This window comes from Eurypyga helias, unplaced genomic scaffold, assembly GCF_000690775.1.
Source record: "Eurypyga helias isolate BGI_N326 unplaced genomic scaffold, ASM69077v1 scaffold17787, whole genome shotgun sequence".
Classification (NCBI taxonomy): Eukaryota; Metazoa; Chordata; class Aves; order Eurypygiformes; family Eurypygidae; genus Eurypyga; species Eurypyga helias.
In genome coordinates, this window is record NW_010261287.1 from 1 (window position 1) to 53,997 (window position 53,997).

A 53,997-nucleotide genomic window follows, 5' to 3' on the forward strand; every position below is an offset into this window, starting at 1 on the left:
ACACCATCTCTTCTGCCTTTAAGAACTGGTATGACAGATGGAGCCCAAAGTCTTGGAATAAATGAACTCAGTGGCCATTTTGTAGGGTTGGCACATAGACGAAGGGAATGATATCACTCTTTGTGTCTATATATATGTATCAAATGACAAGAAAATTTGTGGTGACTAGCTGGTATGTATTGGAAAATGTGGAATCTGGGCATGATGTAGGTGGTATAGAATAAGGGGTAGCTACTGTCCTGTTTTCAGTTGGTACAGAGTTATTTTTCCTCCTAGTAGCTGGTACAGTGCTGTGGTTTGGATTTACCATAAGAAAATGTGATAACACACTGATACTTCAGTTGTTGCTAAGAGGTGCTTATACTTAGTCAAGGACTTTGCAGCTTCCCATACTCTGCCAGCCAGGAGGTCTTGTATATTCTTTTAACTCTTCCCCCGCCCTCCCTCCCCCCCTTGCTGTCCTAATAAACTATCTTTATCTCAATCCTCAAGTTTAACATTTTTTTCGATTCTCCTCCCTATCCCACCAGAGGGGAGGGGGTAGGAGGAGTGAGCGAGTGGCTGATTGTTGCTTAGTTGCCAGGAGGGCTTAAACCACAACAGCATAGCAAACATAGCTACACTTTATGTTAATTGTTATGTAGAAAGGGAGAGTACCAACATAAACTAGTATTGTTCTACTGGAATGTAAAATGTTTTATTTGTACAAGACTGGATTCACTTAACCTTCTCTGCAGTTGCTGTCTGAAGGGCAACCTCCTTACCCCTTTGAAAGACTGGAAGGCAGTGTTTATCAGGTGAGTGCTGATTGGCTTGCACTGGTATGACCAAATCTGTCCAGACTCATTACCGATTTATTTGCTGCTGCTTTTACTCCGTTCTGACATGAGATCTGTTACTTGGCTGCAGTGTGCTCCCTTGTGGATATGGCTGGAAATGCTTTAAGGATGCTTTAAGGCTGCTCTGCAGTGATACTTAGTTGTTCAGCATTTAGTGTTCATCTTGCAATTTCATCTGTCCTTATAATTATTTAACTTTCATTAGCTGTTACTGAGTATTCTTTGCTTGCAAAAGATTGTGGGATCGAGGCGAAAATATGCATGAGTTACTCAAATAACCATCTACCAATGCAATTTCATGAGAAGTTTGTGTGGGGGGTGTTTTTTTTTTTTTTTGGTAAAGATTCACTTTAGAACTGTAGTAGAGCTTTGTTTTTAAACTAGATTTTGGATAATACCCTGGTGTATAAAGTAACAGTTTTGAAACATTAGAAGTTTAAGCTTATGCATTAAGGATTTTTTAAAGAAAAACAGGAAGGATGCAGCAATATAAACATATTCTGATTTTTTTTTTAGACTCTTGGCAAATTGAAAAAGGAAGTACTTTTCATTTTATTCTATATTAACTATTTCATATTAAAATATGATTGAAACATTGCTTAGATGATTAAGGAAGCTAGAGCAGAAAATAGGAATTTGCTTTTAGTTACATTTTATGATTACTCAAGTGATGTACTTATGAATTTCATTTTAGTTGTGAACATTTTATTAATCTGTTAGTATTCCTTTGGTCATACAAAAAGTAATACTGCGAATTTTGTAATAGGAGAATTCTAAATTCTGGGTAATGTTTATCAAAGCAAGGATTGTAGTTCAGGAGATCAGACTACTTGTCTGTCTTAATTTTGATACAAAGGTCTTGTATCCTTGTATTACATTAACAGAAGACTCCCTCTAGTTGGTCACCTATTAGGGGCTCTTGGGATTTTTCAAGATTAGCCAAACCTGGAATTTTATGGTTTTTCTTCAGATTGGCTCTACAGGATATACTTGTTTAACAGCAGGCATGTTGGCTGTAGGGGATTATATGCATGAAACGTGAGTATGATGAGCAGTACTCTATTTTATGACAATCTGATAAATGCTTTTATAGTGGCATGGAAAAAAGTGCTTCACATCCTGAGTTTTTGGTAAGAAGGAAGGGACATGCTTTCAAAACCAGCATGCACACTTCTCAAATACCAGACGGTTCTATATGCCTCTCCTAACTTCAGGACCAGAGTGACTGTGTGTCCAGAACATTGTGTTAATTGTATTCTCTTTTGGAGAAATATGAAGATACTGTATTTAGCATGTAGATAGCTGTGCTGGGTTGACCTTGGCTGGAGGCCAGGCGGCCGCCAAGCCGCTCTATCACTCCCTTCCTCAGCTTGACAAGGGAGAGACAGTATGATAAGAGGCTCTTGGCTTTAGATGACAGGGAGAGATCATTTCAGCAATTATCATGGGCAAAACAGAGCCTGTTTGGTGAAAAAAAAAATGTAATTGACCACCACTCAAAATCAGAGTAAAAGGAGAGATACAACCAAATTTAAAACACCTTCCCCCCCACCCCTCCCTTCTTCCCGGGCTCAAATTCACTCCCACTTTTCTCTACCTCCCCCCTCCCCCAAGCGGTGCAGGGGCATGGGAAATGGGGTTGTGGTCAGTTCAGCACATGTTTGTCTGCTCCTCACGGGGAGGACTCTTCACACTCTTCCCCTACTTCAGTGTGGGGTGTCCGTCCCATTGCAGACAATCCTCCACAGACTTCTCCAATTTGAGTCCTTCCCACGGGCTGCAGTTCATGACCCATGCTGGAGCAGTTTGTGCTTTCCACAGGGTGCCGTCCTTCAGGAGCAGCCTGCTCCAGTGTGGTTCCCCTATGGGAGCACAAGTCCTGCCAGCAAACCTGCTCCAGCCTGGGCTCCTCTCTATGGGGCCACAGCTCCTGCCAGGAGCCTGCTTCATCATGGGCTTCCCATGGGATCACAGCTTCCTTCAGGCATCCACCTTCTCTGGTGTGGGGTCCTGAGGCTGCAGGCGGGTCTCTGCTCCACTGTGGATCTCCACAGGTTGCAGGGGCACAGCCGGCCTCACCATGGGCTGCACCACAGGCTGCTGGGAATCTCTGCTCTGGCGCCTGGAGCACGTTCTCCCCCTCCTTCTCCACTGACCTGTGTGTCTACAGAGTTCTGTCTCTCACACATCTTACTTTCTGTCTGCAAAAACCTACTGTATTCTGGTTTGGTTTGTTTTTCCCTGTTGACTGCAGTTGTCTTGGCCTTGGCCAGACAGCTGGCACTGGCTCTTATCAGACACAGGGGAAGCTTTGGGCAGCTTCTCACAGAAGCCACCCCTGTAGCTCTCCCGCTACCAAAATTCTGTCACACAAACCCAGAACAGCAGCTCTGGAAGGATATTAACAGCTCAGCTGGAGCTTACTTGAAATGGTTACGTGATAAGAAGGTTTTCAGAAAAAGAAGTAAACTGGTGCTTCAAATCGGTGTTTCTGTAAGTGTTAAGTTTTGCTCCCACTAGTGGCCATGCAGTAATAGACAATCCTGTTCTGAAACTAGCTCAGACTGGCAAAAATCCATGTCTTTATTGTGTTACTGAGAGTCTGTAAGCAGAGTTGGCATAACCTTTTGTGGAGGTGTGTTCATCTGTTCCTGAGGTGTGAATTGAAGTGTTAAGCACCATCAGTTACTCAAATATGAGGATTCTAAATTGTCATGCAGAAAAGAAATTAAATAAAGCAGAAGGGAATCTCAGTATGTTAATAGGAAATGCAAAACAGGAGAAATTCTTTTTATCATATTGCTTTCTTTTTGCCCATATTTTTGTCAGGTCGTGTTAACAAAGTGTAACAGAAGCCTTATAACTGGGAAGTGCATTATATCATGATTGTAAAGTTTAAGAGTTGGTCTTGATGGGTGAACTCATACTTGTCCTGGTTTCAGCTGGGATAGAGTTATTTGTCCTCCTAGTAGCTGGTACAGTGCTGTGTTTTGGATTGAGCATGAGAATAATGTGGGAACGCACTGATGGGTTGGTTGTTGCTAAGCGCTGCTTGCACTGAGGATGGTTTGGTTGTTGCTAAGTGCTGCTTGCACTGAGTCAGGGACTTGTCAGCTTCCCATGCTCTGCCAGCCAGGAGGTGCACAAGAGGATGGGAGGGAGCACAGACCGGCCAAAGGGACTTTCCACACCATATGATGTCATGCTCAGTGTATGAACTAGGGGTAGTTGGCTGGGGGGCAGCAGTCGCTGCTACTCAGGGACTCCATCACTGGGTGTGCTGAGCAGTTGCGTCACTTGTTTTGCCTGGATTTTCTTTGTGTTGTTTATGTTTTCATTACAATTAATTATTATTACAATTTATTATTAGTGGTGGTGGTTTTAATTAATTGTTACTATTATTTTCTCTTCCCTTGCAGCCCTGTTAAACTGTCTTTATCTCAACCCATGAGTTTTAACTTTTTTTCAATTCTCTTCCCCATCCCACTGTCAGGAGGAGGATGAGCTGTGTAGTGCCTGGTCACCATTTGGGGTTAAACCATGACAATATTGTACCTTAGAATACATATTCATATCTTACCTTAGAATATTCTAATTGGGCAATACATACATGTGGAATTTCTTGCATAAACAAATTGTTCTAGGTAAGCTGGGAAGGATCCAGCAGAGAGGACTGCCAAAATGATAGGAGCCTAAAGCACGTGGCCTACGATGGGATGCTGAGGGAGCTTGACAACTTTAGTCTGCTGAAGAGAAAGCTAAATAATGCTTGTAGGCAAGGTTGGTTACAAAGAGCGTGGAGCCAAATTTCTAGTTAGAGGATGTGGAATCTGTTTTGTGGGGTTTACTTGTCTGTACAAAACCATCGCTGATCTGAGCTAGTGTTCACAACAGACGTGCTTTGAGTGGGAAGTTGGATTAGGTAACCTCCACAGGTGTCTTCAGACCAATGTTTCTATGATTCTTTGATTTTTTTGGATTTTTTTCTGGTAACTAGCTGTAGCTAGACTGGGCAATAACACTCTGGTATATCCTGCAGTTTTCTTCTCATTCTGGGAAATTCCTTAGAATTCCAGAATTCTAAGGATTTTTTAATTATTATTATTGTTTTTTTCTTCAAGGATATACTTACCTGTAAAACCTGCTCTGAAATAAAAGAACTTGTTAACTTAAATCTTTTAGGACAGCATTAATAAAATACGTAACTGCTGTCAACTTTAGGACTGCCAAATCAAGCTAGTCTCCATGACAGTGAGGGCTGGAGCTTCTAACGCTGCATTTGATACCAGTTACTGCAAAGATTTGCCATCCTTGCTGTGCAGAGCGTACCACAGACTTCAAGGACTTCCTTATATGCTGCAGGTTTCCACTGTGGGCAAAGTACTTTAAATGGTGGTGGACTTGTGGTATTAGAGTGAAACAGTTGTCTATAGATCAGCTGCCGTGTTGAATCACATGCTAGTCTGCCCTGCCACCCTCTGAAGTTATTGCCCCAAATTAGGAGCAGTTAAATAGTAGATCACTCAACTGATGAACAGCTAGATCTCTATATAATCAGGTATATTGGCCTGAACTGGAATAGATGTTGATACCTACTTCAGCTGTTGCAGTTTAATCTGCCCCAAATCCATAAACCTTTAATTCCCACGACTGAACTGGTGTGCTAAATTGGTGAAGTTATGTACCTTTAAAACAAGTAAGATATTGGAGCATTAACCTAATAATCTGAGCATCTCTTGCTTTCCTCTTAACACAGGGAATCATTGGTACGTTTCTGTTTCGGACTGATAATTTTGGTGTGAGTCCTTGAAACTTTTTTGTAACAATACTGCATGCCGCACATTACTTCTGGTGATAAAACATGATTGATTCTCTCCAGAGTAATCAGTGGTTTTGGACTTGAAGGAGGGATTGACATATTTGAAAGCTCTGTGTGTGTTTGTGTGGTTTGATATTTGAATTTCTATTTAAAAAAAAAAAAATCACTTGAAAAGGCAAACTGCAGTTGAATAATGAATTTCTCAGCTCTGTAAATGAAAGTGGATTGGGGGAAGGTGCAAAATTAACTGTACTAAATATTTGAAATGCATTCCTTGTAATAATTCTGCCTCATCATTGGTATAAAAATTTGCTTACCTGGTGCTTGTGGGGAAAAAAGTAAACTGTAGAGGTAACTACCTAATCTATTTTTTCTTTTTTTTTCTATTTACTGTAGTGTCTTTTAACTGCTGTTACCCAAGTGAATTTTGCATGTTTTGAGAAACTTAAGAAAAGCCATATCCTAGATGAAAGTAACTTATGATGGTGCAGTAACTTAAGTAGAGTGAAGTTGGTTAGCATCAGCTGATTCAGTATCTTAGTTGCTGACTCCTATTTAGGGTATAACAAGTTCCTTAACTGGTTTTTGCTTCTGAACAATATTATCATATCTAACCGTTTTAAAACTGGGTCCTAAAATAAGACCGGGGCGGGGGAGGTGGGGAGGGGAGCGAAATAGGTACTTTAAAACTATGGGGTTTTTTGGTTTGTTTAATGGAAACAAATTAAATAATTATTTTTTTGTTAAAAATATTTTTGTAATACTTTTAGGTAGTGCTGGATTTAACTCCACTTTTTGATAATTTTTTTTAACATTATTTTTCTTATTTTTTATATATCAATGTGCTTATTTTTTTCTAATATTGGCATGAGTGGATGGAATTAATAAAATAATGGAGGGAAATAACATCTATTTTCCTTGAAAAAGGAAGTTTTCTAAATGGAACTACAAATACTGTAGTATTTATGAGCATAACAGGTTTTAGTAAAATATTGCAAACTGAATGAAGGTGCTTTATAAACCCATGTTCGGTTAACAGTTGTGTAAGTATGGAGGATTAAGATCTGTTATATTTATACAGAAGAGATAAAGCATCTTAATGACACATTCAAAAATTTCAATATATAGACATTTTTCTTAAGTTAATGTACAAATCTTGGCATCTACCCCAGCTGTTAATTTTATTTGAAACTCATACAATTGCATCATTTTAGAAAGGTAAAGTAAATGTAAACTGATGGACCAAGAATATTTCTTACTTTTTTACTTTCTATGTGGCTGGGCTATAATAATACAATGAGTATGTGTGATCAGAATATTACTACATAATATTCATGTGATAATGTGATTTTTGGTGCTCTTTACGTGTGTTTGTGCGGCATACGTAGAAACTTGTGTTCACTTTTTCTGAGGTTACATTTAAGTTTGTTGTTCGGTGTTTCTTTGGTCTTGTAGATGCAGTTAAACTGGTGTGCTTTAAAACGTGCTAAATACTACAGTCTTTCTTAGAAACACCGCAATATGTTAATAAATGGTTACCCTCACAATTCCTTCTGAACTTCCTGTTTTTTAAGGGTCAAGATGGATAGCACAGATGAGCCTCAGAAAAAAGTTTTTAAAGCACGGAAAACCATGAGAGTAAGTGATCGACAACAACTTGAAGCTGTCTATAAGGTTAAAGAGGAGCTGTTGAAGACAACCGAAGTTAAACTGTTAAATGGAAAGCATGAGAATGGAGATTCTGATTTAAATTCCCCTTTAAACAATACAGACTGTATGGAGGACAAGAGGGAAGTTAATGGCCTGGTGGACTTGTGTGTTAACTCTGAAGAAAGAACCGCTTCTGATGACATTGGTGAAGCCAACAGCCCTGAAAGTAGGGCAGGGAACATGGTGAATGACGTAGAACCCAAATCTCTTACGTCGTCTCCACAAAATGTTCCTCCTGAGCATGATAAAGATACTGATGCTGCTTTAGCTTGTGAGGCTGAAAATGGAGTGGTTGGTAGCAATAAAGATAACTTCCATGAAGAAAATAATACAACAGATCATTTGGACCAAAGAGAGAGCGACATCCCATCAGGTGGTGACAGTAAGTCAGTCTGTGTTGTTAATGACTCTTCTGAAGAGAGTCTGAAGGAACAAACACATGACATAAGTATTAGTTCTGATTCATCTGGTGAGGAAAAGAGGGCTAAAGAAGTAACTGTTGAAGATGCTGTTGGAGAAGCAGCCATCTCTAGCAGTATGGAAGCTGACCAGGAACCAAAGGACGAACGAGATGGGACTGCAGGTCTTTGTGAAACCACGGTTCAGAAGGCAATAGATGAGCCAAGTGAAAGTATCTTGAACAATTCTGACTGTATGGAAACAGATGAAATTATTCCAATTTTGGAAAAACTAGCCCCTGCTGAAGACGAACTGAGTTGTTTTTCTAAAAGTTCTCTGCTTCCAGTGGATGACACAGTCCCGGATTTAGAAGAGAAAATAGACACCTCTTTGGGTTCACCATCCAAGCAGGAAAGCAATGAAAGTCTGCCAAAAGAGGCTTTCTTAGTATTGTCTGACGAAGAGGATCCCTGTGACGAGAAGGAGGAATGTGCTGAAGTGATACTACCAGACAAGTCAAGTCTTACAGGTAAGAATTTTCTAATTTGGTGGGTTTGAGTCAAGTCTGGGATTTTGTTCAGTTCTTAGAATGACATACTTGTGACGTGTTTCTAAATCAAAAGGTCAGTCTTACCCACCAGTTCTGTGCTACGTAGTCTTACAATTTTCAAGGATGGAATTTGAGGCCCAGAAAAAAAAGTAACACCAAAAACCTGTCATCTTTGAGATTCGGTTTGGTTGATTGAGGTTTTTTTTCCCCCCATACTCTTTGCAAACTGGGGTGATGTGTGGAAGAAGAGGAAAGGTGAGTAATTACCAGGCATGGAACAGAAAGATTTGTGGGAAGAGAAAGGTGTTTAATTATTGTTCTTGAGGGGACGAAAGGATATCAACTTTGTAACGTGCAAAGAAGTAGTAAGAATGAAAACGTGCATAATCCAGGTACGCCACATCTGTTTCAAATGTATTTTTTCCACCAAAAGGCAGTAGTGGAAAGGTTTCATGAAAAAAAAACAAGTTTTGTTTTCATGCAGTACAGCTTTGATTCATTTAACTAAAGTTAAAAGTGTTTTAACTTTTATCTGATGACTGTGCCAGCCAATTAACATTTGAAAGCATTAAGTGTAGGAACCTGGCACTGTAGTCTTTTCATGTAGTTAGCAGAAGATTTTTGATGTTAAACTTAATGGATGTTCTCTAGTAGTTTCTCAACTCATTTCCCTAATGATGAAACTGTGTTTTCACTAACATTCAGAGTCTTTGGTCTCTAAACAACTAGAGAAGAGGAGGTAAGAATACGTCATGTCAGCCATCTTTCAGACCCTTCCTTCTTTTCTGGTATTTACCTTTAAATTTATGCCAGTTAAACAGAAATGGTAGGTTCCATAGTTTCTTCTAAGGATCTTATTTAGGTGTTAGGTGAGGCACTGAGATTGCAAGATGACTTTTGTGTAATTAAAGTGTTTCAGAAACTATTAGGAGGTGGGGGGTGGGAGGGGGAAGGAACATTGTGTGTACTTGTGTAGAAATTGTAGTGTGTTACGAGTCCTTTTTATAAAATGTACTTTAAAAATAAATGGGTGATGCTTGTTCTTACTGCAGTTTACAGCTGCTTTCATTGGATATGAATGAAATCAAGGTATCAGAGTTGCTTTTCTCATCTTACCCAGTGTGAAAACACACAGTGGTCATAGAGGAGTTTTTGCTCTGGAGCAAAAGGACTGAAGCGAATATTAAATACTGGACTATGATTTAGAGAAGATGTTAAAATGATTCCATCCAGCAATATTTTTTTCAGATTTTCAGTTTTGGTGGTGGGACAACTTCTTTTAACTAGTTGTTTTATTTATTGGCTATAACAGTTTGTGACTTTTATAGTTACATGGCTGTAACAGACTGTTCATAAAATGAAAACTGGGCACTGTGAAGTGAGTTCTGCCCTTAATCAGCAGTCATTTGTTAATTTCTGCATGCTAAGCTCCATAAAGCTTGCCATCAAGTTTCAAAGAAGGGAATTTTGATTTTTCTGAATAGTACGTTCCACGTGAAATATTTCAGTATTTCAAACAAATACTTTGAGGACCCATTTTGTACTAAATTTAACGTGGTATTAATACAGAAATTTTGCAGTCCTTTCACCAATTTCAGTCTTTCAGTAACAATATAGCAGAGAAGTTGCAAGGAGCAGGAAACAATTCTGTGAGAAAACAGATTGAGTGTGTAAATGACACGTTATCTTAGAAGATAAAGATTAACTTTTGGAAAGAGTCTGAGAATTAAATCTGTGGAGAAGGCACTATGAGGATCATTTGAGGATGCTGTATTGGAGGGACAGGTGCAAGCTGCTCAAGAAAAAGTATGGTTTAGAAAAAGCACAGTTTTGAAAAAGCCCAGACAAAAGCCAGCATGGCTAAAGAACAGTGTAGAGTGCTAGAAAGCACTAGAAGACTTTCTGCAAATGGGCAGATCAGTAGAATCTTTTTCTCAAGTAGAGTTGATAAATGTAATAGCTGTATTGGCACTTAAGATTTTTGTAATGGAACAACATACCTTAGAAAACCTTGGAGCTCTTTGGATGAGTAAACAAGCACATGACAAGGAGGAGCTGATTGATGTATCTGAATTCATTTGGATATCCAAACAAAAATGATTTCTTACCAAGAACTTTTGGAAACTGAACTGTTTTCGGATAAGACAGAAGGTTCTTGTGGAGGAAATAATCATTTGAAGAATGGAAAATAAATCTGCAGTGATCTGTTCCAGAGACTGCTGTGCAACAGAATAATTTATCTAAAATGGTGACTAGTGAGTTGACGATTTGCTGATACTGTGAAGAGATGTGGAAGAATCTTACAAAGCTGAATGACTGGGGTATAAAAACTGCAGATGAAACTCATTATGGTTCACTACAACATGGTACAGGTAAGTATGAAAATGTTCTGAACCTGATACGAGGGTGGAACCGTATCAACACTCAAAAACCATTTCCCTGGGATTATAGCAGGTCATTTTGTGAAAACATTGATACAGTAGCAGTTGAAGAAAGCAAACGAAGAATGCTGGGAATAATTTAAGAAATTGATGAAACCTTCGTTACGGAACACCAAGAGCTCAAACGTTTTGTATAATTCTGTGTCCTTCCCTCTCCACATATCAAAGAAGATGTCACAGAACTGGAAAAGGTACATGGAAGAGCAACAGGGAAGATGGTGGAATTGCAGAATAATTTTAATTCAACCCTACAATGGTCTTTATTCCAGCCCCCTACTCAAAGCTTGTCCAGTTATATCAGGTGGTTCAGGGACCTTAGCAGTTTACTTTTGTGCATCTCCAAGGATGGATATAGCACAGCTTTTTCTGGGGTAGCCTAATATTGAACCAACTTCAACAGTGAAAATCTTTCTGCCTGTGGCTCCCTGAGGACTGCCTCTAGTGCTAAGCCACCAGCTGGATTACATACCACTGATGTGAATTATTAGAGTCCATTGTAAAAAGCTACCAGGTCTGTCAGGTATGATTTGCCCTTACTAAATCCAAGCTGGCTACTTCTAGTCACCGCTGTCTCCTCTGTGTGCCTAGTAATGGCTTCCTGTGAGGATTCTTCTTCCATAATCTCCCTAGGATGTCGGGTGAGGCCCACCAGCTTGTATTCTCTGAATCGCCCTCCTTGTCTATCTCGAAGATGACTGTGACATTTCCCTGTTTCCAGTCATCAGGACCTTTGTTGGTTGCTATTAAGATGGTAGAGAGGGGCCTCAATACCAGCAGCCCACCTCCCTCAGTACTCCTGGGCATGTCTCATCTGTTCCTGTGGAATTCTCTGTAGCCACTTGGCTTAAGTGTGCCCTAGCTCCGTCTTCTTGATACAGGGATAGCACATCACTTCTGCTAGGTTCTCTCCCTCTGCTCTCAGAAACTTAGGAGAGAAACTTGCCAGTGAAAAACAGAGACAGAAATGTTGAGTACCTTAGCACTTTACATGTCCTCAGTCATTCTGTTGCCTGCCCTAATGAGCAGTGGCCCCACAATTTTCCTTAGCCTTATTTTTGCTGCCATTGTAGTTACAGAAACCTTTCTGGCCCTTCACATCCCTCACTGGCTTCAATTCCAGTTGAGCTTTGGCTTTTCTTATTCCATTCCTGCACAACTGGACAATATCCCTGTATTCCTTCTTCTTTCTTCCTACTCCTATGTAATTATTTTTTACATTGGAGCTCTGTCAGGAAATCCCTGTCCATCCACACTGACTTTCTTCCATGCTGGGTGTACATTCATCGCATTCAAATGAACTGTTCTCTTGCTTTGAGGAAACTCTCCTTGAAGAACGATGAGCTCTCCTGGGTTATTTTGCTTTCCAGGGCAGCTCCCTTTGCAATACTACCACGTAGGTCCTTAGCAGGTGAAACCTGCTGTCCTGAGGGCAAGGACTGTAATTATATTTGTCCTGCTGACATCTTGCAGGATTGTTAATTCCACAGTCTCATTGCTGCTGCAGGTGAATCTACTCTTGATCTTCATGTGCCAGACCAATTCTTCCTTGTTTGTGAATAAAAAAACCAACAGAGCATCTCTGCTAGTTGACTCATCAGTTGCCTGTCAGGAAATTGTCAGCATACTCCAGAAACCGCCTGGATTGTGCTCAGTCATATAGCCCATCCTGTACACCCATGGTTGGCTTCTGAGACCTGCAGTTTTGTGTGATGGCTCTACTGACTTTCTGTCTTTGATGAAGGAGTCTGTAGAGTGTGCCTACCACAACATTGTATCATTTTGCCGCATTCTTCTTGCCTACAAGCACTTGGTTGGCTCATCACCTGCCCAAAGCTCTGGTCACTCCTGCATAAAGCACGACCACTCCTCACCCTTTCCAGCCTGTCTTTCCTGAAGAGCCTGTGTCCATCTGTTGTAAGCTGTAGTCATTTCAGCTATCCTGCCATGTCTCTAATCCAAATGAAATCATAATTTTGCAGTTGTGTAAGGACTAGTAATTCCTTTTGTTTCTTGTGGTACATTCATTTGCTTACAGATAATTGAGATGGTTAACCCAGAGTCATGGTGCTTTCACAAAGGACAAGCAAGCACCTTCCCTCTCATGCTGTTCCCCGGATGTTTCCTCACTGCCTTTCATACCTCAGCTTCAGGCTATGACAACCATTCCTACCATGCCTAGTATCAGGACTTCCTTGTTTGTTAGCAAATCTGCTTGCAGGACTCCTGTTCAGCTTTGTCAGATGGATTCCCCATTCATTAGGAGGGTTGGTGATACCACCACCTGGGCCCTTGTGCCCTTCACCTTTTTCTGCAGAGATCCATTGTCATGCTTGGTACGCTGAGAATTGTTTCTGATAGTACTGCTGGTGCCCGTGTGGGTAAGCAGCAAGAGGTAACAGGCTGAGGACCAGATGAGCCTTGGTAGCCTCTTTGCAACACTGGGGCTCCAGGCTCTCAGCGAGCAGTTACTGTCTTGAGGTGTCAGCCCAGGTTGCCAGGTGGGTACCCCCTGTGGGAGGGAGGCCTTGATGACTATCGCCAGTCTCCTTTATGCGGGCGGTTGGTGCAGACTCAGCTGGCTCAGATGCTTGCTTACTAGAAGATTTTCCTTTTAATGTGTTCCATCAGTGCTCTACCTGTTCAGCAACCGCAGATTTGTGGATAGAGAAGGAGTCTTCATTCTGTTGCTGGAAGTCACAGTCGTCTTACCTTTTGCATTTTGAAAATCTTTTTGTTACTATTTTGAATATAGGCTCTAGCTGCCCTGATTTCCATGCGCTGTGAGGCTTGGGTTTTTGTCTGTGCAGGGTCATAGTTTGTCCATTCCGCACAGCTCATCTCCTGCAGCTTCTTCACTTTCTGACTCATCAGATCAGAGAGAGAACTTTTAGACAAAGATGGACTGAAAAAAGAGATGGAGGAGGGATGTAACAAAGATCTCTAAGTGGTATAGAGAATGAATATTTGCTGTTTTTACCTCTGCGAGAACCTCATGTATTGAATAGAGGAAAGGAAAAAAGCCAGAGGCAGGATCAAGGTATGGAAGAACCTGGAGCTCTTTGCTCGCAACACTCTGACTGCTAAAAGTTTACTTACATTTGTCTCCTGTGGAAGAGGTAATTTTTAAAGCCTGTCAAGCGCAGAAACCCTAATGTTCTGGAGGTCCTCCACCAGCAGTTTTTCAGAAAGCTGAAGAAGTTTTCTGGGACTGTGTAACCATCTTCTTTTCTCCTCATATTCTTCCCAACTTGATCATCTACTGTTTACATGAAAGCCTTGGGGATAGCATCCTGGATTAAGTGAACTGCTTGCTTTACCTAGTGGAGCTCTTCTGTGTTCTTTCTCTTACCTAATCTGTACACTCTGGAGTTTGAGCAGGTGAGGCTGCCTGCCTGCCAGAGCAAATCTGAAGTCTTGTCTTTGTCATAATTGCCAGCACCTTGAGTACATTCTAGACAGCTTGCTTCTAGGCTTCTCTACAGCAATGACATTTCATGCTCTCTAGGGATAGTTTGAAAGAGAGTTTACTTGTAACTGATCTTTGTTAAGAGAGTTTTAAGTCAAGCGGCATGCCCAAGTACAACCTCTTAAGAATAAGAGTGCAGTTAACATTTTAAAGAATACAGTTGTCTTTCAGAAAATAGTATTTGAAGAGAACTTCAGAGCATGTGAATGGCAGATAAACAACTAAAAATGAACTTCTGTTCCTGTGTTGTGATAGAGCTAGCTGTCACAATTCTTGATTCCACAAACAGGAGAATAAGTTACGCTTAAATGGCACCGATGAAGATTCAGGGGGTCTGTAATATCTACAGTCAGGAGCTGAATATATGGTGGAAGGAGGTTTTTTTAATGTAGCAGACACAGACACAACTGGTGCTTTTTTGTGTGGACTTCCTTTGCTGCCAGGGCACGCGGTTGGCTCATGGTTTGCTTGCTGTCTGGGCGAGTCCTCAAAGCAGAGCTACTCCCCAGGCATGCAGGCCCTAGCCTGTGTCTTTACAAGGGTTCTCCCTTCCCAGTTGCACAACTCTTGTGTTTGTCCGTGTTGAATATGATAAAGCACCATTGCTTCAGCATCTCTAGGTCATGATGACTCCTTTGAAAATACATGAATCTGATTTCTTCGTAAACATAAACAGTCAATTCCTGTCATATTTCATGGGGAAGAAGTCTGCATTTCTGTTTCATAATAACTTTTAGGTAGAGTTTGAGCAAGGATTTGCTACTTAGAAAGGCTGTGCTTTTGCACTTTCTTGTGATTGCTGTCTGCACACATCAGTTTCGGCCAATCTGGGAGGAGAGTGTTGTGGTTACAAATGTATGGAATAGTGAGAATATGTGTGTGCACTCCAGAGTAACTTGGCTTACTCATTATTTTTGTTTCAATTTATATGTATATTTTGGCAGAACTGACATCCAGATATGCACACAAGTCAGTTACTAAGGAGATTTAAATGCTTGCAGCTGTAGAAGTTATTAAAAAGTATCTTCAACAGTTTAGTGAGAAACAAACACCTAGTTTAAAAAAAAAAACAAAGCATACCTTTGTGTTCAGATCCACAGCAAATAGTGTGGCTTATTAAAATGACTCTGTGATAAATACAGTGATAACTTAATGATAACATCATTATTATTTTAAAGGATTACATTCATTGCTTCTGCCTGTTTATCATCAGGATAATGAGACAGCTTATCAGTGAAAAGTAAGATACTAGCCAATTGTACAAGTATCTCTGTATTATGGTTTAAACCTTCATAACTAGAGAGGTTTAGCTGGGCGTCATGTTTAAACCACTTCTAGTTAAATGAGCTGAATTTGCTCGAAGAGTGATGGAAGTTTGTAAGGAAGGGACATACTCATTCCTGAAATGACCTCGTTCTTTACATAGATCTCAAAAAGTTCAGCTTTGAAACTTGTAACGAGGTATTTTAAAGACATGTGTACCTTTCCATGGGATATTTGTTGCTTTCCGTTGAGTATTAATATCTGTAAAATTTGGAAAAAGTACTGTGCAACTTAATGACTGTCCTTTAGGCTCTTTGGTGAGTGCATCCTATTTTGTTGGTAACAATTAAATACGTAAACCTTACCTATGTATCTTAAAAAGCAGGTGGTATTAGCACTATGTGATTTTATTACCTTAAATCAGATTGGTTTTCAAAAATTTATGTGGTATAATATTACTTCTTGCATAAATTAACAAAACTTAAAATCTCACAATTTCAGTTGTTGGTTTTCTGAGTCGTCCTTCTTCTGTTTTATTAGGTAGCTTATTTTAAATCAGTAAAGCGTTCTTCATAATAAAAGTAAAATCTGGTGTTAAGAGAACCTCAAGTGTATCTTTGCAGGCAGAACTTTCTATAAAAAAGCTAATAAACTCTGCTGTAATAACAAAATGAAAATAGGAAATTGGAGAAGTGTTACAGATCCAGATGTGTATAACAGTGCTGGCTTGTTCTGTTATATTCTGGATACATTTTAATGAAATCTAAAAAGTAATAGTTTTATGTTGTGTCTAGCAAGCACAGGAGGTGGCAAATACAGCCTGCATGAAACACATAATGGAATTTTGTGGGACGTATAATAGGTTTTCAGGAAACGTTAGCATTTCTCATTTTAACCTGTGCACTTGGGGCTGTTTTTTCAGATTTTTCTTTATTTAAGAATTTTCGAAACGGTATATTTTTAAATTACGTGTCTGAAATTGTATTATTAAGTAACTTAAATGAAAATTCATATTTGTTAAGAAGAATCTAGGCCTTTTCTGCTATAAAGATTACAGGTAAATTTTCCAGTTGTAAATAAAGAGAGAAACATACTGATATTTTGTTACTGAAATTTTTAATACTTTTTTACCTGGGTGAAAAATAAACTAAAATAACTTACTGAGAACTTGAACTACATTTGAAAGATTTTTTTTTCATTTCTGAGGTAACTTTGAGCCATTCTGTTGATTTTAAAGCTAAGCAATTTCTGAAGTGAATCTTACTGTGTTGCAGGGTAGTTAAAACTTTTTTGCTCTGAAAGTATTCTTTTTCTTTTTTTTTCATCTCTGCATTCCCTCTGTGTCACAGTTGCTTCTCTTACTTCCCCCAACATGGTTTTTCATAAGTATTCTAAGTTTTGCTAGTCAAAAATAGGGCTTATGAGACTTTTGTGTGTCAGCAAAAGTAACCTGTGGGGTTTTTTTCTTCTGTTTGTAGAAGAGAGAGAAGAGGAGAGAAGAGAGGAGAGTGAGGAGGATAAAGAAGAGGCCCACAAAGAAGAAAAACAGCACACAGAGAGAAGTACGTGACGTTAATACTGTAATGCTTCACCGGTGGTATGTGTTAGAAACACAGAATCACTGAGGTTGGAAGGGACCCAGTTGAAACCCCCTGCTCAAAATCCAGGTCATCCAGAGCTCAGAACCATGTCCACTCAGGTTTTGAGCTGCGCCAGAGATGGGGAATCAGCAGATTAGAAGAAAGCAAATACTACTTCTGGCCTCAGCAACCTTCTGCTATTGCCACAACCTTTCAGAGGTTGAGAATGGCCTTGCAGTCACCTTAGCCAGCACCTTTGGCGCTCATGAGTGCATTCTTCTGGCTTTCCTGGACTTCCATATGTCCAGTTTAAATGTTAACTCAGTGCTCCTCCACTGAGAGCAAGTCTGCCTTTGCTGCAGATTGTCCTGCTGGCCTCAGGGAGCTGGCATTGCTGAAGGCAGATCTTTTCATTGTTGATCTGAGGTAAAGTAGGCATTGAGTACTGGGGCTTTTTCTGTGTCCTTTGTCACTTATTCGCTTACCTCGTTCAGTGGGGGGGATGTATCTTCCCTAGTTTTCCTTTTGCTGCTGGTACACTGGTAGAAGCCAATCTTGTTGTTCTTCATGTGCCTCACTAGATTCAGCTTAAGGTGAGTTTTGGCTTTCCTAACCCCATTCCCACCCACATAGTGCCTTTTTCTATCCTGCGGGTCAGCTAACAGATGGGGGCCTCCATTGCTTGCAGGCAGGGAGTCACTTCCTACTAATATGTAATGTTACAGCATGGCTCAGGCTTAACCAGTCTGGACATTTCAGTGGGCACAGCTCCCAGCCCCATATCTGCTATGAGGGCACCGAACCAGTTCTGCACACTTGCAGGCAGAGCAGGAGCCGCTGTCCTGGTGCTTCCAGCCTTTGTCATTGTGGAAGTCTCCATTTCACATCTGGATGAGATCAGACTCTGACTGTACCTCCTTTGGTACAGCTGGGGGTTGCAGTTCATGGGGTTGAAGGATCTTGGAGTATATCCGATTTGTTTCTCATAGTTTCTGATGCTGTGCCATCCCCTGACCTTCTCCCATAGCTCCTTTATCTTGACAAAACAGCTCTCCCACTAGTTTGCACCTTTTATAGCCAAGAAGCTCATCTCTCTCTGTCACAGCTTCAACCAGACTGGGCATCCTAGATAATCATGGAATCCTAAAATGGTTTGGGTTGGAAGGGACCTTAAAGATCATCTAGTGCCATGGGAAGGGACAACTTTCGCTAGGTCAGATTGCTAGCATCCCTGCAACCCGAGACTTGCATGTTTTGAAATATTACCTTTTAATATTTTTTAGTACATTAGTGTATTATTACTGTAACTCTCAAAAAAAAAAATCAGAAGATCACATCAGACTGAAACCATCAGAAATCCAACCATCAAAAAATCAGGCTGTAAGAAATCTGTGAAGTTCAGTAGAACTCACAGAGTGTATGTAATGGAAGTAAAGAAAAATGGCAACACAAAGTAACTTCATTACGCTCTTTCAGTCTTCGGTGATTCTTCATTGGTGTACAACTAATTCTGTCTTTTGAATCATCCTCCGGTTTGGGGTGAAGGGGGTGGGAACTATGGTCTTTGGTGTTATGATGGTGGTCAGGTACCCACAGTATGCTCCGTAGCTTCCCTTCTGATAACTTACCTAGACTTACTGTTTTGTGTGTGGATTTCTAGAGGATAGAGTGCCAGAAGGTGGAGGAGTGAATGAGGTCTCTTTTTGGTTCTTTTGTGCCTTATCTGTGATGGAAGACTTTTACAGTATGGTTCTGATTTGAGCCTGTTCTTTTGTTAGGTTTTAACTTTCCTTCTTACCCTAGAAGTAAGAAAAAGTTTGAAATGTTTTTCAGTCAGGGATTGGAGGTACAGGCTAAAACTTCATGGCAAGTACAAAAAGTAGTTCATTGCTGACGTGGGCAGAGTGAGTTGTAGTTTTATTTGGCTGTAATCCTGAGAAGTGGATTCCTTTTTCAGAAGAAGGTGGTTTATTGCTTCTCAGAAGCCAAATTTCATTATAGGGTGATGCAGATTGGAGCAGAAAGGACTGGAGGCAAGTTCTGGAGAAGGGAATGGTCGTGCTAGAGCCATCTCATGTTTGGGGCAGTGGTTTGGTGAATCTCAAAGCAGAACTCGCAAGCAGGGCAGGAATCTACACAGACACAAGGGACTGTTGTTCTGCTTTGATGTCATCAAACAGCTTGTTTTTCCAAAGGTGTTCTTACTGGGGGCTAAAGCTTAACCTGGGTGCACATGAAATTTCATCATAATCATGGCATTCTGCAGTTCCTTGTTTTTTCAGAAGTTCCTCACAAGTGGTTATATCTAATTGTTCTAGGTGAGACATCAAGGAGAAAGCGCTCCAAATCTGAGGACACAGACAGTTCTCCTTGTAAACGTCGTCGGTACATGGGAGAAGATTATGAAGCTGAACTCCAAGTAAAGATTACAGCCAGAAGTGATGTTGACCAAAAATTGCAGAAGGTATAGTGGAGGCGCAGAGTGAACACGTACCTGTCACTTGTCTTACCATCTTCAGCAATCCTTTCCTGCACGATCTGTGGCTCCACGCTTCTTCCTCACACCCCCCAAACACTTTTTTTTGTGGTTGAAGTTTGGACATAATTCAGATAACCAAGGCAGCTTACTTCATAGGAAGTCCTGTGTGGCCCTGCTTTTAAGAGAACAAATATGTTTTGGAATCTATGCTGTGATGGTTACATTTGAAACATGTGAATTACTTAAACTCCAGGTCTCACCACGCTATAGATGGACAGTGTTAGCAAAGGAGGTGTTGTGTGTGATAGAGGTTTATACGCTGTATTGTGTGCCTAAAGAAGGTCAGTTTCCAAACGCGAGTGCAGTCAACGCAAAGTTCTGCAGATTTTTGTAGAGCTGTTAGTGCCCGATTGCCCCATTGGCAGGTGAAGAAACCTGTGTTCTTGGAGAAGAATGGTGCACTGCTTCCATGAGTTAGCGAGTGCATCTTGTAACTTTCTTAACGTAGAATGCAGAAAATTGAACCATGTTTGCTGGTTTATTTTTGTTTCCTAAAGAAATTTTTCGCACTGCGATAGGTGTAGAAAACAATTTAAGCGTAGCAAGTACACTGTGCAGAAATCAGTGTCTTTCCATTTTTACCTTCCACAAGAAAAGCAACACAGGACATTTCTCCTAGAGAAAAATGATCTCAGAAATAAAGTTTTGTTGAATGTCTTCAGTTTCTGTTCTTTAATGTCAGTGTCCTCCTCAAGAACAGAGAAGTAAGAGGAAAAATTAATTTGTGTAAACACAGCACTTTCTGAAAGTATTTTCTCTTGTTAGGGTTCTTTTTCTATGTAAAGCTTTATACATTTATCATACTGCAGTGATATTAATTTCTTGAGTTAATGGCAAAAAGGGACAATTTGTATTTGCCAAAAGTTGTTGTAGAAACTTTTCTTAGCTCTCCAACTGGTGCCAGTAGACTTGTTTCGTTGACAAGGCACAACTGTTGCCATTGTTCTCTTTGTGACATGACTCTTACCAAAAGATGAGATTATTTTTATAGATGGCCTCAATAATTCTGAGATTACATTATTTTTCCTTTTTTTTTTTAAATAATAATTTTGCAGGTTATCCAGAGACTGTTAGAAGAAAAACTTACTGCTTTACAGTGTGCTGTATTTGACAAGACTCTAGCAGACTTGAAAACCCGAATAGAGAAAGTAGAGTGTAACAAGAGGCATAAAACTGTGCTTACTGAACTGCAGGTGAGTGCTTGTCTGTTGAACTGCATACTGCAACCAAATCTGAAAATAAGTTCCTCAGCAACGCTTAGTCGTAAGTCTGCTGTAGCTGTCAGCAGGGAAGCTGTTAGGACTCCACAAAGGGAAGAGGGGGGGAAAGTGGCTTTTGAGTTGTGGAATTCCCTACTCAGACAGAAGAAAGCAACCAATTAATCATTTAAAAAAAAAAAAAATCTTCTTTCTAGCAAAGTGATTCATTTGCTGTTACTAAACCACTTTTCCACTCTTCTGTTCCACTTAAGCATTCTTCAAATAAATGTTAAGTGTGGAAATTCTAATGCCACCATGAAGCCAGAAATTTACTTAAAAACAGTAAAGTGCAGGAAGGGAGGAGACAATAGCACTGGACTTGGTTGATGTTCAAAGAAATGTCACATGATACTTAGCCATGTTATTCCACCCGAAACTAAGTAATTATGTTCTAGCAAGGAAGCAAATAGGTTGTCGGGTGCAGTATGTTTTCTTGCATTCTTTATGGAGATGATGTTCACAGATTGGGGTGAGATGAGGAACATCACAAAAAATCAAAGAATTTTGAAGTTTATACTACCTAACTCTTCCAATTGTATTCCTGTCATGTTGCTTTTTAAAAATGTGAAAGAGGTGAGTGTTCTAAATGGGCTAGCTCCGGCTTTTCAGAAGTTCTGAAAGCACAGTGTATGACTCGCTGATTTTTTAAAGAACTTCTATTCTTCTACTGTTACCTGATCTTTTCAGGCATTCATAAAAAGAATTTAACACTTCTTTCTTTGCCAAAAAAAAGTACCTGCTTAGAACAAGTGGCACAGCTGCTGCGTCCAGGACATCAACCAGAACTGCAAGCTAGAGAGGGTAAATTTAGGATTTTGCAGTGCTGGGGTAATTTCAGAAGGAACGGTCACCAAACAGTATAGCGAGGGAAGAAGTAAAAGACAATATGTAAGAATGATGCTTAAGAATGAACCTCACACCTGAATATGAAATAGAGTAGAACAAAGCTGACAGTAAGGGGGGGTGTATGTGAGATACGTAGTGTATCAGTGAGAGGGAGAAAGAGGGTAAATGGGGGAAGAGTGGATAATATGAAAGGCAAGAAAACGTTCATTTTTCAATATGGTTGGTACATAAGGCATTAAAACAGTCAAATGCTTTCAGTTGCTTTCATTCATGCAGAGTACTGTGTGAACCTCTGCAGGATGGGTTCTGTTTGTGCACTTGTGAATAGAAAGGAATGTAATTCAAGTTGTCTCTGAGAGACCTTGATTGTGGTACACGTGTGTCTTTCTGCTGCTGTGAAGTAATACAGTTGTACTGTAATTCAGGGAAGAACAATTTCCCCTGATATGAAAATAGCCTTTGACTTGATGTCTTAATTATGTATCTTTTAGTTTGTTGGTGGTTCTTGGAGAGGATATTTATGGTTTTATTTGTGTGTCTGTGTTCATCTTCTTCCCATTTAGGCTAAAATTGCTAGATTGACAAAGCGATTTGGAGCAGCCAGGGAGGACTTGAAGAAAAGACAGGAAGTAAGAACTAGATTTGTTATAATATGTGTTTATGAGATAGCCTAAACCTTGTGTTTGAAAAATGGAGAAATGTTACATACAGGAAGATGTGACCTGGTTGTTCAGTGGCGTTCACAAAGTAGGTTTGTCATGTTTTGTTAAAGGCAGTTACATGAAAGAGTAGTCTTTTAACATCTGTTATGTACTTCTGATACGTACAGAAGGTTCTTTAGGCATTATTAGTATGAAAGCACCTTAAACTAGGTGTAAGTAAATGTAGTTTTCCTCAGTGTGAAGAGTACAGAGTAAATAAGAGTGAATCCCAGTACTTTGATTTTGGGGGTGGAGAGGAACGGATACAAGCAATAGTATTTGTCTGTGAGTAGAATGAATACTTTGGATTAATTACTGCGAAGAAGCGGAAAGTAAAAGTCCACTAACTTTCAAGAAGGAGTTTTGATTCTCATGCTATAGAAACCTGAAGGCAGAGGCTTACGAAAAGGGAGGATGTAGGAGAGGGAGGCAGGTAGGACCAAGGAAGTCATGGGGGTTATAAAACATGTCAAGTTCTACTGCAGCGTTGGTTCCAGAGAACGTATATCTCGCACAGAAACAGATGAATATAAAATACAATGAAAGTAGAAATTTGCAAGCTGACTGATGGTTGGTTTGTTATGGATTTTTTCCCCCCCCCCCTTGGTAGAATTCACCAAATACACCTCCATCTCCAGGGAAAACAGCAAGTGACACTGCAAACGCAAGCAATGGGGCATATCGGTAAGCAAACCATATCACTGTGACCATGTTAAAATCTACAGCAGAACACTTGAGGTACCTAATGTAATGGATAACCCATGTATTGTGCCTTTTTTTTTTTTTTCAATTAAAGTGTTCTTCCTTCTCTGTCATTGCTCTTCAATTGTGAAATTGTATTTCCTTTTACAGAAGTGGTAAGTGGACAGTATTAAATCCATTCTTAGGCAAACTGAGATGAGTGTTTCAGCAGTTAAAAAATAGTGTGTAAAAGTGGAGGTTTACTTACAAGGAAGCGAAAATTCTCATGTGAAGGGCAAACTTGGTGCAGGCACTTGAAAACTTATTAGAAGTTCTCTTTTTTTTTTTTTAAGTACGGAAATACCTAAAGTGGAGTTGCATGGGGGACAGAAGATAAATGGGCTTAGAAAATCTCAATGAAAAGAACAGCAGTAAAGTAGAGGGGTTTTTTTAATCATAGTACTATTCATAATTATATTTCATGTGGCTGATTGAGAAACATTAACTGAAACTTTGTTCCATAGAAATTCTGGCACAGTGAGGCAGATGCTGGAATCTAAGAGGAATGTAGGGGAGAGCATACCAGCAACCTTTCCAGCCCCTCTGAATGCAGGTAATAAACTGCCTATGGACTATGAACGCATCTCCTAAAAGCTTTATTGTTTCCATTAAATAAGTAACTGAACAGAACAAAACTGGATTTTATTACTGTCTGTTTCTGACATCAAAAAACATTATTTTCAGCTCCCTACCACATTCCCAGTTTGCATTTCTTTAGTGTACTTGCCAGGTAAAGGGAAAAGATTTGGCCAGCTAGAAGATCTGGGCTAACGAGCAGACTGCTGGATATGCCAGCAGAACTTGCAGTCTCTCAGCTACTGAGAAGCAAGAACACGTGGCTCACAGGCCACTTTTTGTACTTGATCATAGTGGATGCTGACACCTTCCCCTTTAACTAATGGCTGCAGAAGTTGAGTGGGCAACAGAAGGAAGTTAAAAGCTCCATTTCTTGAGGGAATCAGGTTAAAAAATTGAATTCCTAGATCAGAATGTTATGGGGAGTGTAGAATCATAACCACTATTAATTGCATTCATTGTAGTCACACTATCCTTGGTTTTAGAAACAGTTTACCTAGTACTGAATGCTGAATCTTTTCCACAGAATTACCTCATAGTAGGCGTATACTGGCTTTCTGCTGTATATTATGCTCCCGATCTCTAGATTTACTCCTGAAATTTTGTTGCATAAAAGCGACACATTAATCCTTGGTTTCAGTATAACCTGGATACAAGGTCCTACCAATACAAATTAAGTTAGTCTTCACTTACTTAGTTTTTCTTATGTTTTCTGAAGGACTGGTTGTTCTACCATTTCTGTAATGGGTGTTTGAAATGCTATATTTTTATGTGTTTTGGTTATCTTAATTTTTTGCCATTTATATGTAGTTCTTTCAAACAGAAATACAGTATTGGCTGTATCTTTAGGCCATTGAATATCGGTGTGTACAACAGAAAATGCATATCTATAGCCTTTCTTTGCAAAAACTTCAACCATACACATTTTTTATAGAATCATAGAATGGTTTGGGTTAGAAGGGACCCGTAAAGATCACGTAGTCCAACCCTGCTGTTGTTGACCAGGAAATCTTTCACTAGATCAGATTGCTCAAAGCCCTGTCCAGCCTCACTTTGAGCACTTACAATGACAAGGGCATGCACAGCTTCTCCATACAGCCTGTTCCAATGTCTCACCACTCTAATGGTACATAACTTCCATTTGTTTTGTTGGAATGAAACTTCCCACTTGCTTCCAATAATTATTTTTTTCTTTCACTTTTTTTTTTGGTGTAGTGACAGCTTCCAGTCTGGTAGCTCCTCCAGCAGTTGTCAGTGGGATTCCAGTGCCTCAGACTCCAGTGACCTCCACCAGCTCTTTGACAACAGTTCTTCCCACAGCTAACACAGCTACCGTTGTAGGCACTAACCAAGTGCCTGGTGGCAGCACCCAGTCAGTGTCTGTCTCCTTGCAGTCTTTGCCCGTGATCTTGCACGTACCTGTTGCAGTGACATCCCAGCCTCAGCTCCTGCAAGGCACCACAGGGACTTTGGTCACTAACCAGCAGTCAGGCAACGTTGAATTTATATCCGTACAAAGCTCATCTACAGTTGGTAGCCTTACCAAAACTGCAGTGTCTTTGGCATCAACTAAACCAAATAACAGCCCATCTGTGCCCAGCCCTAGTGTTCAGAGGAACTCTCCGGCCAGTGCTGGGTCAATAGGCACGATGTTGGCAGTACAGGCTGTTTCCACTGCACATCCTGTTGCCCAGGCCACAAGGACTTCTTTGCCCACAGTGGGTACTTCAGGACTTTATAGTACTACCAGCAGTCGACCCCCCTTGCAGATGAAGATTCCCCTCTCTTCATTTAGTAGTACAGTTCCTGTTGAACAACCCCCCGCTACAGCACCCAGAGTTGGTAAGTTATGCTTGAATGTTGATACTGGGAGAGGAAAATAGTTGTCAGAGAGAAATGCAAAACTCCACTCTTGTGGAAATTTGTTTCTTAGTATATCTTACTGAGATGTGTCTTCTGGGTTGCCTTTCTCTTGGAATTGTCAAGATCAAAATCATCTCTGTCATAGATGCGTTTCAACCACTGTTGAAAATCATCTCTGCTTGGAAGGAGTCAGCAGTGTGACTCTCTAAGCGTTGTTTGATTTAGAACTTGATCTGTATCATTCCTAGCATGAAATCACAAGCTCCTATTCTCCCATGAATAACTTGCTATTTATTTTTAATGCAGCCTCTCAAAATAATCTGGCTGCCTTTCTAAGCAAAGGCATGCTGCAAGGATAATCATTACCTTCATTTTCACAAAACTTAAAAGCCAACAAAATGGGAAAAAATGCAACTGAATATTAACCTAGTTCCAAAAATTACATTTACTGTATTCTAAATGAAGTCTCTGAACACAATGAATGTTCAAATATGGTATCTAGATTAACTATCTTAAAATACTTTCTCTCCATCTTTGGCCATGCCATGATGATTCTCTGCACTTCTGATTTTACATACCTTGATAATTTTTTTTTTTTTCCCCCCCTAAGAGGTCCTTAAGATTTCCAATTGAGTTGGAATTACAGCAAGTTTCCCATTGGCACAACATAATGTTAAAATAACTCAAGCAGGGCTTGATCTCAGAACTAGTTGTATTTCATTTTCTCATCTCTAGGTTACGTATGTTAAAATATGTCTTCCATAGAGTTGGGCAGTTAGATATTTTACATTGATTTTTAGCTCTGAAGCTAATAAAATGATTTAATACAACATAAAAAGGGGTTTTGATGGATCAGACGCAGTGACCACAAAAGGGGTCTATGTGTCGTATTTTCTGCAAGTTCACATCACCTTAGTGTGTACCATTGTAGTTCTTACCAGAAGTAAAACCCCAGGACAGCACTGTTGCTGATAAGCTCTGGGTAAAATGAAAAGGAACGAGAAGGGAGAATTTGTATTTAAATGTTTACATCAGATATTCAAGCTCCTTCTGCATAAGTTGCTAGTGTGTATATATATGTTTGACGGAGCTAATAAAGATACTCAGTCTCCCTGCTCAAATGGACTGTCACGTATTTTTCAGTGTGTTTAACCATCCGTTGTTCAGATAATTTTTTGTACAAAATGTTGAACAACTGTAATTTTTTTCAGTTTAATATCTTGTCAGTTTACCTACAGTCCTCAGCTAGGCAAGGGAAATGTTCATAAAGTATTTGGGATACGTTGAGACTTTCAGGGCTGGAAAGTGACGTTGTGCTTTTCTGTATCTTCTGTTCCCTCTGAAAAAATGGGACTTATCAAGCTTGAATACTTAGAATTGAAAAGTAGGGGTGAAAAACGTTAAATGTGCCAAATACTGCATGTTTAGTATCAAAAGATGTTGAATATTGCCTCCAAATCTGTATAGTAGATAGCAGTGTTTTAGTACTGATTAGATACTGCAAATGAACAATTTCTTGACCCCTCAGAAAACCAGACCAGCAAGCCACCAACAGATACTTCGGCAAACAGGCGAACAGCTGAGGGGACATCACAGGTAGGTTGTTGATTATGTTCCTACATAAAATTCTGAAGTTACAATCCACAGGAGAAAAGTTCTTTACTGCTCATAATGAAACTATTCTAGTTTCTTTTCTTTGCCATCCTTTCTAGTTTCTGTCTATTTGTATTTTTCTTCTTCTGATACAGAGTATTACTTGGAGCATGAGCTTCTGATAATCTTCTCAGAAGTGTTCTGATGGGGTTTGTGTAAGCAGATGAGTTAGTAATTCAAGAGCACACTAAAAACATGTCTGATCTAAAAGAAAACCCTACCCACTTGGAAGGGCTTGAACATAAACCTACAAATACTCAAATACTTTGTAAATTAGTCACTCATTTCCACACTAATCCAGAAGTTAATATGAATTTGAGTTCTAATATCTCATTGCCATGTGTCAGAAAAAAAAAAAAAAGGAAAAACTTTCTTCAGGACTAACCACTTCATGGTAAAGGAGAACTGGCAGTACTTCTGGAATCCTTGTTTAAGATTTGTTGAACTTGCTTTGAAATTTAAAGGTTGACATTAAGCTATTTAAAATTAATTGCAATTCATTTTATTTCTGCGTACAGATATTTCACAAAGCACCTCATACTTAACATTGCTGTGAACTGGAACTCATTTCGTTAAGGGGCATAAAGTTAATTTCTTTTAGCCAAGATTTCCACATTTAATAGTGTTTCAAGGTACAGTTCAGACTGAATTGTATTTCAAAGCAAGAATAAGATATACTGGGCAAGATTCTGGTTTTTACCTGTTGCAGAAATAGTCTGGCAAAAATTACCAGTATTGTATAAACTGTGCCTCACTCTACCTTTTTATTAAGGCATTTCATAAAGAATGGTTGTTTGGAACTTTATTTTTCAAAGATACCTGTGGATTATAGCTATTCAAATACTTGTCAGTACTTGATATGTAGGAAATGCAGTACCAGAATGGATGAGAGATGTATGGTTTTAAGATCTAATTTTTGATACAAGATGCAGATTTTGGAATTTTTCTTCTTCGGTAGAGCAACAAAAAAGACTTTGGAAAAACAGATTGTGTGTGTGATAGTGATATTTAGCAATGGAAGTTGAGCAAGAAGGAGGGAAATAAGGCGCACGATGCTTTCCGGCTTTCAGTCTCTCGTTACAGTGTATGTTTCTAGGTTTGCTTTCAGTCGAATCAGTTAAAGCATGTGTAATGCCATGGTTAATAAAGAGGGATGTGATGCATTTTAATTGGCTAGTGATGTATGGAATTGACGTGCCGTATCATTTGAAAAATCCAGTTAATGCCACCTGCTTTTTGTTAAGTAAAATCCGAAATACTATGTATTACTCCGCACTTCACAGCTCACAGAACAAAAAGTAGTTCGCTGTGTGTCGTATACCTGTGGCATATTTGATGGTGCAACTTTGATCAATTGTTTCGAAAAGCAGTTGAAACAGGAAGACACTGCATCAGAAAAGAAAGGAGCAGTAGAAGCAGCACGGATGAATTTAAACTTCCCCGAGGATGTCCTCTTTGGCTTGGAGGAAGAGGATGCTAAAAGCATCAAAAACACCCACAAGCAGACTGGCTGGGCAGCTAACCTATTAAAACAATGGCTGGCCAAAAATGGCAAGGATCCTAGCTTTGAATTGGTCCCAGTAAGTGAACTCAATGATATCTTAAGAGAGTTTTATTACACAATAAGGAATCATGATGGAAATACCTACAGTGCGGCAAGCTACAAGTCAATGCGTGCGGGCTTAAACCGGCATCTCAAAATGCCACCTTATAATCGTCAGATTTGCCTAATGAAGGATAAAGAGTTTGCTAGTGCAAACATGGTATTTGTGAGCTTGCTGAAGATGCTGCGCATGCAGGGGAAGGATGAGAATCACCACCGTCCTCCTATAGCTGCTGAGGACTTGCGTAGGATTAAACAATCTGGTGTGCTGGGATTGCACAGTCCACTGGCTCTCGTCAACAAAGTGTGGTTCGATTTGCAGTTGCATTTTGCCAAGCGAGGGAGGGAAATTTTAAGAGATCTGGCTCCAGATGCTTTTGTGGTTGAGAAGGACAAGAACGGACGTCGATATGCTATGTTTAGGTATCCTGGCAAAGGAAAAAACGGAGAAGATCCTCATAAAATGGGTAAAATGTATGATATGCCAGGGGACCCAAACTGTCCTGTTTTTTCCTTGGAGCTTTATTTGTCTAAGTTGCCTCCGGAGCCCCCTGCCTTTTACCTGCATCCTTTAAAGCTAACGTCCGAGCAAATGCAAGAGCAGCCTGTCTGGTACAAAAGAGAACCGATGGGCGTGAACTACTTGGGTACCATGATGCCCAGGATAAGTGTGGCAGCCAGGCTCTCTCAACGGTACACCAATCATTCTCTCCGAACTACCACCGTCCAGCTACTGTGTGAAGCAGGACTGGGGCCTAGAGAAATAATGGCAGTGACAGGCCATCGCTCCGAGTCTGCTATTAGACACTACTGAGGAGCTGTGGAAGCGCTACAGGGCTTGGTCAGATACAATGGAGACTAACACCCCCAGTTACATATATAGCAAGATCCCAAATGAAGTGATAAAAGAATCACTGTCTGGTGCCTCCACCTCTTGTATAAACCATGTTGTTCTAGAACAAAGCAAAATCTTGTTCCCTAAGCAATCTGTGGTGCTACCTGACACTGATTCTGTGACTTGAGTCCTTGAGGGACACCCAGCTCTGAATTCTAAAAGCCCCGTCATGTTGAACCACAGTTCTTCCAAGGTGTTTCTTCCCAAGAACATGGCCTGTGGGAACCTAACTGTCGGTCCCCTTCGAGCTGTTGTAACAAACCTGTCTTTATAAAGCATGTGATAAAACAAGAACCAGTGACTTGATGCTTCTGTAATGGAACTGATTTCAAATTAATTGCTAAAATGGAAAAATTAACAGATCTGGGTTTTTATTTGGTCTACTAAGGAAATTTCTTATGGTCTGGTTCAGCAAGAAGTATCCTGTTCGTACTCCTGAAGTGAGCTATGGAACAGAAACTTAAACAGAGCAGGGTTTGGAGTTTGTATGACTTTCTGTGGCAGCTGGGATTCTTGAAGTGGCCAAGGAGGGCTATTTTAAAAAATTGAAAGGGAGATGCTGATTTCCACTTAGCTGAAGAGCTATGCTTTCTTCACTAAGTGCATGGCTTTTCTATTTTGTGAAGAGTATATTTATTACACCATTTTGTGCCTACTGGCACTAATGTAGCATCATTCAAATCAAATACTTCATTGCTGAAGAGCACAGAGAACGTAAAAGCTGAATGAAACACAGATACACTACCAATACATACATACGTATGAAAACACCTGGAATTGCTTGACCACTGTCACCCTCTCAGTTCAGATTGTTAGTGAACCTACCAGAGGATTGTGCTTGCTTGTTTGTTTTTAAAAAACAGTCTTCTGAATTGATTTTCTCTGTGGGCCGCAGATTTGTATTGCAGGTCTTCCCTTTTCCTGTTTAAGGAAAGATATTTCCTATCTTTCTGGCTAAGATTTCAGTCATTCTGTTCTCCAAAGGCACTATTTGATATAAATGATACTAAAATTGGGATCTCTTCAGTTATGCATGAAATTGGGAAACTGCTCAAAAGAGCCAAGACCAGGTTTGTAGCTTAAATGGTGAGTAATTAGAGTTGAAGTGTTGTTTCTCTATGTGGTTATCTTGTGAGGGGGTTTTATTGTATTTCTTCTCACCTACCCATTCCATTCCATTTCACGTTGTCTTTGCAGTATAGGCAGTGTAGTCTCGGTCTCATACAACTCACAAGAAGCACATCCTGTTCTTCCATGCCAAACCCTATCTAAATACTATTTTTGGCCTCTTTAGATCAGCTCACTATAGTAAATGCATCCCACCATTACATATTCTATAGGAGATTTTTACAGGTTAGACATTGAGAATAGTGGTTGTTAATTTTGTCAGAGAAATGACATAATCGTTTAAAAGGTCTTTTAGTGAAGAAAAGTTACAAATTGCCAGTTCTAGTCATAGTTCTTTTTTAATGAATGACACTTGAGAATCCAACTAGTGGTTTGTCTCCGCTATTCTGTGCTATGAGTTTTGTCAGAGATTCTGACAAACTGAGAGATCTTCCTGTAAACAAAAATAGAAAACTGGTCATCAGACCACAATTATGGTAGGTCCACTTTGGCAAAAGAAGGAGTACAGCATTTAAAACTGTGTTCTATCATGTTACTGAATGAAGTAAGAATGACTCTGTCCTTCTGAAATGCGTGTGTACATGTCTGTACGCACACGCACCTATACTCACAGATTGTCACACTAAGGACTTCACAGGAAGTGTTTGTGTTGCTCAGCAGTGGGCAAAATAGAGGAAAAATCCCAGCTGAAATAACAAATTGACCATGATAAACTCTTAATTCTGTGGAGAAGTTTCTTGCTGGGAAGGGCTTTCAGATATTGAATGAGACTTAGCACTGTTGTAGTCTGAACAGAGGACTTGAGGCCTGAATTTGGAGTTTTTGTCTTGGCCGATAATGTTTGCGTTTGTGGCCTTGGGTAGGTTATTCATACATACTGCATGGTTTTTCCCTAGTGCGTGATCAGCACAGTGCATTCCATTTTCTGATGGATCATGTTAAAGATTAAAAGGTTTTTGAAAGTGCTGCATTCATCTTACATCTTTACAGTCATTTTTATTTGCTGCTATTGTAATGATCGAGGTAATTGATCAGATATAATTGTTAATATAAAAATTACTTCTGCACAATCCTACACTTACTTAGTTGCAGCATTAACTTAGGACATCAGTGACTAGAGGAAGGAAATAATGGATCCAGGATTATAATTTCATTAAGCAAAGAGTAAATCAAGTGCAAATGGTAAAGCAAATAATTGTTTATAATATCTAGAAATGAGAAAACCAGAAAGAACAAAGGGCAAACCATTTTCAGAATACAGGAGAACTGTGCAGTAACTTACTGTAGGGTATTTTAGAGTATTACATGTTTCCAAATTCTAGGCATTCATTGAATTCATAATTCAGACAGACTGGCAAATTTAATTTCTTGTTTGAAGAGATTTACTCTAAACTTTCACCAAGATGTCTCTGTATTATTTCCCCAAAACACCCCATATTTCTGTCTTTGTCTTGGGTAGGTGCTTGTTCCAGCATACTGGCATTGGAACATTTATCCTGCAGAAACAAGAAAAGTATGTTGCCAGGAGGTGATTCTTTTTTGTTCCCTCTTGCTGCATACTGTGGTCATGCTGACCACATGCCCTGCTCGGGTCCCAACTGCATCCAAGTGCTTCCTGCGAACAGCATACTACGGACTGTTTCAGTCCTTCACACAAATCTGGTTGGTGATTTAGACTGAAAAGGGGATACTTTTGGCCAATCTGGGCATATCTCCGATTCTTTTTAGTTATCATTTGGCTTCTAACTTGACTTCATTCTTTTGGCTTGTAATTGGATATTTTTGGCTTCTCATTTGTTAAATTCTAATCCTGTTGGCACCCAACTACACAGTGTCCTCCTCCTACCTTCAGTTTGAACCTGATACTTCAAAGCTACTGACTGCAGTATTACTAACTAGCTTTTTACTTTTGTATGGGAGAAATATTTTTTGAAAAGGAGAAAAAACATTCTTGGTTTGGGCTGGAAGTATTAACTGCTCCACAAGAGCTGGAGTCAGTGTTCACCAAGGGGTTTTTTTCCTAATATTTGAATTAATTCTAATTAATAGAACGTATTTCTAACCTTCTAACTTAAAAATCTTTCTCCTGTTCCCCCTCCCACCCAAAGTGTTAAATGAATCTTGGTTACATGTGTTTCCTGTCTAGAAGAGTTGAAGTAGGCAAACGGAATGGGTGTTTTGCTGCTTTTGTAGAGTCAGCTTTGGCTATGTGTACAGTAATACGGGGAGCAGGGAGTCTTTACCTTTTTTTTAACTGTGAGGTAAAATGCCAGTCGATCCTGTTTGTTGCAGTAGAGGTTGTGCTGTGTGAACATAATGCATTGTATCCAAATGGACATGAATTTGACTCCTCGGTGGTGGTATCAGCAGAGAGCCTCAAACAGTAGGATAACTGTGGTTGGTTGGTCGGTTGGGGGTTTTATCCTCCTTTCCATTATAGGTGAAGCATGTTGGTGAACCAGCAGGCCAAGTACGGTTTGTTTGTCTAAACTTTTTAGACTTGGCTGTGAACTTAATACAAAATTGTTAATCATCATTTAAAATTCACTTTAAAAATCTGAATATAACAGTTGTGCTTTGAAAGACATTTATCATTTGCCACTATTAAATTTTATAATTAGATCTTTTCATAAAGTGAGAATACTTCATTTCAGTTGCAAAAAAACAGCAGGTAGCCTTAACCAAGTTGACTAAACTAATTTTTTTAATAATAGCTGCCATGTCATTGATGAAATTTCATTCCCCTCAAAGGAGACAACTCTGAAAACAGTCAGGAATGACTGGAACCTTATGATACATCCATTTATTTAGTTTGGCATCTCATTTTTATACGGAAGCTTTGGTACTGGTGCTGTGAATCTAGATCCTCTGTGCTGTTGCCTGCTAAGTTTGGAAATCTCTGCTGTTACTTCAAGGAGTACGCTGATTACTTTTTATTAAGTTGACACATATCTTACGCTATGTTAAATTCTTCATTCTTTTATTGCAATTTAAGTAATTAATCCTCACTGTAAGGTACTGTTGTCTACATTGTGGGAGATCTAGAAGGTTCTGCACTATATGCACCTCCTCTGTGCCCCTGAAGAACTACATTGTGCGCATCGTCAAATACGTGAAGGCATTGGAAGGATGCTTTGAAATTGAGCATGCTGTTGATTTGTTGTGGTTTTAGTCTGGTACATCTCTTTTTGCTTATCCTGAACTATACAGCTTCTCAGCAGTCGTGGCATGTTTATGTCAGTATAGTTGAAACTCACTATGCAGCTTGGATATATGATTTTGCCGTATGACTGCTGCTCCTTTTTCAGCCTTCCTCTGCTGCTTCTCCAAAAGGAACAGCCACAGAGATGTGGTAGGGGGCATCATACTGTGTGTTACTCTCTCAACTTCCTGCTTTTTCCTGCATACACAGAAATTTAAGGGTTGTTATTCAGTCCCAGTCATTTTGCCCATGGCTGTTCCAGTGCCTCGGGTCTTAGAGTTGCGTTTCTGAAGACATGACAAGTATTTTTGATGTAGTGGAGTACGTATTATTGTTACAGAGATAAAGGAACTTTTAATTATATAACAAATCTTTAGAATGGTTTTTAAGTATTTTATTATGGATCTCAGTTATAGATAAAGGATTTATATCTTAAATCTAATGTGTAACTATGGTACGCTGAGGGAATCTATGAATGTGGCTTATATTATGTTGTGACATAAAATAAAAGTGAACAAATTTGAATGGGGTTGGATGTGTTAAAAATGACTGGCATAAAATCAGTCTGTTCAAGAACGACATATTCATTAAAACACCAGGTCACGTGAATAGTCTTTTATTCTCTATTCCCTACTCCAGGTGCACCTTATCCTCCTATGGAGTAAATCTATTTTTCAGTCTAAATTTCAACCATGTATTTAACCTGTTCAGCAAATATTAGGGGTTTTTCTTAGATCTGCCAGTGTCCTATCCATTTCCCATTGTTTCTAACATGCCTTGATTTGTTTGGTTGAACTGCAGTTTAAATCAAGCTATGTTGATGACTGTTGGAAATTCATCTGGTAAAATGTTAATGAAATTATATAGTTATATATATTTATGAAGTTATAAAATTTATAACTCTTATCTATCCCTTTGCATTGTGTAACAAACCTTTGTGAGTGTCCGTTAGGAAACAGTGTGAACAAAGTAGATGTGTCATCTTACAGTTGATAAGCAGCTATTAATTATATATTGTTGGAAGCATTATTGATGAATGTTTCCTTGCATTTCATGGTTTTGTCACTGAAAATAAACATCCATAATTACATGTGTAAAATGGGATACTTGAATTTTGTCTCTGACCCTGGGGTTATGCTGTTTAAAACACAACTAGCGCTCATGTGTGAGGTGGAACCGTTACCTGAGGCTAATTACAAATCTCAGTTATAAAAGTGTTAGCAGGAGGACAGTTTAAAAGTCATACAAGAATGGATTCACTTGACTTTTGTTCCTTGCAACAGCCACCCAATTCAGCTACTTGACATCCTGTTGGGAATTTTTCAGGGGACTTTTTAAATTCAGTTCTTGAAGTGATTTTCTTTCCCTGAAGACCATATCTGTGTGACCTAAACCACCCCTAGTTACTGAGAGCAGCTTTCAGTTAGTAAATAGACTTGTGTTTTGTAGGCAACAGTTTGTAATTTGGGGGAAAAAAAATAGAGATAAATATTATGACATCATCAGATTGTTTATTTTTACAACAGATGTGGATAATAACTTTTAAAAGCTGCATTAAACTTATCTGTAAAGTACTATTCAAAAAAAAACCAACCTTTTAGTGATTACTGAGATAATCTTTCATTATCCAAAATGGCCATCCCACATATTAAGTACTGTTGGGAAACTGTCCGTGGGCTTTAGGAGAACAAGGCAGATGTTTCACCTTAAAAGAGTAAGAATCAGTAAAGAGACGTGTGTGCGTGCGTGCATGTATGTGCTTATTATATACCCTTGTAATTGTTTAAGGAAAAACAAAATCACAGCAGTAGAGAAACCCTTCAAGCATTGTGTCAAGTGTTCCTTTATGGGTCTTGGTTGGAATTATGATTGCTAGTGCCTTAGAACAGCTTTCCTGGGAACCAATCTCTCAGCCTTTTTGATTTATGGTTCTTATGAATATGGGTAGCGAAGCCAATGTCTGCTCTTTGCACCAGGGGAATCAGAGGGTGTACAATACATAGGGGTTACTAAGACTGGTTATTCAATTTTTCTGTACTTGTGGTGTTCTGTAGGAAGTGGAGCTGTCTGGTTTTGGCTGTGATAGAGTTAATTTTCCTCCTAGTAGCTGGTACAGTGCTGTGTTTTGGATTGAGCATGAGAATAACGTGGTAACGCACTGATGGTTTGGTTGTTGCTAAGCGGTGCTTACACTGAGTCAGGGACTTCTCAGCTTCCCATGCTCTGCCAGCCAGGAGGTGCACAAGAGGGTGGGAGGGAGCACAGACCGGCCAAAGGGACATTCCACACCGTATGACGTCATGCTCAGTGTATGAACTAGGGGTAGTTGGCTGGGGGGCAGCGGTCGCTGCTTGGGGACTGGCTGGGTGTTGGTTGGTGGGAGGTGAGGGGTTCCTTCACCTGTTTCCTGGGGTTTGTTTCGCGCTCTTTTTGTAATTTTCCTTTTCAATACAATTTTTCTTTTCTTTTTTTTTACTTCATTTTCTTTCAGTCATTACACTGTTCTTGTCTCAACCTACAAGCTTTCTTACTTTTGCCCTTCCAATTCTCTTCCCCCGTCCCTACCGGTGAGGGGATTGGTGAGTGAGCAGCTCTGGTTCTTGGTTACTGACTGGGGTTAAACCACGACAATTGCACACCACCAGTTAAGGCAAGGAGAACACAGCAATCTTGTAAATGCAACACGTAAAATGCCTGTTAATAATGTTGGAGTGTTATCCAAGTATGCAACACACTACCAAAACATGTACTGCAGCCCGGCGAGATTTGTGCAAACTGTGAACCTGATATTATTGCATTATTGTTTTCACTTTTATCTTGGTAAGAGATGATAAATACATTTGGTACCTGGTCAAATAAAATTTCATGACAGCTTTGCCGTGCTGGAATAATTACTTCAATTTTGTGGGAGTTATGCGTCGGAAAAAATAACTGTTAAGGAGTGATGAGTTTGACACTGAAGCAGTTAGTGACTAAAGTATGCTCAAAAATGCATTAAGTAATTTCTACATCCGCTCAGACTGCACTTGAGATCTGTGGTTTTGTATGTGGATGACTAAAATAGTAATATGTGCCTTATTATGCATACAAACACAGTATCAGCACCCTCCCCACGCACCACATTCCCAGAAGGCTGCTTTTAACACTGTTCCTCATACTTGAAGATTGATTTTTTTGCTATTATATAACGCCCTGGTGCATCGGGTGTGATTGTGGTGGTGTCACACTTCATGGAGTGTCTCTTGTACAGCCCCCAGAATTTTTTCTGGTTTGTTACTCTAGAAACTGTTAATAATAAAATTGTCTGCGCTGTGTCAATGTGCCACACATAGTCTTCAGAATTTTGATCTTTACTACCCTGGAATAAATTTTTACTTCGTGGTGTGTGTTTTGTGGTTGCCTTTTTTTTTTCCTTTTGGCTTTTACAGACTGAACTGTTCTTTTATGAAAAGCAGGTGGCATTACAGTGAAGAGCTTTCTGATCACTATGGGATAAACTGAACCATGGCGTTATATAATACCAAAACCTTTTTTTAATCACGTATATCCTACATGAATAGCAAAGTGCCTGTTCAGGACTTTCTTCAAGCTCCGATATTTAACTGCCGGTGTTTCCCTGTGGTACAGTGCACATGCGTGCGCCGTTACATAAAATGACGTGACGAGTAACGTTTTCGGTTCAATTTGAGTTTTAGAGGTTGCTTTCTCAGTTTTCTTCAGTAGTTTGCCTCTAATGTAGATCTGCTGTGATGGTCTGACTGCTGCTTGATATATTGCATTTCACAGGTGTAGTTATGGTGGAAGATACCTCCTTTTCTCAGCATCATGCCTATCGTACGTGCTTTGCCCTATAACTTCAGTCCCCTTCCTTGTATTTGTTTTCCTCGTGGAATCAGAATAGCTTCTTCCTGCATGTCGTGTGTGTCCCTCCCCCCTTTTTTTTAATCTTTTCAAAACTACCAATGATGAATCAACCTAATCTGCAGCGGTGCAATCTGAAAAAGCTGTTGGATATCAAAGCTAAGGCAATATTCTTTCTCCCACCCCAGTGTGTTTTACAGCAGTGTGAAGGTGTCTCAGCATGTGGAAAACTGGGGTGTAGAACATAAAGATAGTATCCCAAGTGTTGTCCCTACTTTTCTAGAGGCTGATGAGGAAACCGCTCCAGAATCACTTCAGCGCCAGACAGCCCTTCATTTTATTGCTGGGCTGACACCTTTTTGATTCCCCTTTATTAATTTACTGTTGTCTAGCGTGTAGGTAAATTTTCAGATACTGCAGTCAGTGACTGCAGTAAAAAACTTATAAAACCCTTAGAAAACCCTGGTTTGAAGTGTAATTACTTTAAGATTAATAGAGATTTTATGTAAGAAATTACAATAAAGTCTGTTTCTAGTTTTCGTGGTAAAAAAAAAACCTGAAAATGTTACTCAGAAGAATCAGTGCTATAGATCACTTTTCAGCAGTTTTGCAGCTAGTAGAACACTTGGAAATACCCATTTCTAATACTAACTTGTGAGAAAAATGCACGAATTTGAACAGTTGTGTTCCTTTTATATATACTCCTCATTATTCTGTCTTCCATGCGCACCATGAAGCAGTTTACGCAGAACTGATTGTATGGTGTTTAGAGGAGGTTGTGACGTAGCCTCTGTTTCAGGACTTACCAGGTTTACTAGGATAACTTGAAAGGGATAAGGATTTACTCATTTGGTTTTGCCCTTCTAGGGTCTTTCAGCTGCTGCTTTCACAGGCTATGTGCCTGGCATTAAAACCCTTTTCCTTCAAACGCGCCAAATAAGATTCTTGCCTGGGGAATCTGCCATGCAGACAGAGCCCAGGGATAGTTATATATCAGTAGATGTGGTCGGTGTGGATGTGACCTTGCAGAGTGAAGAAGCTGGGGCAGGGGGCCTGCAATTTGACAGAATTTTGTTGAAAGAACACTTTCAAAATAGGTCAAGACTGTGAATATGAAACGCCTTCTTGGCCCAACACTCAGAATAGTGGAGTAGCGTTACAGTATGCTCACACCATCCTTCCATTTTTGGGGTGTTGCGTGTTTGGCTGCTGCTTGGCTTGTAATTTTCTCTTCCCCTGCTGCCTTTTTTCTTCCTTCTACTTATTTTTTTCACCTTTGTTTCTGCTCTTAATCATACCTTGCAGTCCTTGTCCCCCACTTCACTTAGTATTTTGCCTTACAACTCAACAAGTGGCATGCATCTTCCTGGGCTGGATCTACATTAGACTTAGGTATGAAATACGCAGTTACAGGACGCATTGTTTTGAGGCAAAATATCTTAATTGCAAATGGAAGTTCACCGACCAGATGAAGAATAAAAGTGTTACTTTATTAAAATTAGGAAGTCAGGAAAAGACTAAGTTTTGTATTTTGCTTGCTCTCTTCCTAAAAATTTTCTTCATATTTATCTGTAAAACTGTGACATTTCAGAGAAGTTACTTTATTTTTTTCATTGCACTGTTTTGTGTTAAAATTGTTACTATTAGCTGCCCTATGAAAGCAGAGAAAGATTTAACCTTAGGCAGCTTCTTAGATACAGTTGTGGTTAACTGGATCCTTCAGTTCACGATGTTACTATGATTACTAGAAGCTACCCAGATGCTGTTGTAAACAATCAGGTTTAAGTGCCTCTTCTGGTCTCTTTGGAGACTGGTGCTGTGATTCTGAAAACTGTTGAAATGGTGGATTTGGAGGTTGTGGGTTTCAGTCAAGAACTTTGACTGGCACAGTTAAGTAGGGCTTCAAAACAGTTAGCTCTCTCACAGAGTATTTTGGTAAGGATTTAGATTTCCTTATGGAGGAAGAATTGAAATACTTCAAAGTAATGTATTTAAAGTGGGGAGAAATTAATAGCTTAGTGTTGGTTTTTCCTTTCTCCAGTTCCTTACAAATCTCCCCCTCCATTTTTCAATCTGCTTTCTCCTGGCAGAGAGCACCAAAGTTCAAAATACACATAGTTTACTGGGAAGATTATCAAGTTGGAATGAATTTCCTCTTGACTTTATGCTAATCAAGTAATCATTGATTATTTGATTGTGCCTTTTATCTTATGCTTCAAGTGGGTAAATCAAACTGAAGCTGGGAAGTCTTTGAAATAGAAATCACTCAAGAGAAGAATTCCATGGTTAATAAATGTGAAAGATGTTTCTCTATGTATAGCAAAGGTAGAGTCCCTGTAGAGATCTTTTCTATCGCCTGCGAACAAAAGTACTTAGAAATTTCTTACTCAAATTTTACTTCTAACGTATCACGTACGTTATTAGCAGAATTTTGTTAATGGCAGCAGCAGAATTTAAAGCAAGAGTCAATCAAGTTGTAATAATGAATAATGAAGAGATAGTCATGTCAGGCACTCCAAATTCAGTGACCAGTGATTTGGACACAGCTTTTGTTTGCATTTAGTAATTGTAAGATACCTCTTTTCCCTCTTCTCAGAAGCCTTGCCTGTGTGAGAGTTGTCTTTAGGACCTCCTTAAAGTCTTAGTTTTACCCAAGTGAAGGATCATAGAGCAGATAATCTCAATCCCTAGGCTTTTCTGTCCCTGTCAGACTCCACAGAAGAATGTCTCATCTTCCTGACATTTATGATGTTGGAGTTTGTACAGCCATGTAGGGCTGATTATGCTTTTTTCTACGTTAATTGTTCAGAGATTTTGATCATGTTGCTTTCCTAACCCTTTGTCTTTCCTAAGGAATCTGGATTACTCTAATCCACAAAACTGTAGCAGTTCAGTCCAAGAATAAATGATCATCTCTTATACCAAAAAAAAAAAACCAAAACACCCAACTAATTTTTGCAGCAAGTTAAAGGAACTAGAAACTGACATCATCCAAGATTTTTCTAGGAAGTATATTTAAAACCACAGGGATATGTAGGACCTCCCCCAGTATCTTTCCCATTGGCTAAAGGAAAATGTTGGTGGCCCCAGTCTGAAGGGGGCAGCAATTGATCCAGAAGATAAATCTTGTTTGATGGTCCTCTAGGAGTTTTGTTATTACATTTAGCCTTCACAGAAGCTTAAAAGATCCTGCTGGCTCTAAAGAGATAGTTACAAATGGCTTCATATGTAGAGTAATAGAATGCTGACATTTGTGATAATTTCATCACTGTATTGTGATCCATTATCTTAAAAAGCTGGATGCAGTTGGAGTCTTCTGATGGCTTTCAATGACATGTTGTATAAGGATTACAAGTTCCAGTGTAGCTTTTCCTTTTTCTTACTGTGAAGTCAGTTCTTGATAGGCACATAGACCAGGGCTGTCTCAAGATAAGTAACATGTTGTCTTGGTGACTGTGCTGTCAAATGGTTATGCTACTGCAGAGGAAAGCACAGATTGCAACTGGATTAAAATATTAAGAGCCATAATTGAAAGATACTCTATAACACCAATTTGTTCTTTATTATAATCTGTAAAATATCAATATGCTACTGGTCATCAGGTTTATTTTCTCGTTACAGACTTAAATACTTTTAATATTTGATACCACAGTACAGTCATTTGGTTATTGCCTGTTTTTCAAGTCCTGGGAAATCTGTCTAAAATTTCCTTCTCTTGCTCATTTCATCAGTTCCTTTCTAGTTAAGTACATCAATTCTGAGGCCTTTCCTCAGTGTTCAGTTTGTATCCGTTTTCCACATGTGTTCCCTGGATTTGCTTTTGCAAAATGAAGGAGTTTTGTCTTTCAGAGCGGGAAGGTCACAGGAAGCGATCTGGGAGGTGTCATTGATCTTACACTGGATGAAGAGGAAGATGGCTCTTCTCAAGGTAGGTGAAAAAGACTTCGCTAGCTACTGGGGTTATTGAGCTACAAGTCTGTTTCATTCCTTGAATGATAGAAAGGAATAAACTTCTGTAACTGCTCAGTGTATTTTATTCCGTGATGTTTCAGTTAAACAGGACTATTTTTAAAGAATTCTGATAGGCATTAAATAAAAGTAATTCTACTTACTGTAGAACAGTCTTTAAGATTTTTATCTTTCCATTAATTTAAGCATTGTTGTTGTCTGTGCTTAAATCTGTTAGGCTTGTGGAATAATTTGAGATGTGAATTCTTTATTATTATATTTTGGAAAGTTCTTGTAGATGTATTTAACTTTTCTGTTTAGTGATTAATTAAAGACCGTTTATTTCTGCAGTTGGTGTTCAGGCATCACAGCTTCTGATCTTTTGTTAAACTAAAAAACTTTGCAAGAGTTTAGATACCAAAAGCAGATCTGTTCAGTTCTTTGGGACTGCATGCCAAGATTAGAGCACATGCAGTTGTGCTCTTCTGTCCTTTGGAAGTGTGGGTGCATTTCATCTTATAAAAACGTGTTCTTTTAAAAGTCTGGCATAACTGTGGGCAGGTCTAATGGTAATTAGCATCGGATTAGTGACAAATTTCAGACAAGTAATAACAGTCTGTACTTAAGACTATTGTGCTGTCATCTTAACTGAAAAATTGGTATTTCTACTATAAGAGATAGAATTTTAGTTCTAAGTGCATGTCCTTGTGCCGCATTCTCACGTCCAGCCACCAAGAAGCTTGATTCCTGTAGACAACCTCTTCAGCGCTCTCTCTAGCAAATGCATTCAAGTTCTAGTGTACGTTCTTCATGCTTTGACTTGCTCTGTATTTGTATTACAGAAATGTAGGAAATTATACTGGGATGTGGCGGCATTCTTTCAGTGTGTGAGAAATAACGATGTTGCCACCAGGAGGAGTTCATGTGGTACATGAGTGTTGAGAGGCATTATGCAGTTCAGGTAGCTGACAGTCTGGCTCCTCTGTCAGCAGAGGAGATATGGTGGACACTGAATTGAGCATGAGCCAACAGTATGTGCTCATTTATATTTTAAATTAGTATTCCCCCTACATTGACACTAGTGGGACCACACCTGAAATACGGTGTCATTTTTGGGTCCCACTTTCTTGAGTTCAGAAGAGTCGTGGTAGCACTGGAGAGGGCCCAGTAGATGGTGTGAGGATGGTGGGTGCCTGGAGTACGTGACCTGTGAGAAGAGATTGACAGACCAGGGTGTGTCTGGCAGAGAGCAAACTGAGAGACAGTGTAGTAGCAGCCTATAACTACTTGGAGGATAGTTAAAAAGGTGGTGGAGTGTGCAATGCTTCTACATCATCTTGCTCTGCTGACTTGTTGGCCACTGCCCCTTGATCCAAGTTTAGGAGGTTCAGGTTGAGCTTGAGGGGAAGCCCAGGGGGGTGGCAGAAACTCCGCTCTTGAATATTGTCAAGATTCAGCTGGGCAGAACTGCAACTCCTTTGATTTTGTGTTGGTGACAGTCCAGTTTCAGCAAGCATTTGGAATGGACCTCCACATTGCTACTGGAGGTCCTTTCCAACCAGGATTTTGATGATTCTGTGACACTGCTTAGCTGAGTGTCAGAACAGCATAGGGAATCTAGTTTTTACCACTGTCACCTCTTCTGAGAAAGAAGAAGAGAGTTCTCAGAAAGATAGAAAAGATGATTACACTTGGACTGTGGAATTCTGCCAGGTAAGGCTGAGCTACCCAGTCCTGTTTAACATCCTGTAAGAGACACTGACAGGTATAAATGGATTTATGGTACATTTTAAAGAAGCATGCCATTGTACTGTAATGTATTTCAGCTAATCTTTTACTATCAAAAGTAACATTTTTCAGAGAGCTTTTCCTTCCCTGATTGCATAAAGTATGTCTCCTCACAGTTACCTGAAAGATCACCAGCACGGTTGCACGTGCAGCTGTAAGAATGCTTCACTATGCAGAAGTGCTAGCAGCCGCAGCAGAGTCACAGCTGCGTGACAGTATAGTAACCTAATTCTTTCTTGGTTTCTTCTTGGAGGGCAGGCTTGAGCCAGTGTCTTAAAATTTTCTCCTGTGGGGTATTCTGAGATTCTTTCCCCTAGCGTCAGGTTTCAGAAAATCCTCCTTTTGTTATTGAATTATTTTTACGTTGTCACAAGTCAACTAAAGCAGGAAAAAATATTGCTGTAGTAAACTACAAATACAAACACGATTTGTCGCTTCTCACAAGTCAGTAAGTCATGTTGAGGAGGGTGTCAGCGTGAGAAAACAAATTCTCTTTTTAAAGTTTTCTATAAATAATAGTGATACCTTTGTTTTTAAAACAATAGAAAAAAGTCAGAACAGCAGCAAACAGGGCTGACTAACAGATGGAACAAAGGAAAGAGTCAGCAAATAAAAGGATATAAAAGTCAAAGGTAGACAAGATTTATTTGGAGAGCTCTATCACTTTTGTTGAAACAAATTGAGTACAGTAGTGTTCAGGCCCTCTTAAGGTGTTAGGCTATTCTTTTATTGAATAGAAACTTTTCGAGACTTGGCATAGTGTTCCTTTAAACCCAGGTTTCCAAATTATGCTGAGGTACACAGTCTTCATGACAGCAGAATGAAACATTGTGGTGTATGGGGGGTGTGAAGTTTGAGAGGATGAAAGCGTGAAGGGAATCGAATGAACGTGATGTTCTAATCTCTCTTTGCTATTGTCTGTAACTTTATTTTGTTTTAAAGCAGATGGCAAGAAGCAGAACCAGACACCTGCTACAGGATTGAGCACACCCACCCAGTCCCCAGCTCGACCCATGCAGCCTTCTCAGCCAAACCCTGTGCAACAGACAGGTGTGCCAACAAGTGGACCTTCCCAGACCGCCATACATGTATTACCTGCAGGTAACTTCACCTTACATCATGGTGTGACTGCTGTCTTAAACTAGACTCTTGTGTGTTCTACGTTGTGTTGAATATTCGCCTGAAAGTATCAGAATATTTGGGTTACTTTTTATTCTTCCATTCTAGTCACTTTCTCATCCCTTTTTTTTTTTTAACTGATGAAGCGAAAGGAAAAATAGTTCCGTTGGTTTGGAGAGAATTCAGGATAAAATTAATTCCATGGAGAACTTATATATACAAACTCCAAACAGAAAATATATATTGGTATTATTATTTCAGGTGAAAATTACTGTTTGTTTAGGCTATCGTGTCCTTTCTTGTATTATCAAAAGCAGATAGAATTTTACAGAGACGGGTTTTATTTTGCATGGTTCAGATGAGTCAGTTGTCCAAAGAAGGTGTGTACTCTAGAATAGGCATATTGGCTTAATGTCATGGAATTTCATTCTGAGTTGTGGGGTACCTATCTGTTTTTCAGCTCCGACAACAGTGAATGTAACGCATCGGCCGGTGACTCAAACTGCTCCAAAACTTCCTATTCCAAGAGCCCCTGCGAAGCATCAGGTGGTCTATACCAATCTTCCTACACCAACAACTCAGAATCCTGTAAGAGGAGCTATCCTGCCAAGACCCATCAACCCGCAGACTGGAGGTAGGGAATACTTTCTTCCATGCACATTTTTTAACATATCAAGCTGTGTTGTGCTATCTGATGGACTTTGGGTTTGTTTTTTGCTTTGGGATTGTTGCTTGGTTATTTTTCACAATACTGGTCCTAATTATAGAGGTTAGGTTTTTATTTTTCCAGCTTACAGACTTGAGAAGACCTCAGGCTGTGAAGAAATCCTTCCCCCTGCCACTATGTGAATGAGGCAAAACTGGATTTAAGTCATCTTGGGCACTAACTGCCAATTAAGCATCTCTGGGTGGCATGCCCAAATTTTGCAAGGTAGCGGAAGGTAATGTGACGAGCACCACAGTTTTGTAGAAAGATAGACACCGTTTTGTTGTTACAGATTAGAACATACAAGTATGAAGTAAATTGGGTTTGCTTTCCTGTCTAAAAGTTACTTTTGTGTCAGGCATCCTAATGTAATTCCCCTAACAATCTCTGTCTTGTGCCCAATAGATTTTCTTTTCTCTAGGCCTGGACAAATTAAATTTCTCACCAGATGTATCAGAAATTGATGCATGCTCGTGTGTCCCTGACTAGAGAAGTCAGCAAGTTCATCTTCACTTTGCAAACATCGCTGGTACCTTCCCATAGCATTAAACTCATTTTCAGATGTGAGCGGTAGATGTCAAAAGTAAAGTGAAATGCTGTGGGAGTGAATGACACGGTAACACCTGTGGGTGACACATATTGTGGTGTCTGTCCTGTGAGGAAGGACAAGCTGCTTGGACAATGACTTATCTATTTGGTTTCAGTGCCAGCCACAGCACAGCCTTCCAGCACTTGAATACTGAGGGGATGTCGTTCTGCTGCAGCAGCATTTATCTTTTCCTTTCTGAATCCCAAAGTGACGTCTTTTTTTTTTTTTTTTTGTCATACTTAAGCTCCCTCTGTCTCCCACACTTCCCCTCCCTTCTGCAGAGAAAAGCACTTGCTCTCTTTCACTTTTACAGCATCAGGACATAGGAGGTGGTTTTGCTGTTGTGCCTCATCAGTTTGAGGTGAGCGTATCAGTTTGACATTTGGTGTCATCCAGCTGATCCAAGGAGTTGGGCCTCCAGTGTTCTGTTTAGCTGATTTTAAGTATTGAATACTCAGAAGTATTCACTGTGCTTCTTACAGGTATGACAGTACGAATGCCTCAAACTACTGCATATGTTGTGAACAACGGACTAACTCTTGGATCTGGAACACCTCAGCTTACAGTGCATCATCGACCACCGCAAGCACATGCTGTGAGTAGCCAGCTGGAGGTTACTTAATGCGATTTGCAGGCTTGCCTCTGCATTAGCAGCTTTCAGGAGGCTTCGTACTGTGAGCTGCAGAGTAGTGAAATGCCTTGTAGACACTTTGCAGCCAGCTCACCTGCGTGGCACCACCCTATCTCCTGCAGCAGCTTCTGCCAAGAATGGTAGAAGCTGCATGTACTGTTAGCTTACCCCAGAGTTCTCCAGGTTAGCACATTCTGAACAGTGGTGCATGGACGGTCTGCAGTGACTTGTGGAGTCAAGGGTACAGGAGAACTGCCACTATAAAAAGTCTAGTCATGGTTTGGCCACGAATTGGATGGCCAGTTTGTCAGTACAGCTGCTTGCAAAACTGAGGTAGGAGAACAAGGTACAGACAAGATTGCCAACTCCCAAATTTCAGAGAGCTTTTTTGAATCACCTCTGTTGGGGGTGATTAAATTCTCAAATACTTCCAGAAAGGGGGTTGAGGTGATGTAGAAGTAGTCTGACTCGTTTCATAGGGTTTTGTTGTTGAGACTGAACCAAATACTTTGTCTGCATACTCACCGTTGGGCAGTCACATTGCTTGTGCTGTCCTGAAGCAGTAAATACATGACCAACGAGGTGGCTCAGCACTTGTTCAGTTTTGTTCATGCACTCTTCAACTTTGTGCGTTCTCTGGTGATAAGCAATGAGAATAAATCCAGTCAGTATCACACAGCACTTCAGATGACAACAGCCACCCCAGACTCCAACCTGAAACGTCCCTGCCTTGAAAATAACAGAATTCTGTATTCAACCACATTCCTAAATTCATCCTAACTAGCGTAAATGAGAGGCCTAGGACTGCTTTTGTGCCATTTAAAAAAAAAAAAAAAAAAGAGGTGGAAAGCTACATTTGTGCCCTTATTTCCAAATTATCTGGAAACTAAGGCTGAGCATTTGTGATCGATTTAAGGTGATAAAACGCATGTGGCACCGTTACCCGTTCTTCCTTTTGTGACTGAAAACCTGCCTGCGGAAAAGCCGATTTGTTGCCAGCTTGATCCACTGCCTGGGCCGCTCTGGGTAATGTGGGAACAGCAGCTCAAACGTGGATTAGCTCAGAGTCATTGTGAACCTGCCTGCTCAGCCTTGGCCACAGGCAGAAGTCCATCACTTCTTGGGTGGGGAGCAGAGAGGATATAGGATATAATAACTGTGACTGCGATCATCTAGGATCAGCTAGGGAATTATATGTGAATAATAGGAATTTACATCATCCTTGGTCCCACCCCTTCTCAACCTTCGCAGCTACTGTCTTGCCTCCACACACAGCACTCAGAGTCGTGAAGGTTGGGTGATTGCATGCTTATTTGCTTCCTTTAGCCTGGGAAATGAAGAACTAAAGCTGCCTGCCGCTGCTGTAGGCTCTGATCTTTCCCTTCGTGCTCTTACGTTGCTTAGGACCCACCACGCCCTGTCCATCCTGCCCCGCTCCCGGAGGCACCGCAGCCACCGCGTCTTCCCCCCGAAGCTGCCAACACCTCTCTGCCTCAGAAGCCACAGCTGAAGCTGGCGCGGGTACAGAGCCAGAATGGTATCGTGCTGTCCTGGAGCGTCACGGAGGTGGACCGGAGCTGCGCCACTGTGGACAGTTACCATCTCTATGCCTACCACGAGGACCCGAGTGCCACTATACCATCCCAGTGGAAGAAGATTGGGGAAGTGAAGGCCCTCCCGCTACCTATGGCATGCACTCTTACACAGTTTGTGTCTGGCAGCAAATACTACTTTGCGGTCCGGGCTAAGGATATCTATGGACGTTTCGGACCCTTCTGTGACCCACAATCCACCGATGTGATCTCTTCCCAGAGCAGTTAAACTAGGGATCTTTGGAGCCTTTCAAACCTATCCTGTTACCAAGAATTACCCCAGTTTTGGGGGGTTGATCCCATGCATGAAATTCACTTTTAAATCCACTCTCTGCAGGATTATTTTAGACAGTTGTGTGATACACTACCAAAAGAAAAATAAAGTCTCACCTGCAGCAAGAGAGCCTGTTTTTTCTGGATGGCCCAAGTCATGGGCCATTTGAGAATTTCATTTTCCCTTCCATGACAGCTGTTCCACCTAGGTACCTACCTACCTGTTGTCCCAGGATGCTTGGGATTCTGCTTCAGAGTGGGAACAAAATAATAAATTACAGTTTGTCTGAAGCAAAACCGACACGTCTGTAATATCCATCAGGGCACTGGCATGAGGGCAAGAACAGCTTGGCCTCTTGCCCCCCACTGCCCTCAGCAGGCTGTGACACAGAGGGGGATTCAAGGTCTCATTTTTGTACCAGGGGATCAAGTGGTCTGGTCTTACTTTACAAACTGCATTGAGCACTCGAGGGGGGGAAGGAAACTTGAGTCTGGCCAGGGAACCTGTCTGTGTGTAAATCTGGAGGTGGTGGAAAAAATAAAAATACATCACCCCACTACCTCCTACCTCTCCTGAGTACTTTCACCATCCTCCCCCACTCACACTGGGAGAGATCCCAGGTGGGTTCTGAAACTGGTTTGTAGAAACTGCGTTCACACCTCCCTAGCTCAGATAATTTCTCTGCCCCTCCCCTCATACATCCAGCCCTATTTTTTAGATTTATTTTGTGCCTTAAAGAATAATTTCAGAAATAAATGTAGCCAGATACCTTGTGGTGTTCATTTATTTGCTTGGAGTTATTTTTCCCTTTACACTTGTAGCTGTTCATCACTGCTGCTTGTTTTCCTGGCTGTAGTAATTCATTTTTTTGTAAAGACCGGGAAGTGTGTAACATCTGCCAATGCTGGATTTGTTTTTATCTGTGGGATCATCCAACCTTTTCTTTGCTTTAACTGTCGAGTAGTTGTTCTTGTCCTCTCAAGAATATTAGAGTATATGCAGACAGTGTTTTCCACCAGAGCCTTTCTGTGTTCTTCTGGGAAAGCTGTATGCTGCAGTTCAGCCAAAGAAGAAACCTCTGTGGTGTGGCACCCTGAAAGCTGCTGGAGGTTTGCAGGCAGTTTGGGTGTCAGTTATGTCGTGGTTTAACCCCCGTTGGCAACTAAGAGCGACACAGCTGCTCACTCGCTATCCCCTCTGGTGGGATGGGGGAGAGACTCGGAAGAGTGAAAGTGAGAAAACTCGTGGGTTGAGATGAAGACAGTTTAATGAGTAAACCAAAGGCTGGGCACACAAGCAAAGCCAAACAAGGAATTCATTCACCACTTCCCATGGGCAGGCAGGTGCTCAGCCATCCCCAGGGAAGCAGGGCTCCATCACGTATAACGGTTACTTGGGAAGACAAATGCCATTGCCCCAAACGTTCCCCCCCCTTCCTCCTTCTTCCCCAGCTTTATATGCTGAGCATGATGCCATGGGGTATGGAGTATCCCTTTGGTCAGTTGGAGTCAGCTGTCCTGGCTGTGTCCCCTCCCAACTTCTTGTGCACCCCCAGCCCACTCGCGGGTGGGGTGAGGAGCAGAAAAGGCCTTGACTCTGCGTAAGCACTGCTCAGCAGTAATGAAAGCATCCCAGTGTTACCAGCACTGTTTCCAGCACAAGTCCAGAACACAGCCCTGTACCAGCTTGCTGTGAAGAAAATTAACTACAGGGAAGAAGTGAGCTTCCCCGTGTTCTTCTCTCAGGCCCCTGCCTGCCTCTGCAGAAAGCTAACACCGTTCAGAAACCATTTCAGGCGCTGTCCCAAAGCTTCGGCGCAAGTGGAGGTGTTAATAGGTGCTTTCATGATGCTCCTGAGCGGAGCAAAGAAATGGGTGCATCTGCCCCGCTGTCACTGGCGTCAAACTGCGTTCTGCAGAACCAAATAGTAGTGTGCCTGCACTAGAAACTCTGTGTGAGGGGCTTGGTTTGGCGCTTTCCGGAACAAGGACGGGAGTCTCCTTCCTGCCCAGCAGAACCAAACGGTGGATTTAGAAGATTAAGCCACTTTGCCACGTAGCAAAGCAGGAGAAGATAATTTTTAATTTCGATGATCTGTTTCTTAAAACCAACATTTTTCAGTGTAAAGCAAGGTTGAAAAAGGGCAGGAAAAATTAAATTCCAGAACATGGCAGGTGGAATATGCTACGAGCTTACAGGTTCTGTAGTTGTGTTCCCTTTGAGAACTTCCATGGTGGAAGAAAGTGGGCTGTAGGGTGTTGTCTGTTCTGTGTTATTGCTCTCCTTCATGCAGCCAGGACTGCCACTTCCGTCAGGTGAGTCACGAGTGTTCCCTGCGTGGAGACTGGCGCTTGAAGTACAGCGCTTCCATCGATTTGGTCTGAATCCAAGGATTAGGGAAGGTTTATGCTGAATCTGCCTCCTGGATGAACGACGTGTAACCTTCCCTTCGGATACCAGTCGTCCCTGTGTCACTGGTGCCAATAATCAATGCTGCCTTGATTTTTTTCTGCGTTTATTCAGATATTTTGTCTGCCTGTTTCAAGGAACAATTACTTACTAAGGCGTTTAGTCTGCGTATGGAAAGTCGGGTCCTTCTAGAGCCAGTTCTGTGTCGGAGGTTGGAGCAGTCTGTTCCAGCTGACGGCTGTCAAGTCCTCCTTGGGCAACGTTTTTTGATGTCTCTCTGAGGTGGTACCAAAGGGCTGTTGGCCATATCAGTACAGTGAGGTTTGAAGGTTGACATAAATTTTAGAATACAACCTAGACCGCGCGCTGCTTCTTTAAGGGCGATTCCAGCCCAAACTGTACCTCAACTTCCCTATAGTTTGCGCTTGCGTTAGGTTCTTTGCGCTGACTTGCTCGGGATCGGCGGGGGGAGAGTCCTGTGTTGGAGTTTCCTTCTTTCCTGCAGCGGAGGTGTGATTAGGGATGGTCTGGCACTGTGTTAGGAAGTTTTGTGGGCTGTATCTTTGGAAGACTTTGTTTGCTAAAGGAGGATGTGGTTCTCAACTGATTGTGAAACCTGGCTTCTGGCTTCACAGATCCGTTTCTGCTGCGGGCGCAGGGTGCCGATTGCTTGCGAATAAGCTGGGTGCTGTTGGTTGGCTGGAGCGTCGCAGCTGTGGGGTGGGAGCTGACCGCTCTCTTGCTTCATCCCAGCAGAGCTGCTACAGGTCCCATTTCAGGATCCTAAGCAAGTCGTGGTGGTAAAGTATGTGATAAGGCGTGGCCTGACTTCAGGCGCCCAGTGGTTTGGAGGCCTTAAAGGCAGCTGGTGCTTCAACCACCGACGCACACACAGAGCTGTGCCGTGTCTGCGAGATCTCTGCTGCGCGATGCCGAACAGGAGCATCGCTTACCCCTTTAACTCGTGGCACTGTCCCCGGTGTTGCGGGGTGGCTGGTTAATTTTGTTATCCTTTACCTCCAGGAAATTATAAAACTATCAAGAAACTCAGTTTCTGCTAGCAGCAAACTTTCAGAAATAAGTGATACAACTTAATAAACTTCACTGAAAGCTTTGCCAACGTATCCAGGAGGGCTCAGTGCCACTCTGTTAGCGCTGTGCTTCCAGACCGGGCTCTTCATAGAAGTGTCAGTTGCTGGAGGCTTCCAGTGCCGCACTGTTAACAGGCTGAGTGTCTCCGTACGGCCCCTGGGCGGAAGGGTTGGGTTGAGTTTCTTCTTTGCACTTCGTGCACCTTACTCCATCTTAGTTTCGGGTCCCTGGTGTAAAGCAGTTCCCGACGTCGTGTTTTGCTGTTGGCACAGGGTACATGACGTTCCAGCAGTACCGCCTTGGATCTGGTTCCCCCTGTTTTAGCAGACAGCTGTTTTCCATCCTCACCTGCCGGTTGCTTTGAGGTTTGAATCATAGGATCATAGAATCACAGAATGGTTTGGGCTGGAAGGGACCTTAAAGACCATCTAGTTCCACCCCCCCTGCCATGGGCAGGGACACCTTCCACTAGGGCAGGTTGCTCCAAGCCTCATCCAGCCTGGCCTTGGACACTTCCAGGGATGGGGCATCCACAGCTTCTCTGGGCAACCTGTTCCAGTGCCTCACCACCCTCTCCGGGAAGCACTTCTTCCTGATATCCAATCTAAACCTCCCCATTTGCTTTGTGTTCTCTGTGTGAAAGGGCAGCTGGATGTCCAGGGTCAAAGCTATCTGAGTTAGTTCCGTTTCTGATTGGAGGGGAGCCCCGCTGTGGAGTGCTGACGACAGAATGCCGTTCCTTCCCGCTGCTTCCCTCCTAGTCACAGCTTTGCCAGCCTCCATTACTTTCCTGTGTGTCTAAAAAGGCTGCGCTGGATTCAGCTGACCAACCACGAGGAAGGGGGAGGTGGTGGTGTAGCGTTGGGCGGCATCTGCAGCGGCAGCTCCAGAAAACACAAGGGTGCTGAGGCTGGTTCCCCTCGCCCCGTGTTTCCATGCTCCAACCACCTTCCCGAGGAGCAGCAGTTGGTCTCGGACTTTGCTCCTTCGAACTACTGGTGCCACGGCTGACCACGGCAGATTGCTGAGTGCTGAGTCGCTCGCCCATCCCAAGGGCTTTAGCACGAGGCTGGAATTGCCCAAGGTGTCTTCCCTGTAAAAATCGGGGATCCTGCCTGCTTCCTTTGAAAACAGCAGCAAAACCCCTGGTGCGGTCAGCGGGAGCGCGATGGGGCCCGGCGGTCGGATCTGAGCGCCGTTGTGTGCGGTGACAGATGGCCGCCTCAGCCCTTGCCTTGTGCTGTTGGTCCGAATCTGTGGCACGCAGGGACAGGTCACCTGTGCCTGCTCCCCAGGCAGCCGTTCCCCAGTACCTCAGCGTTGCGTATGCTCTGCCGGCTCAACCTGCGGTTCTGCCGTCTTACCAACTCCCCTGTTTTCAGTTAGTCAAAAACACCTATCCGCGTTTTTCTAACAGAAGCTTTAATTTTGCATTTTGTGGCTTGGATGGGGTGGGCACTGTCTGAAAACATTGCAGGGAGTGGAGTTCAGCTGGCACTGAGCCAGCCCTTCTGCCAAAATCTCTGTCCCCTTCCAGACACCTTCCGAGGGGGGAAAGGAAAAAAAATAAGGAGAAAGCAAATGAATGAATTTTCCTTTTCATCCCTTTTCAGCACCCGCTAAAATGCATCTTTATTTGTCATTCTCCAGACTGAGCATTCTTCTTATTCTTTTACACACACAGCCATTACATGTATCTATAGATCTGTATCTCCTCGAAGCGCTGTCTTAATTTGACGCAGTGTAGCTGTAAAGACGACGACGGGGTAGCAGCTGTTTGGGGAGTCCTGTCCAGCTTTAGTAATTTATCGGCTGTTGGGAGCCAAACGTGCAAAATCCTGTGTTAGGAAACTCAGACTCTGGTTACCTGATGTGTTCTGCAGCTGGACGTGTAAACACAAGCCCGTAGGAGCGG

General features: G+C 41.1%; 1 protein-coding gene across 1 annotated transcript; it reads left to right on the top strand.

Annotated features, from left to right (window-relative positions):
* The first annotated feature begins 7,239 nt into the window (after nt 1-7,239).
* On the top strand, nt 7,240-48,748 carry ATF7IP (activating transcription factor 7 interacting protein). The gene is made up of 14 exons (XM_010155328.1): nt 7,240-8,296; nt 16,966-17,049; nt 19,386-19,531; nt 20,662-20,799; nt 22,275-22,340; nt 23,023-23,096; nt 23,618-23,706; nt 24,945-25,571; nt 27,121-27,188; nt 41,784-41,862; nt 44,613-44,771; nt 45,250-45,423; nt 46,567-46,679; nt 48,120-48,748. The coding sequence occupies exons 1-14, from the start codon at nt 7,240-7,242 to the stop codon at nt 48,534-48,536; spliced, it is 3,291 nt and encodes a 1,096-aa protein (XP_010153630.1). The 3' UTR covers nt 48,537-48,748.
* Nucleotides 48,749-53,997: the final 5,249 nt, after the last annotated feature.

Coding starts and splice junctions, on each gene's coding strand:
- ATF7IP (XM_010155328.1), top strand. CDS start 7,240: ATGGATAGCACAGATGAGCCTCAGAAAAAAGTTTTTAAAGCACGGAAA. Junction 23,097..23,617: donor GCAAGCAATGGGGCATATCG/GTAAGCAAACCA, acceptor TTTGTTCCATAG/AAATTCTGGCACAGTGAGGC. Junction 46,680..48,119: donor GACCACCGCAAGCACATGCT/GTGAGTAGCCAG, acceptor TACGTTGCTTAG/GACCCACCACGCCCTGTCCA.